The following is a 72,089-nucleotide window of genomic DNA, read 5'->3' as shown; positions in this document are numbered from 1 at the left end:
TTCCAATGTCTTTTGTTAAACATTTCAGTTCTTTAGCAATGATTGACTGATGTCATCTGAGGAATATTGGTTTGGAAGGACTTTTTTGGGGTGTTCCCAAGTAATCTGAAGAAAAATAGAAGAAAAAAAAATCATTAGAAATATATGGAATGTTTTTAGATATTCGTTTCACCGCAAAAGTTATGATGAGGGTATCATAAATCTACACAAATCGCCATACATTTGGATTTCAGGGGCCCTTTAAGAACGTGTAATGTTTATTTTTTATTGGGTACTACAAAAAAAGTTTTAGTTATGAGATTATACAGGTAAGCACAATCTGAGGTTAATGTACCCTAACCCTCATTATATATAATCCTATCCTAACCTGTCCCTAATGTCTTATCACCTATACCTGTACTACATCCTGTTTCCAATTGATGCATCACATTTTTTTATACCAGCAAAATGTTGTAATGCATGAAGACATCTTTACTAAAATTAAATCACACACATATTAATTAGACCTATTAAAGGGATGCAGTATTGGTGGAGATGAGAATTGGGCTTTTAAATTTTTGCGAGATACCAAGAAAACACTTATTATATAGTACAGAGCATACCATTTTAAGAGGAATTCAAAGTTTATTTGATGAAAATCGGGTTTGGAATGACTGAAACATCAAAAAACAAAGTAAAACAAAGCGATCGTGATAAAGTGTGGGTCTCACACTTTAGTAGAATCGCTCTTTTTTGATATCTCAGACATTTCAAAACCAATTTTCATCAAATAAACGTTGAATTCCTCATAGAATTACATGCTCTTTTATATTTCATAAGAGGTTTCTGATTATCTCACCAAAAAATGTTAGAAACCTGAAATTAGATCTCAACCAAAACTATACGATCCCTTTAACATATGAAAATGCCTCTTCATAACACAATTTGAAATTGTGAATAACTGAGCAATAACGTAGGCTTTAACACAGAAAGTTTGAACCCAGCATGATCTTTATATTTCAATGTCCTTTATTTATTTCCACTAGTTTTCAAATCTTATATTTTCTGATTTGAATATTCGTAAATATGTATGAATATTCATGATAAAGAAACCAATGACGAACACGTAGCGGACCTAATAAAAACGTAAGGAACCTTAAAAAAACTTAGGAAACGTTCTGAAAACTTTACGTGTTTGCTGGGACACTATTCAGCTATTACTCATATCAATTACAGTGTTATCTGATGTACAGTTTTTGAACTACTAAGGATAAAAGGTGGGAAATGTTTTTGTAACACCTTGTACATGTGGCGCAGGTCGTATTAATTATTACAGTTCTAGCGGATATACAGGTACGAATGGGAACCAGCTTTTGCGTGCCTACGAAATGTCTTTAGCATTAGCCATGTTTTCCCTGGAAATAGAAAAAAACACGCAAATATGATTATGGTGTTTACGGAATTCGTCAGCAATGCCTGTGATTTATTACATCCATGGCTTCTGTCCGCCCATGCGTTTTGCTGATAAGCGTCAGGGGTGGATGTATTTTTGATTCTTTTTCTTTCTTTTTTTGTATGGGGGAGTTTTTTCAATGACAATTAATTCTTTTTTTCAAATCGCAGACAATATGAGATTAAAACCTAAAATGGCATTAAAACGCTTTATCCTGGCGAGGAAATTAAGCGCATGTTTTAAAAAACAAGACACCAAACAGGTTAGTCATCGCATTCTTCATAAGCGACCAGGATGCGATGTGATGTTAGATTAAAATCCGTTTCTGAAGCAGAACATACACACAAGGGTATACGTCTGCTCCTATAAATATAGAATAAAAGAACCTTCATGTTCAAACCTCTCAACTTTACCAACGTTGGGCTGAACGGCTGCAGAATACTGGGACCCTGTATGGGTCTGGACACATGGTATTTATCTATGCAAATCTTATTTCTACTTGGCAAAGGGATGGGGGGGGGGTGTCAAAACCACTAAACATCCGTTACCCTATAAATCCTCCACTGCCCATCCGTTTAATGTTTATTCCTTCTAAATCAATATCAGGTCCAAAGCGCCACATTGATCAGTCAGACATTGATTATTATAATGAGAGGACTTCGTATGAAATTGTTTGTTTCCACTTTGTTGATACAGTGGCTATCACAATTCAAAAAAGGAACATTTATGTAGTGGGCAACAAACCCTTCACTTCCATCATAATGTCTATACGAACAACTCTCTGTCTACAGACACCAATGGTCATTATGTGATTTTCATCAATTTGCATGTTTCCACTTTAATCCACTAAAAATCGTGATCACTTTTGGAGATTTAGATATTTATAACCTGTAATAATGTCATCAAATTCGTTTAGTTTTGAAATTTTTTTGGCACTATCGAGGAATTCGATTTCTTTTTTATTACACTGTTGAAGTATGTATTGTTCAGTGGTTTGTCTATTTTTTGTCTTTCCAATTCTTTGTTTGTTTGTTTGTTTTGTTCAGTGGTTTATCTATTTTTGTCTTTCTAATTGTTTGTTTTGTTTGTTTTTGTATAGGATCAGTGAGCTGTCACAGAGTATTGTCTGAACAAAGAAGCAATCCAATGAGATTAACAATGTCTCCTACCAATGGAGTGGGCCTATACTTTATAACGTTGATGGTACTAACCGCCCATATAACATTGGCGATCCAAGTTTACAACTTCTGCGCGGAAACAAACAACGATATATCTTTCCACTCCTCACTTGGAAACGATTCATACTACGAATTCGAAATGTATTCTGGACATCTTAAGTGCCTGTTCTATCGAAACGGAGAATTAATCGGGAAACAATGTTTGAAAACTGGACAGTTTGAACGGTTTACGGTAAAAGTAAAGAAAACCGAGGGAGAGTTGACGGTGACCCTAACTGTCAGAGATGTGCAGAAAAAAGACGAAGGACCCTACATACTGCTTGTTACAGAAGACAGAGATGGGGAAAGGCATAATGACGTCATAGACGCTTACATCAACGTAATCGCTCCACCTGGGCCGGTTAAGTGTGAGAATTTGACATCATCATATTCCCCAGATTGGTGCGAGGTACACTGTTCTGCTCCGCTAGGAATGACTTCAGATCCGCTAGGATCTATCGCCTGCTTCCAAAATGGCAAAAAGGCGCCATATCTTAGTCAACCTCAGCATTCAGTCGATCACGTCCAAGCTGTCTTCTGGATGGACGTTGAGTCTTCTATCAACTGTTGTTCTCTTGCACCACAATGTGACAAACCTCCTGATATCTGTCAAGATTTCACGTTTTCCATAAGGTCTTTTAATGGGAATGACATTCAGAAGAGAGAAGATATAACTTTACCGCAGTCTTCAACCAGTCTGCGAACATCGGAATACACAGAAACCATGGCGAACAGTGGACAACATATAGCCATATCAGTACTAGTAATCTTTTGCGCTGTTTCCTCGAATTTGTACATTGGCCAGTTAGATAGCAATCTCATAATTTAAATCAGCTTTAAACAGGTACAATATCTTCAAAGGGTTTACTTTGAAAGTTGTGCGTAATTATGATAACAATATATTGGTACTGTATGTCGTCGGTTATGGGGACAATAGACAAGACTACATGTCATGTCACTTATCCCCATTAGTAAATTATCAATGCTGCACTACATCAACCCTCAGTCTACTCTACACTCTATAAGTTTTATCATTCCAGAAGGGTGACAGACATTTGCTCCTACGACAATTGTTCCGGCCTTATTTTCTCCAAGGACTCTATATAGGGTTAGGGTTAGGGTTGTGGTAGGGTTAAAGCTTTAGTTTGATATGAGGTATAGGATTAGGGTTAGGTTTATGCTTCTGGGTGGAATTTATGTTTGCCTTAGCGTGCAGATATTTCATGGGAGAAACACAATATTTTATTGTCGCAGAAGCAAATGTCATGGAACCTCCAGAAGGGTATAGTGTCTACTCTGATGAGATTCGGAGTCGGAAACGCAAGTCCGATTTTGCCTCTTTATAACCTGCACACTAAGAAAAAATGATTCATTCTTGCACCTTTTAAAGACACTCAGTCGTGGCGAGTGGTTTGTGAGGCACGGAGACGAACGCAACACGCTGCCTCCCCCATTCTGTATCAAACGTAGTGACCCCCGAATGAGAATAGCGCTGGCTCAATGGGTCAGCGAAAATACGGTAGGCTACAAGAGAGCTCCCTGTGCTTATCTCCCAACCCAAAATGGCTGTCCCAGCGAGCCACGAGAGCTTCCGAATGGACGCACACTCTCAGTGCGCATGCACATGAAGAGAGGCCGAAAGAGCCACGCGTCTTCTGGCCTCTCTCCTCCAATCACCGCAGCTCGCGGTGACAATATTTGTGTATGATGCGTACACACACACGCACACACGCACACACGCACACACACACACACACACACACACACGCCGCAGCGTCTTCTGGCCTCTCTCCTCCAATCACCGCAGCTCGCGGTGACATTGTTTGTGTATGATGCGTACACACACACACGCACACACACACACACACTTGTCTCAGTGGTAGCATTGCGCAATTGCATGCACAAACTTCGGTCGTTCGGAGTTTACGTACCATTACGGATGGCGATCGGCTGCCTTTAAGGGTGCAAAGTGATGTCACACTGGTGGCTCCCTATGGGTGTTATCTTGCACCCTCAAGAAATTGGTGCAAAAGTAGCACCATGGTGCAATGGTATAATTTTGCACCCTGTGGGTGCACCTTTGCCCCTCCATAGAGGGTGCAACATTGCACACTTTATTGAGGGTGCGAAGTTCTTCCCTTGGGTGCATATTTCCACCCACACTAAGTGGTGCTAAGTTTCACCCTTTTCTTGAGGGTGCATCTTTCCACCCACTCTAATTGGTGCCGAGTTGCACCTTTCTTGAGGGTGCGATCTTTCTCCCTTTAATTTTCGGCGCAACTTTGCACCCTCTCTTGCCTCTACTTTTGGTGCAACTTTACACCTTTCGTGAGGGTGCAAAGAAGCACCCTAAGTTCTAAGATTGTAGCCTCTTTTGAGGGTGCGATTTTGTGCCATGTATATAGGTATAATGTTGCACCTATGTGGTGCTTATTTGATCCATGACTGCAGCAAAATTGCTTCTTTAAAGGAGCCAGTCAGTGTCACTGTCTACGCCTTTAGAGGCGCAATGTTGCCCAGTATAACCTCAAGTGAACCTTGAGATTACTGGGCAATATTGCGTCTCTAGAGGAACAGGCAGTGACACTGATTGGCTCCTTTAAAGAAGCAATTTTGCAGCAGTTATGGATGAAATAAGCACCACATATTTGCAACATTATACCTATAAGGTAAATATACTTAGCATCACATAACAAGGTACAATTTGGTTACTTAACTACTTTAAACCTTGAATAGTGCGAACTAATGCAAGCCTGTTTGCTCAGTATATCAAACTTATGATGTTGTTGCACTCTGCAAAGTAAATAAGATTGGTATAATTTGGATCATGTGAATCATGAAATGTGTGCGTGGAATTTGTGAGTTTTGAAATGTTAATGTAGAAGTTAACTTATAGTTGTGTTTAAATGACATACTAAAACCAAATATTTACCCAATTACCTTTCCAATCAGGTGAGCACTATCACTATCTATCAAACAAACCCTCTAGGCAAGAGCATACATCTGCATGAAGGAAGAGGTAAAAATATGATATACATTTTGTCTGGATACGTTTTATTCAAAACGTACTTGAATACGTACTTATTCACATAATCTATAAGAATAAGATATGCTTTTTGCCAGTACACAAAGCCTCAAAAAGCAAAAGCATGCTACGTACATTTCTAAAGTATGCACCATATCTAAAAAAATAAAATAAAATGTAAGAGGATTTAACAAGTTGTTTGTATGCATTTAAACGAATAGGCCTACATATTTCCATGCGTACAATATTCATGTAACAGTGACGTCATGATGAATCATCAAAAAGATATGTTTCCAGCATAGACATGAATTTATCTAAAATCTAAAACATGTCTTACAATTAGGAGTTTGTTTTATAATGACGATGCCAATTGTCTTGAAGTCCTTATCACGACATGTCTTGGTGTTCACACTTATTCAAATCATGAGATTCTTGGCACTTAGATTACGACTACAATTTATTATGGTTTAGATACTTAACTGACATACGCATACCATATTCAGGTATACGGGCATTTCGATGAAAACATCTAAATACAAGGTATAATTATAATATGAAAATCGAACTTGATACCAGCCCTTATGGGCTACCAATGGAGACTAGGCAGAATCGCAGTTATCATGGTTATGTATTCAGATTTTGTTTTGGGTGATCAATTCGAGTCCCTCGAGCTGAGATTCCGGAACTGCAATGAGCAAATCATCATAATGACTAACAAAGTGACTGAGAATGATACATGCACCAGTTTCTGTTTCGTTGTTCTATACATAGAAAGTTGTTACGTTTTCCAATCCTCTGTAGGCACACAGTGATTTGCAGATTACCTTTGGCTATAACGCCATGGTCGCGTGCAAAATGATTGCAGCTTATCTAACTTGTAGTTTCCGATTAGGGGACTACCGTGCTTATACATATTAATCGGATGATAGACCCCGTCAAAGAGTGAATTGCGGATATCGTATACCATTGTCAAATCCACTTTTTGTTCTGTACACAGTTTCACTGGACTCTTATGAACCACTTAAGCATTACCAAATCATGGAGTATAAGAATAATCTTATGTTATTTCCTTGAAACGGCTGCATTTGTATGAGCGGGAACAGTTTGGCATCATACATGACTAAATGCATGTATTATACAAGGTTTCAGGACACTTTGAACCTTGTCCCCCCCCCCCCCCCCCCCCAAAAAAAAAAAAAAAAAACACACACACACACACACAAAACAAAACAAAGCAAAACAACAACAACGAGTGAAATGTTGTATACCCTAGGCCCATTAGTGTATGATCTTTGTCCTTTGAATACATTGCCCATATTTTTCAACGAACAGGCATCTGGATGCAACGTAGGTATATATAAAATGATTTTTTTTAAAGGACTTCAGAAATAACTATGGAACAAATAGCATAATATTGACACGTTCCCTTATTCCTAAATGACGTGACAGAAAACTTTCCTCACCGAAATCATTCTGTCGTTATTCAAGTACAAGACATTGATGATTATATACCTAGGTCGATTAAAAGTATACATGGAGTCATTGCAAAAGTATCTAATGAATAGCATGCTTCAGAACTACATCATTGTCATTTATTCTACGACGCTAATAATAGAGTAATTGTTCCGCCATACTGCCTGGCAGGTTGTAGTCCTCCTACGACGTTTGTTCAGCAAATGAGGCACAAAATAAAATTTCGCGAATTTTACACGCTGTTGCCAAAGTATCTAATCTTCTTTACCACTATTCTCAGACATAGGTATGCTGATGCTGTATGAATTAGAAACGGAAGCTTCACAAATATTCACCATCTAACAAGGTAAAAGCGAAGTGATGTCTTGCCCACATCGAATTTGTGATTACACTGATTTTCAAATGTAAGCTCATTGACTTTTTGACTGTTGACGGAGTCGGACTTCACCAATATCAACACTTGACAGCCATCTTTAGATGTTCTGAGGAGTGAATTTGGTGGTCATATAGCTCAAAAGTGTGGAAAGTTATTAAAAGAACACCACAATACTATGTCGACAGTGCTTACAAGGTGAGATACAAAGAAAGAGCACGAAATGACATTGTAGAATTTGACAATGACCTACAATATTTGACCTTGAACGCTGGCACCCACAAGGTGGTAGAAGTAACTTCGTCCAATCGTACATACATATGCAAAGTTCATTTGGATACCTCAAACAGTACTTATAAAGGGGAATGAAACCCAAATGTACCCGTGGATTGGAGCAATATCATAAGAACACATAAGTGAACATGGAAAATCGTATGATCCAGTGGAAGTTATGCATTTTTTAAAGTTTCAGTGTCACTTTCATGTATGGAAACGTATATGAAGAAAATATCAAGGGAATTCCATAAAATCTGATTCTAAATGAAAAGTACAAATTGCCTCCACTTATTTGTCGTTGCCATAATGTTAAGGGTAATATTACCCCCACCCCCTTCTGGAAGAAGTAAATCAAGTGCTCCTTTTGTAATGCTAGAAACGTGAAACTATGCCTATTTTCTTTACATTTCTTTATATAATTTTCCATGGTTGACGTCAAAGATGTAGCTTTCTCATCTCGTAATGGCGGCACTGAAACTCTAAATATATATGTATATATAGCTCTTCAACGGATTTTCCGATATTCCTCAATTTGTGACGATGTGTTCAACTGCTAAAGTAATCTCCCTGCATTAACTTGTCCACTTGTACTTTTCGTTTCATTTCCCTTCGTGGTACAACGTTGCCATAATCGATAACAGATTGATGTACGAACGGAGGGACAAGCTGAACAACATCATTTCTCTGGTGACAATTCCTTGTAAAAGTATACACCATGAAAACTTTAGGCTGGTAAACTATATCAAGACAATTATTGAACAATATTGTTAATGAAATGCCGTAGGTTTTTCTTCGTGATAGTTGCTTGTTCAGATCAAGGCTTGCAATGTACTGCTGAAGTATGCATCGGGTGTTTCTGCCTTGTCTGGGATACTGAAAGCCACAGAGCACAGAAGGCCGGAAACATTGTAGCGAAGGAAGACACGATTGTATACAGGAATTCGGGCAGATTTCACAACCATCCAGCCAAATAGTGATGTCACTAGTGCGCAGCATTCACAGTGAAGATTGTGGGATTTAGTCCTGCCAGGTTCTGAAAGAGATTTTGGCATGAATAAATAATTACTGAATAAAATTTCGAAGGAAATAGGTCGTTTACACTACGCGGTTTTGTTGCTTACATAAACTAACAGGTTGCAACTATGACCATTGACCAGAAAATGGAAAATTAAATTGATTGCATAGATCTACTTCAGGTTTCTAACGTCTTTTGCTGAAATAATGAGAAATGGTTTTGAAATAGCTGCGATATCCAAAACAGAGCAATAATAATATAATATAGGACTCACTTTTTATCACGATCGCTGCGTTTTATTTTGTTTTTGGATGGCTCATCCATTTCAAAACCAATTTTCATCAAATAATCTTTAGAATTCCTCTTAGAATGGCATACTCTCTATTATTTCATAAGTAGGTTCTTGGTATATCACAAAAAGTTAAAAGCCCAAATCCTCACCCCCACCAATACTATACCATCCCTTTAAGCTTTGATATTGGTTTCTAAACAAATCCGGTCGGATAGATTTATTTCAGCTCTTTGTCATATAAGTAAAACATGATAATGTTTCAAAGAAATATTCCTCTTATATTTCTAGTCACAAAGCAGATGGAATTCCCGTCTCCCATAAAAAAATAAAAGTGCAGCACTTACTTTGTCACAGACATACAGCATGTCCTCTCCAGGCAGACGGGGAATTAGGAGACAGCATGCCGACATCACTAAGTTAGAGCTGAAAAAAAGAAGAATAAATGTGGAATAGCCTGAGTAAAGTCATGTTGAAAAGAAAAATGTGGCGAATTTGGACTGAGATGAAAATACACACCTTTTATGTAGGCCTGCATACATTTATGACATAGGGCATATTCAAATATTCCCACATTTTTCCTGACCAACTCAAAGTCTTCATAACATAAAATAACAAAGTAAGACAACATCAAATTACATGTTACAGTTTGCTGTATATTTTACACAGTTAGGAAAGGAGTAAGACTTATAGACCTCAGCCATTCAGCCGTTGCTGAGCTTGCCACAGATGATGGTCCGGGTGCTGGCCATGGCAATGGGTGTAATGATGCCCATTATGGTTGACACCTCTAATCCTGCTACCACACACACACACACAAAGTGAAAATAGAGCCCCCTCTACTTATTCATAACATTGATTTGATTTACTTTGATAATACTGGTTACAGAAAAGGAGATTACCCCCCCCCCCCCCCCCCCCCCCCCCAAAAAAAAAAAGAAGAAATAAATAAATAAAATAAAATGAAATCAAATAAATAATAAATAAATAAATAAATAAATAAAAAATGGAAAAAAAATGAAGATTCTTGCGGGGTAGAGATGCTGCCTGTATGAGTTACAATCCATCATGGAGTTTTCAGAAAAATGTCCCAAAAAAAAAAAAAAAACCTGAGAAGACGTAGAACGGAAAAGGCAAGAATGAATGATCGCAATGGTCCACTTGAGTAACATATCTCTCGATTATAGATGGTATCAAAAATTGCACTATAGTCTTATCAAATTTTCCGCAACCCACTAAACGGTGGCTACGTTATAGTAACTGAATAAACTGCGTTCATGTGTAATAATACGCTTTAATATAATATACTTCACGGATATCACATGCTGAAAATCTAGATGAATCAATAACCTGAAAATACATATACATGTATTACGGATTAATCCATTAATGAAACTTACATATTCTGTCGAGGAATTACTCTGTCCTTCAGAATTGCATATCAGTTTACGTGATCAGAAGAATGCGCGCAAATTATTGTATCTTGCTTGAATACCTGAAAAGGAAAATCAAGTGTCATGAGTTCAAGACCACTGTTCATGCGTGTGTAATAATTTTGCAGAAGAGCTAACTTATGTAAATGTGACTACATAACTCTCTCCATGGCATCTTAATGTATAGTTCAATTTTTATGCACTGCCTTGCTGCATACAGGGTGAACTTAAGTCTACCACTAACACTACCTGACTACAGAGAATCATCCCAGCATATAAAGATAAGCGTGCAATGTTTGCCATTATAAGTTTAGTTAGTACACTAGTCTATTTATCCATAAGTTTATCAACAATTATTCATCAACTTCAGTTCCGTTCCTTTTATTCGTTATTAATCAAATGTGGTATGGCACGACGCGATGTATTATCCTTGGGGATGTGTGTTTGTGTGTGTGTGTTGGGGGGGAAGTTGGCGTAAAGGTTATGTTAAGGATACACTTTCTATAGGAATATCCGATTCCACGTTTTCTTAACTATTTTGTTTTGTTGTTGATCGGTAAATATAAAGAATTACTTGAAATTTGTGATTATGTAGGCCTATGTGTTCACTGTATTGTGAGTATAAATTATGCTTGTATAATTGTGTATGTAGTGAAAATTGTATCATTTATAATGTGTACATGTACATGAATATATGTGAGTTTATGCATGTATGTAGATATTCCTATGTGCACGCCCATGTACCAACAAAACGAATTTCCTAAATGAACAATAAATGAATCTGAAATCTGAAATTGGAATGCCATGACGTCTTTAGCAAGACATTTTATCGCTAAGAGCTGCTCTAATTCCACAGAATGGTTACGAAACAAAACAAAATAGAACAGAAAACAGCACGCATAAAACTAGCAAGTTTTAACCCAACTCTAAAATGAACATTTTAATATTACTGCCTGCAAGCCTACATTATAAGACATGGCTATACAACCAAAACATAACAGATACAAGAAATTTGATGAAGGGTGATATCGAGAGTAAGGCCTTTGTCGAGAACATTGTGGATATTTCAAATCATGCTTTACGATGATGTTTTAACTCACCATTTTCCACGTGGTAGGAATCTGCGGGGTCTTGATATTATGAAGTGGACAAAATAATTTTGAAGTCAGAGTTGCAGTAAGCCGCTACGAAAAGCATCAGAAGAGCTGATCTGCTATGGAAATGGAATTTGCGCTAGATGCTCAGCTCAAACACGCATGAACGAGCTGTACAATGAGCCATCTGGGAGTCAACTTATGTGCACATAAGTTTGCACGACTCAACAATTCATTGAATTCATAAATCATGTTCAAGAAAAGAATGAACATGCCCACACCAGGTGACCAAACTACTGGGTCCGTGAATTGACACTTTAGGAAACATCCATGCCATTATTTTGCATCGAATGTATTCTATGGATTAATAGGCGTTTAAAAAAACATTTTCCACTTTTGATTCTTAACAATTCAGTAACTCTAATCAGATAACACTATCATTGATATGGGAGATAGTTGTATAGTGTACAATTTCGTTGGAGGTGGTTTAAAACACAAATCAGTTTCATGAAATCCATGATCAATTTCACAGTTAGGTTACAGATTTTGCTCTATTTCCAACCCTCTGTACAAAATTTTCACTTTGCACAGGGGTCAATGGGTGTGTATGGGAGTATGTGGTTAACACCCTGACAATGGTGTTGAACAATGGCCAGGGTTTGAATGCTTTATTATTTATTCATGAGAAATTCCACTATCACAGCTAGTCTTTATTCATTCTAAAATGTGGTGTTTGCAAGCACACGGAAACATGTGCTTACATTTTTCATGTGCATGCATTAAAATACCCTAAGGCTTTACCGTGCATGGATCCATGAAAAAAAGGGGAAAAAATCAACCCTTACAAATAAATCGTGTAGTTTGCACCCTTATATATCCGCGAGTTTGCTCTCTAAATGATTTTAGTTTATCATTTCCTTTACGTTCACTTAATAAAATATGCATACATAAAATGTGACAATGGTATGAATAAAATGACAATGTGACAAACAAACAAACAAAGCAAACAAACAGCAAAAGATATCAAGTGAAGGGGTGAGTGAGAAGGCAATTGGCCTTATTTAAAACTAATCCCGGAAAAGTAAATACATTTTTTTTTGTTTTCAGTGATCTTTTTATTAATTCCATTTCCTTTGAGAATATAACAATTCAAAAAAAATTACACACATTCTACATAACATCTGTCATAAATCATGTAGATATTCCTACAGTTATGAGACATAATCCATAATCCATAAAACAAGAATAATCATTCAATTCATTTTAAGGCAGATATCAAACAGAAGAGAGGAAATAGAATGAATTATCCGATCATTCCTTTTTAACTACAAAACAAACAAGCAGAATTCATATATGCAATTATGAGCAATTTAGCCAAACAGTAAAAAAAAACAGGAAATGAAATTTCTATTATATCAAAAGAACGATAACAACAACAACAACATAAACCACCCTCATTCCCACCTTTCCACCATACCCAACCCTCAACTACTCATAACTTTAAACTTTAAACCCCCCCCCCCAAAAAAAAAAAAAACGTCCTTCTCATCTCTAAACCACCTCCCCACCCTCTACACCACATCCACCTCCTTACCCGAGACAGACACACTCCCTCTCATCCACCTCTCATCTCATCCACCTTTCATCCACCCACCCATTTACACACCCACCCTGCACACACATCCGCTTAACACACACACACACACACACACACACACACACACATCCACTTAAACACACTTCCACACCCCCTGCACACACATTTACTCACCACAACACACAGTTATTTCTGCTCGCATTCAGAACATAATAATTATGCTAATTATGCTTAGGATATATGCTGCATACACACAATACATGCATGCACATACACATATCATACACACAATATACATATCCACATACCTGCATATATATTTTATATACACAATACTTATCTCTGAACTCAAAAATATCTAAAGAAAAGAAGTCAGTAATCAAACACACACAAAAGGGGAGAAGTACGGGTGCATAAATAAACTAATCCTTTACAAATTTTTTAAACATTCCCATTTCAGCAAATGCAAACCCGGTTTATTTCTTCTTATGGCAATATCATTCTCTTCCTTTCGACATGTCATTAATGCCTTTTTTAATTCTACCAATGTCGGTGTTATTAACTGTGACCTCGCTTTATATAACATATGTTTAACTATAAGAATAAGAGTGTTGTACAGTTTGATTCTGTGAGAAGTTCCTTCTAAACCAATATGTATATCCCGCCAAGCTAAATTACGTAACTCTTCTAACTGAAAGTACTCAATGAAATCATGCCATAAAGATTTAACTTTTTCACAGTTCCAAAATAAATGCGAGTAAGTTTCAGAGCTTTTTTCACAAAAGGAACATAAATTATCAGCCACAAAACCAAATTTTAGGAGCTGTTCCTTAGTATAAATCGCCCCGTGTAATAACTTATATTGAAATTCTCTTAAGTCTCCAATTAGAGTTGAACTTCTGGGCCTTATAAAAATATCTCTCATACTTTTATCAGCGAAAACAAATTTTTGGTGTCCATCTCTAATTTCTAAACAGTAAGACTGCTTTAAAAGAGACACGAAATGTGAATAAATCTTCCTGGATTGTATCTTTTTTAAATCTGTAATTTGGCCAAAAAACTTTAAAGGTATATTAAAATCACTGACATCTACTTCATACCAATTGCATAAAATTCCATCATATTTCCCACTTTTCAAAATGGACTCACAAAAACTCCATACATATTTTCAATATGCAATATTCTCACTTTGTAAACCTAAACTTTGAAAACAACTAATTGGTCTTATGGATTGTTTATCAAATAATTGTTCTAAGTGATAAACCTTCCGCTCATATAAATCTGCATTAAATATCATTTTCCCTCTCAATAAAAAATCTTTATTATTAAATATAATTGGATTAATTTTCCCTTCTTCAAAACTTCTGCAGTTATATAAGTCTTCCCAGGCAGCTAACATTTCTAAATAAAACGATGGTGCCTTAAGTGAAAGTTTTTTAGTCTCATAATTGCAAAGAAATAAAATTCTACCTCCTACAGCTTTAAAACTGTGATCAAAGTATACTTTCCAACTCATATTTCGTTCTCCATACAAAAGTCTTTTTACCCACATCACTCTCTGAGTTTTCACAAACAATTCAAAATTCATCATTCTCAATCCACCATCCTTGTAATCCTGATACATAATGGCTCGTTTGACGCGATCCTTGCCCTTCCACACAAAATCAAAGCAACTTTTTTGAATTTCATCAAATAACCATTTTGGAACAACAGAGGATGACGCCACATAAATCAATTTAGATAAAGCATAAGTTTTAAGTAAGTGAATTTTCCCCATGATGGTGAAATCTCTTTGCTTCCACCAACCTAAAAGTCTTTTAATTTTACTTAATATTTCTTTATAATTAACTTCCTCCATTCTCTTCCTTTCTAAAGCAAATGTAATCCCTAAAATCTTAATTTCTGTAACTATACTTCCAAACTGAAATTGTGCTACATTCTCTTCATCCTTACCAATAATCAAAACCTTCGTTTTATCCATATTAACCCTTAAACCACTGACTTCCGAAAAAATCTGAAATAAGTTTTGTAGTAACCTAACTGACTCTTTATCTCTTATAAAAATTGTCATATCATCGGCATACAGTATCTGCTTTACTTCAAAATCACCAAGATCAATCCCTCTCAAAGTAGTCTCATTTCTCAAAGCATGTGCCAAAATTTCAATAACTACTAAAAATAAATAAGGTGATAATGGGTCACCCTGACGCACACCCCGTTCTATTCTAAAATAACCGGTTGAAAACCCCTCATTCATTATATACATTGTATATACAGAGAAAAACATTGGCACACACACACACACAAACACACACACACTCACACATACACACACATGCATACACAGACAAAAACACGGACCAGCGCATATTAGCAATACACAAGATGTCATTTTCACAAACACACCCTATCTTGCTAGTCTCTTATAAATTCGTAAAATGATATTGGTAACTTCCAGAAAACCTTTCAAGTAAAATACGTTTGAAAGCTTCCTTAAAACTTTGTACCGTTTTCTTACATTTCACATCAGAGTGGATGGAATTCCAGATTTGAGGGCCTTGAAAAAATATTGACTTTTTTTTTTCTGTCCCGAGATCGAGTCGCAACGAAAATCTTTAGCGTGTAGTAGGGTTTGATTCCATCATCGCACAGTAAGCATGCAGGGAATGCTGTGACATATTCCATTTCGATTGGTCAATACCAGACGAGCAGTCAAGTATTCTTCGTTAGCTTGTTCGCAGACCCTTTCATCAAAGACTCAACTTGATTTAAAAATGCTCCGATGAATGATTATGAAATTATGGGAGAACATCAAGTTTTATTATGTCTTAAAAAAAAAACATGTACATAGTAGCACCACGACGGTATGCAATATTGTATTCAAGTGTCGATCAACACCATATGGGTCTTTCTTTGAGACTTGTTATGGGCTCAATATTGCACCTTAGCAAGAATGAACCACAAACAGGAAGATATGTCTTTGTAATGGTAATTACGTTTCGACATCCCAACCAATAAGAGATAGGTTAGGTGAATGTTAAAGACACGGGGATACACGAATAGAAATTGCTCCAAAAAAAAAATGAAATAAAACGAACATTATTCGAATAGGCATGCCTGGGCAGTAATCTGATGTTCCTATTGATAAAGAATTGTATTTGAAGATTCATATCAGTTTGCTTTGTCAGAATCATGAGGAAAAGTGATGAAATAAACCGGCTATCGAGGGTACAGTTTAAACACTTTCACATGAAACAGCTCTGATTAACACTTTTGCACAATAATATTTCTGTTCAGAATTGACTTTTGTTTTATATGTTTTTATCTTAAAGTATAGGATTTCATTTGAAGCAAAATATAGCCAAAATTATGTAAACGTCCAAAATGAATCTTCAGATTGCTCAGTGAGACGGCGGCATCGAATCCCGATCAGCGAAGGCACAAATGCACCTGTGGAATTGTTTTGTACAGCAATAGAAATCTGACGACTATTTGAATAATTACATCCAGTTGGAACTTCATCTGTTAAACCTCCTAGGTTATGTGTACAATGTGATTGGTCAATACCAGACAAGCAATCAGGTATTCTACTTTTGTTTTTTTTAGTAGACCCCTTTTATCATGGACTCAACTTAATTTGAAAATATACTCTCGATGAATGATTATAGAATATGAAAGAAATTTAAGTTTCCTGATATCAAAAAATATATGTTCATAATATCAGCACAAGGATATGTAATATTGAATTTTAGTGCCGAGCAACACCATAGGATGGCCTTTGTTTTGAGACTAGTTTGGGGCGTAATATTGTACCGTCAATGACCGTGGCAAGATCGAACCCAAAATGAACCATATAAGAAGCAAAGTTCCACCATTTGCTCAAATCGTGTAGTTTGCACCCATTTTCGCGACTTCGAACCCTTCTAGCTCCCTTATTGAACCTTTTTTTCTTAGTGTGTGCACTTCATTGCACAAGTAGTAAGGACAGAACAGCTATTTAACACTAAGCGTGCCTTTTCATTCTTGCCAGTGAAATAGATTATGTTCCAGTAATCACAATTTGATATGATTTAGAAATGAAGCTTATACGATATTTTTACAGAGTAAAGCTGCGATCAGAGCCGAAAACCACAAATCCAATATTACTTTAATTGCTTTCTGAGTTTTCTTTTCACATCTGGCTACAGACCCTTTGCGCACCATTTTATACAGATTGATTAATTCTACATTTTGCACTTTAATCAGCAACGATCGAGTATGGGGTGTAGACATCTATAGTTGAGGTCCCACGTAGCATACTGAGCTATGCTTTGCTTGCTTTGGTTTGTTTGTCTAATCATTGTCTGTCTGCAAAATTACTGAAAAAATGTATCAAGAATTTTTAATTGATTTGATTTTGTCTATTGGTTTTTGTATCATTATTGAAAATGTACACGCATTATGTCTACACTATATGAAATGTTAAAGAACATAAGGGAACTGAAAATTTATTCAATTAAATCGGTTTGGAAATGACTGAGATATCGAAAAGGAAGCAAAAAAAAATGAATTAAAAGAAGTCATGGCCTGTTGTATTTTATTCGGATAGTCTTTTTTTATATTTTACTTTTTTTCCAAGACGAATTTTCATCAAACAAACAGCGAATTTGTCTAAGAATTACATTTTTTTTCATATTTCATTAGAGGTTTCCCCATTATCTCACAAACAGACACACACACACACACACACACACACACACACACACAAGGTGAAAACCTGTAGCTCCATCTAAACAAAAACTGTACAATCCCTTTTATAAACCTCAGCAACCAAGCAATTACAAGAAGGTATCGTCAAATCAAAAAAAAGAAAAAAAAAAGGAAAAAAAAAACTCCTTCTTCATGGTACTTAGTTCTTGTGATGGCATAAATTATAATAAGCACAACATCAAAACGTCTTGTACAAACAATCAACAACAGACCCGGGGGTCTCCCGCTCATCTGAGTATCGCAAGTTCATTACTTCCACGCATTCTTGCAGATACTCTGCCAAAACATATACCCAAAATAGATTATAATGGGTCCCGCATTGTATTGTACTGTATTGTATTGTATTGTATTGTATTGTATTGTATTGTATTGTATTGTATTGTATTGTATTGTATTGTATTGTATTGTATTTATTTTCTGCATAAAATCAACATAAAAGATACACAAATGATAATCATACGTCCTAACCGGGATACAGCTGGATTTCCCTGCTCAACTGTGCCTATAAGACACTGCTGTTTTACCGAGGGGTCCAGAAAACCATTATAAACAGCAAAAGTATACATAAAAATAACTCAATTTCAGAACAATATACAACTATAATCATTGAAAAAAAAAGTAAGTGTACATGCAATTAAATGAAAAAGAAACACTACACCCCCCCCCACACACACACACCGATCGACCAAAGCTATTCAAAAGTAAAACGAAGAGAATTTTATCTCACAAAAAGATAAGCCTGAATCCCTGTCTCAAACAAACTGTATACCATCCCTAATATATCATTGTGTTATCCATATATTTACAAGCCTTGCAGGATTTATACGACTGCAGAAATTTTGAGAGCGAAAAAGAATTAATCCAATATAATCAATTACTAACATTCGTATTTTAAGGTAAGCCGACAATTAAGCAATAAAAAATTGGATGACAAGAAAAAAAAATAAGGGCCGATCACAACATACATCGTATTTCCGAAGTTTAGTTTTGAGAAGTGAAAATAGGGTCTAGGGCAATTACCCCCTGGGCAATTACCCCGGACCCTTCCCCTGGCCCTAATCCTAATCCTAATCCTGAATCTAATCCTATCCCTAACCCAAACTCCTAACACTAAACCTAACCCTAACCCTAATCTTAACTCTAACCTTACCACTAACCAGTATTTAGCCGGGTGGTAATTGCCCTCTGGGGGTAATTGCCCGGATACGGTGAAAATATAGCATGAATCAGGAGCCCCTCTGCCTCCATTTCCAAAAATATAAAATACGATGGTACCAATCCACGAAACTGTCACGAGCTGAATATAAATGATTGCATTATATCTTAACTTTTTTTGTTTGTTTTTGTTGTTTTGTTTAAAAAAGTATGAGAGATATATTTCAGGACTAGAACCTCAATACTTTAGAGAAAACTATATGGTTTTGCAGTTGATAACTCATGTTCCTTTTGTAGTCAAAGCTAAAAAAGCTTTTTCCAACTTATATTGGAATTGTTTTAAAATCAGTCTGTTAGTGAGACATAGATAGAGATATAAATTTACACAGATAAGACATGGACCTACGCTTAAAGGGGAAATCCCGTCCAAAACCAAGTTAGTCTGATAAAATGAGTAAACTCTTACAAATTCAATGGTTAGAATTCGACTGAAATCTTATGGAAAATAAGGAAGTTATGAAATTTTTACATTTTGCTTATTTCTGCAAAACAGTTCTTGTACAGCGGATATGAAAATACAAAAGAGTGAGCTGACCATGTCATAACCTTACAATTTTCCATTGATAGTGTACAAACAATTACCGAAATTCAATGTTTTTGTCTTTGAAGTATATATAAAACATGATGTTATTCCTGGTTGAATAACTTCAGAATAGTGATCAGTTAGATATATCAGAAATTGAGCCTCGGGCATATTTGCGTTTTAATGAAAAACTGGAAATTTCGGAATTTTATGTACAAACTATATATGGCAAGTTGTGAGGGTATGACTTTGCCAATTGCATATTCATATTGACCGTTCAGTAACTGTTTCCTGAAAACTTAGCGAAACTTCAAAATGTCATAACTTCCTTATTTTTCACCCGATTTCAATCAAAATTTTACCGTTGAACTCGGAATATTTTACTCTTTCTTAACAGACTTACTTATATTTGAACTGGCTTTCATCTTTAACAAACTCGCCTTTAGTTAAGTTCCATCGTACTTCTGTATAGCTCTATTCAGATCTAAACTCGGAAACATCCACCGCCCATAACATGTTTTGTTAGTAATATATCATTGTATCTCCAAGCAGGATATAATGAATCATATTTTTTTTTTTATATCTCATGTATTTTTACTGAGAAATACGAAATTAGATTGAAATCTAAGGTTGAAATTAAAATAATTTTATATTTTCAAATGGGAGAACTTAGAAATGCATATTGACATGCTATAAGCGTGTACACAGAAGAAAAGTTGCATAGAATAAAGTAGTGCAATATCAAAGGCAATGTAACCATTATCAGTATTATTGTCATTGACAGAAGAAAGTAAATATTAGTCACTTACACCACAATACAATGTAAGAAAAAAGAAGGTTAAATTTTGCACCTTTATATAACAATGTCACACTGGGAGCACAGTTAAATGCCACTATGCACCTTTCAGACCAGTGTCACAATGGGAGAACCTCTAAAGATGAACCTTTGCACCCTGAGTTACACCCATATACTGTAAGCAAGTAAGTGTGATCCAGTGTGAAAAAATGCACCTTCAAAAGTAGAAATTTAAACCTATTTTTTTTTTCAATGTGTATCGTGAGGCAGAAAAAAGTGCGGATCGCATTTACTCAAATAGGAAAACACGAATATCACGTCAACTTAGTTTTACCCCCCCCCCCCCCCCACCCTTGTAACCTCTGGCCCTTGGCATCTCCTTCCTGAATGCGGGCAGTATATTCATGGACCTACGTAGGTCCATGGTATATTGTACGTTGTGTGTCTATATTTAAACCAATAGTCCATGGGCCAGGCCAGATATTGGTACCATCTGAGGTGGCAAAACCTTTTTGGTGTCATTTTGTTTGTCGGGCATAGATATGCTTATCAAGCTATGATAGCATTTCCAAATGAGTAGCTTAGTCATAGTAAATGAATTTTTAACCAATTTGGTCTCGTTGTTATATCCCTATACTTCTGAATCGAAACTAACCGCCATACAAAGAAGAGCACTGTCTTCTGTATGTTCCATAGAGCTGTAAAATGCAGCTCTATGGTATGTTCACAGGTGTTCTGTTGTAAACGCGGTGCGCTTAGTCTTTATTCAAGGCAGCGAAGGGAATATCCAAAGGTTATGATGTCCACAGCGCTTAGTCTTTATTCTAGACGGCGAAGGGAATATCCAAAGCGTATGATACAGTGTATCCTTTTATCTAAAAACAACAACAACAACAAAAGCAATTCCTCGTGAATTTTACCGTATCTTTCAATTACTTATCATTTTCCGGCGAAAACGCTCCGGTGAAAACGCTGATACCACGCCAATGTCGCTTTATTTCCCTCCAACAATATAAGATAATGCAAAAACAATGTACCGGTACACTACGATACATTATAATGAATGATATTGTAAATGAACAGAGTGATTTTTGGTTAAAACTGATGTATTTGTTGATAGGGTAGTATAAAAACAGTATAGATAATCCCTTTTATGAGGAACTTTAGATATGATAACGGTACATTGGTCTAGATAAAGAACTAAGCGCACCGCTTGACAGCTGTGGACATCATAACCCTTTGGATGTTCCCTTCGCTGCCTTGAATAAAGACTAAGCGCACCGCGTTTACAACAGAACACCTGTGGACATACAGAAGGCAGTGCTCTTCTTTGTATAGCTGTTTAGTTTCGATTCAGAAGTATACGGATATAAATACCAGACCAAATTGGTTTAAAATTCATTTATTATGACTAAGCTACTCATTTGGAAATGCTATCATAGCTTGATAAGCATATCTATGCCCGACAAACAAAATGACACCAAAAAGGTTGTGCCACCTCAGATGGTACCAACAACCCATTTTTCGGGTCTTGGCCCATGGACTACAAGAGAGGTTTGAGAGATGGAGTTCTAACTGGCTGTAATTATTTTAACAGCTTTCAGCTTTCTCTTGATGCACAAAAGAATTCCACAGGTGCATATGTGCCTTTGATGATGGGGTTCGATGCCGCCGTCTTTCTGAGCAATCTGAAGATTCATTTTGAACGCTAACCATAAGGTCAGCTATATTTTACTCGTTTATCTATTAAATGAAATGAAAATTCACCTAATAATAAAGCATATGAAACAGAGATAAATCCGTCCAGAAATAAGTGCAAAAGTGTAAATCTGAGCTGTATGTCGTGAAAATATATGTAAGCTGTACCCTCAATGAAAAGCCGATTTCATCATCTTTCCGATCACTTCCGACAAATGAAACCGATAAGGTATAATCTTCAAGTATAGTTCGTTATTCATTTCTGTTAGATTAGCGTAAAGTCATGTAAAGACAAGTAATTTTGATTCTTATTTCATCAATTTTCGCGCAATTTTTATTCACACGTCACCGATTCTGTACTTACATACACCGCTCATGTTTTATAAGAAGAGACGGCGTAAAGTAATTACCATCATAAAGACATAATCTTCCTTTGAGAATGACTAGTCATGATGCAATGACACATGAATCCATTGTCTTCCTATCTGTGGGGGCAGCTCCAGTTTAGCACATGCTTCAAATATTTCTGAGCGACGGCATTAAACATGGAATCAAAGGGAATAGGACTGCTACTCCATCGCTTGAACCTCCTTGATTAAACCAAGGAGGTACTTTAGGCGAGCCCAGCAACTCTTTGCTAAAAAATGTGTCCTGTTACGAATGCGTGTGTGATATGGGTATGGTACGGGCATTTCGTGAATTGTGGAAGGGTGACAAAGATACAAGGTTACGAGGTTGGATCCGATGTCTGGACTTGGGAAGTAGGCCGGATGGGAGAAATGACAGATGTCTGAGGGATAATGAGCTGATTTGGAGGGAAGGGAGACATGTGGGTGTGGCTGTTTTTTGATCGTTTGGACAGCTTTAGAGACAAAGGGATAGAAAAGATGGCTAGGGAAGACTGTCTTGCTTGGGGCAGGGAGGTGCACGAGACCACCCTGCTATAGGGGTGATGGGCTTCTTAGTTTCATGAGCAACATACATCATTCTATTTTGTTTGTGAGTTTACCTTGTACATATCAATTCCATTTTTTTTCAATGAAAAACGCATTCTTAATCATCATGTCTGTTATTTAAGGATCCACTTCCAAAGTGCAACAATATTGCACACTTTATAAGGCACATTTTTCCCAGTGATAATTTTCTGTGACATCCTACATTTCACGTAAATTGCTATCTGTTATTATCAATTTAATGGAATTGAATGAATATCATCTCACATACCAGGATCCTTCCATCGGGAGGGAAATGGGCTACCAGGATATCTCTTAACCGCTTCTCATATCATATTGTCTGTCATAAAAATCTACTTCTTTCCGTCAGAGAGGTGGACCACCGCCCTGTTTCCAGCATCCATTTCATTGACTCCTCTGGAATGAGGTGATCCCCAGCATGACTTGCGTATAGGGTGTGCCGATTGGTTGAGACGAACAGGCCGGATGTTTAACTTTTTGCATGATGCTCAGAAACCACTCGATGAAGAGTTAGAGAGCATACATAACAGGAATTCAAAGTTTATTAGATGAAAATCGGTTTGGAAATGGCTGAAGATGAGATATCAAACCAACGTTAAACGAAGCAGTTCGTTTATGGTGAGTCCCACCTTTCGTTAGGATCCCTTTGTTTCGGACAATTTTTTATCAAAACCAATCGCCATCAAATTAACATTGAATTCCTGTTATCATTATTATGGTCTTTCGTATTTCATAAGAGGTTTCTCATCATCTCACTAAAAAAGTTGGAAAGCTAAAGCCCCAATCTCTAAAGAAACTATGCCATCCCTTTAAACGGATGGAGGGATGGTATAGTTTTGTTGAGACGGATGATTCAGATTTTTACTTTTCGTGGGATGAGAAACCTTTTGTGAAATATTACTATTCATCAAACAGGAATTAAACGTTTATGTGATGAGAATTGGTTTTGAAATGGCTACTGACGGTATCCAAGAACAAAATAAATCAATTTGCCTTATCAGAATGATGGTGGGTCCCATCTATTACACTGTATTAGGACCTGTTTGTTGTTGTTGTTGTTTTTGCTTTGCTTTTCTTCAGCGAACTAGAGAAAAGGAACACAATTCTGACCGACCCCCAATTCTCTTCCATCTTGAAACGTGCTAAGCCTTAAGAGCAAGATGTCATCATCAAAAAGTCGAACTTGAAGCTTTACACAACTTAATCAACATAAATATATACAGTGTATATATATATATATGAAGAGTTTGTTTGCAAAAACCATAAGTCCATATTTGCCAAATGGAGATGTTTGCGATTAAAGGTCAAGACAAATAAGGAGAATGATAAGAAAATTTTTGCTTCTTTTGACCATAACTTCAAAAATGTACCTTTATATATGTAGTGACCAATATATCATTTAAAAGGTATTATTTTGTACTTTATGACAGAAACCGTACTTCAAAATCTTCAAAAATGGACTTATCGGTTTTTGCGAACAAACTGTTCATATGTATATATATATATATATATATATATATATATATATATATATATATATATATATGTGTGTGTGTGTGTGTGTGTGTATATATATATATATATATATATATATATATATATATATATAGATATATACATATGGTGGAAGGGGTACATGACGAGCACAATACTGGAAAATAAATTTGTTTATTGGTACCAACCTCGCAACCGCTAGCGTGACAAACTGCCCTCCCACTACCTATACTAGTATTCCAAATGTTATTTACTGCAACACCCTGTACATGCACTAGAGTAATATAATTATAGGGCATACATACGTCGCCGCATTTGTTATGCACATCGGCCGTAGTTTGAAGGCACAAACCCTTGTTGGTCGTAATAGGAGTCTCCATGTGCCAAGACTAATACGCGTACCACTGCACTGCAGCCTCTCCCAACAAGGTTGGGAGAAGCTACAACACAGGGCCTATGGGACAGTGCCGAAATGGTGCATATACAGTAGTCTTGGCGCAGACTCCTCTACGACCAACAAGGGTTTGTGCCTGCAAACTACGTCGGCCGAGCGTTAAGCAAGTGACCTTTATTGCGACGAGTCTAGCTCGCGAGCCTATGTTGGTTGTCTGGCTCGTTCTCGTCTGGGTGCATGATAGCTGGAAATTCCGTCAGTCGTCAGGCTCGTGGGTTGTGAGACTGGTTGGTTCACCTCCTTGGTGTCATGCGTCTCGGAGGATGACTCCATACAGTGTATATATTTTATTCGTCTTCCGTGGTTCCTTCCCCATCATACAACTCGTTCCATGAAATCACCGCCATTGACGGTGATTCTTTTAGGAGTGATTCTTTCAGGATAGAAGGCAGAGTCATCCAGTCAAACTGTGACGTCAAATACACTAAGCTCTTTCATAAACACTGTAGCTACATTTCTCAAATCATATTGACAAATTAAGCGAGACAAAATGGTCCATATCTTCTTTTTTTTCTCATGAAGATTTATAAATGTAACGTATGATCCTGTATGTGATTCTTCCTGAGTGCATGGTTTGTTGTTGTTTCTTTTTTCACAGTTCGCTTGTAGGACTACATTCATACCTTGAGCAAAAGTTGACTGCCGAATGCTTACACAACTGGAATATGTTCCTGACGGGTTTTGTTTTGTACATGTACAATGTAGTTGTTTCACCGAGCTGTCACCGAGTGTTTCCGGACACACAAAGCAGAAGAGACGATGTCTCCTATCAGAAAAGTGGGCCTGCATCTTTTGACATTGATGATTTTAAGCGGCCATCTAACGACTGCAATCCAGGTTTACAACTTCTGCATGAAAACAGACAACAAAATCATTTTCCGCTTCGCATTCCGAAATGATTCAGAGTATTATTATGAAATGTACTCGGGGTATCTTGAATGTTTATTTTATAAAAATGGAGAAGCGATCAGGGAGCATTGTCTTAAAGCTGGACAGGCGAATCGTTTTACAGTGAGAGCAAACAACACGGAGAATGAGTTGATTGTGACTCTGGCAGTGAGAGATGTGCAGAAAGAAGATGAAGGACCGTACATACTTTTTGTAAATGAAGATAGAGATGGTGAAAGACATAATGACGTCATAGATGCTTACATCAACGTCATCGCTCCACCTGGACCGGCCGAGTGTGAAAATGTGACATCATCATATTCCCCAGACTGGATCGAGGTACACTGCTCTGCTCCGCTGGGAATGAATTCGGACCCACAAGGAACTATCGCCTGTTTCCAAAAAGGCAAAAAGGCGCCATTTCTTAGCCAGCCTGAACACTCGGTCGATCACATCCAAGCTGTCTTCTGGATGGACGTTGAGTCTTCTATCGGGTGTTGTTCTTTTGCACCACAGTGTGAAAAGTCTTCAGAGCTTTGTCAAGATTTCTCATATCCCGTCAGAGAGACACAACTGAAGGCCTCTGATGAGAATGACCCTGAGAATAGAGAAGGAATAAGTTGGCAGCAGCCTACGACCAGTCGGCAAACATTAAAATACACAGAAGGGCTATTTAACAATGGACAACATTTAGATACACCTCTCCTGGCACAGGTTTTCAGCTCTTTTTTCCTTTTCATTTTCATAACTTTTGATATTTTTTATAATATATAAAATAGAGTGAAAAGAACGGCAATTTGAGCAAAAGCAGAAAAAAATCATTGCGAAAATGCTGTTCAAATATTTAAATATATATATATATATATATATATATGAAGTAATATTTGTGTTTAATGGTGGATGCGACAGATTGGTAACTGACTCCTTTATTTATTTCGTATTTTTTGGTATATAAGATATTTATTCATCAACTTATTGGTGTAAGCACCCCTTTGTAAGTATATAACCTAAATGCATATATTAATTGATATCAAAAGTGCTATTACCAACTGCCTTATGATTCCACATTCTGCAGGTTTGTGGAAACTCAGCGTACAGCAATAAAGCACCGAGGAACTTTAAGTCGATGATACCTGTGTGAATATTATTGCTTGCCCTACCTTCAAAACATTTAAGCACGCTGTATGTAAAAAAGATATATATACACAATTATATAATTATCTATATATATAAATTATATATACACATGATTTTTTACATATATATGTTTAAGATACATGTATTATCTAACATATATATGTATAAAAATATGTATTTATATTTATATAATTCAATGTATATAATATATATATATATATATATATATATATACATTATAGATCTTTTATTTTATACTTCGAAATTACTCATCTGTCAACGACTGACATATTTCAAGTTGTGATGAAGCCACTGTCATGAGAGCTTATTGAGGCTTTGCAGAAGCAGAAAAGCATGATAATTGTATTGTTGTGAAGCTGGTAAGCCATCATGTAGCCTTTGGTCCAGTAGACCGTTTTTGGATGGCTGGCTGCTTCATATTTCGCATAAGAATTATTTAAAAATAAAATCTCAGTTATTTGAAAATAATATGTGTAATTACTTAAGTTCATGATTTCACTTTCACCGAGTGTACTCACACTGCACATTAATAGTATCAATTGTCTACAAATGAGAGCTATTTAAAGACGATTCCCGGAATCACACATGAACTGTGGCTCATGGTATCAGTTATTTTCGAACACACAAATGTCAAATCTATATGCTCATTGAAAGAAGAAAAAACGAAAGTGTTTACTTCAAAACAGACACAAATGCAGTAAGCTAAAACACTCATCCTGTACGTGGTTTTCAGAGGATGTAGTAAGTATGTCGTGTCATGCAGTTTCTTTTGGGGTTTTTTAAAATCGTTATTCATAACCATTTTCGATTGTTGGCAAGCGTGACTAATGGAATGATATATTTCTTATGCTCTCTTTTTCTCTCTCTCTCTCTCTCTCTTTCCATCTCCTTTGCTCTCCTTAGTTTTTAATGTCAATATTATGCTGTTGAACCGAGTGACATAGACTGGAGGTGCAGTCCATTAAATCTTTTCGTTGTTATATGTTGGCATTTGTGATTACAAATATGTATCATATACAGTGACTTGCATGTGTAGGTACAATAAATTGTAAATGGTCACTTAAGTGTTTATATTATTGTATCCACCAACAAGGATTGGTCATGTTGTTCAGTCCAGTGGCCATTGAATAAACGATTTTCCAATCCAAGCTGTCATTGTTTAATCTCTGTATTCAGTGGACTAATGTAATGACCTCTTTAACTCTGCTCTATAGCAATCACAAAGCACAAACATAATATACTACATTCATGTATTCATACATGTATACAACTAAACATATTATATTATATGTATAATATCATGGACGTAATATATAGGTCCATGATGATGGGTAGATGCCAAAATATTGCGCCGATTTGGTACCAGAATTCATTCATGTATGGAATGACATGCATGTACAGTGTACAATGATGGGGGGGGGGGGGTACTGTACAACATAGATGACGCTGCAAAGTAGATAGCTTTTATTGAAATTCATATATACATATTATAGTGGCTAATAAATTTCCATAGAATAAAAAAACAGAAACTTGCAGGTATCATAAAACTATACATTCGTCTCAAAAGAGAAAGTTGTTATGTATTTCTAGAAGTCAGGATTTAATAAAGTGATAAATTATACAGCAAGTAAACAATATCACGTGGTCTCAAGTGGGTCTTTCCAACCTTGCTCGCTCTACTGGAAACAAAAGAAAAAAAAAATGGATTGTGCAATATTCTCCAGGTTGACGAAGAAAAAAAAAACCCACAGAGATATGATAAACAATGAACTATCACGTGGCAGGACAATTCCCTCGTGATGTGAGGATTTTTTATTTTTGTTTTTTGAAAGCAAATTTATATCAAACAATGCGGAATCATGAAACAATGTAACGTTAGCACAATTCGGCCTGAATTGTTTTCAATGTGCTTTGACTCACCATGAAATACAAGTGTATAACAGATTGTAACTTGAGTAGCCTGAACTGTAAATACATTGTATACAGAATGTTCTAACGACAGTATAAGTGTTGTTTTTTTCCTCGGTAGTATTTCAAATCCGCTGAATGGAACACAACCTATATAAATTATGCTCTCTCACTTGTCAGCCATTCATATAAACACTTAACTGTGCAAATACATGTACGTGATTGTGACAAATGGTTTCACAGTGGACTGCTATATAATTTCACAATATAAAAATAGTAAATCAATTCCATTTAAATTCATTTTTAGTTCAAGATGTGCACGACAATCAGAGTTGCAAACTTAGTGATGGCAAAACTACGATTGCTGCCACAAAATTACCTGAGTCTTCGATTGGTTACAGTTAAAGGACAAGTTCACCTTCATAAACATATGGATTGAGAAAATGCAACAATATTAGCAGAACACATCAGTGAAAGTTTGAGAAAAATTGGACAATCGATGCAAAAGTTATGAATTTTTTAAATTTTTGTGTTGGAACCGCTGGATGAGGAGACTACTACAGCTTGTGAGTCATATGCGTACAACAGTATAAAGAAAATGTAAAAGAAAATTCAACATATTTTCACTTTTTTCGCATAATAAAAGAGCACTTGACTTGCCTCTTTCTAAAGGCAGGGGGAATAATATTACCCATAACATTTGTCGGTAACGAGTCAGGGGAATGTGTACTTTTTTCAAAAGATGGAATTTTGTGAAATTCTCTTTACATTTTCCTTATATTGTTGTACGCATGTGACATCTAAGTTATTCATACACTGCAGTAGTCTTCTCATCCAGCGGATACTGTACAAAAACTTCAAAAAATCATAACTTTTGAACGGATTGTCTGATTTTCCTCAAACTTTCAATGATGTGTTCTACTAATATTGCTACATTCTCTCAATCATTATGTTTATGAAGGTGAACTTGTCCTTTAAGATAAGATATTTTTACGTTTAATATTCCTCTTGAATTCAACTTGAATTGCGTTCATTTTTGGATTAATGAAAATAAGTTCATTTGCTGCCACAAAATTACCTGAACCCTCGACTGGTTACAGTTAGGATAAGATATTTTATGTTTAATATTCCTCTTGAATTCAACTTGAATTGCCTTCATTCAATGATACATGATTATTTTGTGTCAAGAATTCTGGGGATTTTGATTTTCTTTTTTTGTTACACTAATTCTGCTCCAACCTTGAAAATTAATGTGTCCAGGGAGACAATGTAATAATCTAAGTTCATTAATCTAAAATCATTAATCATATTGAGTTCATTAATCTAAATAATGAATTCATTTTCGTTAATCCAAAAATGAAATAAGGTGCACTATTCCATGAGTTTGTTTATCAAAATGAAATAAGGTTCTTTGATCCGAAAATGACAGAAAAAAAAAAGGATTGTCATTTTGAAAGTTTGCTAATTGAATAATGAAATAAGATTTACAATTCCGAAGGTTTGTTAGTACACTTTTTTTTTTCTTACTTCTTCTTTCATTTTCAGATTATCAACCTCTCGGAATAGCAAGCATCACCTGGGTACGGGGTAAGGGGATAGAAACAAAGAATGACAACTATGAATACCCTGTTGATAAACATAGGCAGCTGCTAACACTTGCGTCACAGATGATTAAAGCAGAAAAAAAACCTAGAAATGTTTACAGATTGCAAAATGGCAACAAATTCGTAACTCCACATTCAATTCAATTCAATTCGTTTATTCATCTCATTTTCGGATAAAACAATACAACAGTATTGGATTTTACAATACACAAAAGGATAATCAATCATTTATTCATACATTAATTAGTAAACTGATATGATACAATGACTAATGCAAACAGTGCATCCATGAATTCAAATGAAATGACTCTTCAGCAAATACAGATGACATGATGAGTAGATTTATGAGTAATGGCCTGACTTTAAATTAAATCAGATCTTTACAACAAAACGGTTAAAAACAAAATCATTTGTGAGTTGTGTGAGCATTAACTGAATTTACGGTTCATTCTAATTAAATATGTACCTCTCTATGAGGTTATCCATTTTCAAGAAGAAACCAAAACCTACCCCGCAGGCAAATTACACAAAGAACTGTCAGTGTTCAACGTTTATTTTTCCACTAAACACAGCTGAATTAGCCGCCATTATATGCTTATGAATTGGTCCCTCATTCGCAACAAACAAAACTACTAATGATGTGGTACACCTGCTACACACATTATTGCGTTCATACCAAGAATCATTTAGAACTACAAAATTTAATCTTTAAAGTAAATTCAAGCCTTCTACTGGTTGTCTTAATAGCATTTTGAGATTAAAGATAAATTGAATGGAGCAATAATTTTCAATTAGTTCTGCTCAATATACCGTACGTGGGTAGAGAGTTTCAGAATAACAGGAATAAAGGCACATATTGTATACAATATATATTCAATAAGAGGAAGTGTGTTTTGTATGTTATCTTGGAAAAGCACATTCAACTTCAGAACATGTTTAGTTTACAGCCACAAACATTTGCATGTCTTCCATTTCATACCAATATATATATCCTCAGGGTTTCTTACAAACGATACAGATCATGTATATGACACACTGGCAGTTCCAGTTGTCATGAGCAATGGCAATTCTGCTAATGTTTTAAAAGCATGTAAACAAATCTGTTTGACTGCATGTATTTGTGAAAATGACAGCCAGTAAAATTTCCTGTTTGCATCAAATATTTCATTCTTTGTTGATCTTTAAGTGATTGTGATGACAAACCTCTTCAGAAATGCTGCAAATTACACATGTTGATTTCCACAAAATTCAACACATACATTGATTCATTAGAACTTGAAAAAAGCATCTGTGCTTGTATATTCCCTAACTTGGCCTTGTTCTTTTAGGAGCTGGTATTTTGCAATTTGTGTAATTTAATTCCATTTAATTACTCTCATTTTTGGAAACACTACCTAAATAATACTAAAAGAAGAGTGTATGTCTAAATTTTTAACATAATTGTAGAGATTTAGTAAGGAAAATACTTATAAAATAAGTGTGAAAATGGCTATATTGATCTCTAAGTGGCTGGCCATACATTATGTTGACATACATTCTTGAACATAATGACAAATGCAATTAAATCAATTTGATCAATATTTGGCATCATCAAGAAAACAGCTGTGTATTCTAAAGTGGTATTATATTGAAGAAGAGTGAACACAAACTGTGCCATACTATAGATAAAAATGAACATTCACTATGCTTATCTACCACCTTCAAAATAAATCAATTTGTGATACATTAGTCTGCATAATCAAAATCAGCTGCACATAAGCCCAGTCAGTAAGAATAAATGGAAAGGTTTTAAACTGAGTGAGATAATCTGCATTACATAGACACACATACTCATTGATGTCAAGCATACTCTGGAAATTTTTGTAGCTGTGATTCAAAAAAAACTCATGCATAGGGGACTGTTCCACATGACTATTCATGCTAGAATTTATTCTGTGGGCAGTTGAAGAGTTGTGTAAAGGCTGTAGTAATCATTCATTGCGGGTGGGTTTCCCATGATTAGTTGTAAAACGATTAGCACCGGTGTAAAAAAACACACAAAAAAAGTCAAATGAACTCACCTCAACTCAGCTCCTGCTGACAATCTGAAATCAGATCAACTCAACTCAGCTCAACTCAACTTTAATTTGAGTAAACTAACTACACACAACTCATTGCCCAAACAAATACTAAACAGCTGGAACTACACTGTAAATGTATGTGCAGGAATGTCAAGTTGGATAGTAACTTTGCAAATGCTTTAAGTACAATTAAGGCACAAATTACCTACACAGCATAGTTAATCCATTGAGGATGGGCTGATTCTGCTACATCACACACTTCCCATACTAGACACTTGCCTGAAAATACTTGGTACTTGTCTTCAACAGGCTACATGATCTCAGATGACCTCAAATGAACTTGTTCAGCTCAAAAAGAGTGAGTGAACTTAGTGTAATTCATTGAAACAAAGTAACTTGAGGGATCCAAAAATCTTATACACTATGTCCATGAATGACAACTGAAGAATCCAATGAACTTGCCAAACATTGTTTGCACTATTATTCCTTCAAACTACTAGTAGATGAGTTGCTCCTTCGTCCTAGCACCAAACCACACATACCATCACCCACCCACCCATAATCATCCCCCTCCCCCACCCGCGATCCCCCAACAGAATAAAATATAAATTGATTATTAAAGTTGATTTTAATAAGAAAGCGGAAAAATGTTATTATTTTTCATTTTTTCTCTTTGGTATTTTCAAATTGATCTCTCTACTCAAAAGACAAATTCTTGATCACTGGCAATGATAAGCATAAATGGAATGATAGAGATGAAAGTAATATAGAATGTACATGATTTACTATTAGTACAATAAAAACTCAATTTTAGGCTCTATTTGGACCTCTGGCAAGATAATCAGAAATTACAAAGTCCTCCTCAATGAAAGACAAGGAATACTGTCACATGTATAAGAACAAAAATGTGAAGTTACTTAACTCTCTTATTCAATTACCTGTCTTGTAGTTTTTATTGTCCCTATTTAATAACACAATCTCTCTTTTTTTTTCTTCCTAAGTTAGTATTCAGATCAGATGTTATTGGCATCATTACCAAATGCTTGAGGTGAATTTCTTAATGAATTATTGGAGGTTTTCTTAAATTTATATAGATACTTGTATATGATTATTCAATTCTTCTTTAAAATAGAAAAGTCAGATTTCTGCACTTTCAATGATCTACAAAGAGATTCACCAACTGTTGTCCATAAGTTTTGCCATTCATACACTCATACCCTTGGTTGCTACTTGCTACGCAAATTCATCAGCATCAAAATAATTCCTGGAAAATTTGACCTCAGTGTAGCAGAGACTCCAACCCAAAGCACCTTCTGATCTGGAGATTCTCCCGCCTGAAACCCTAGCAAACGGGAGACTCCAAGTTGATGTGTGCGAAGTGCAAAGTTCCTAGGGTTCTAGATGCTCTCTGGTGCTATCTAAGGCTTATTTTTTTCAACATACAATAGCAATAAGTAAGAAATCCTTTCCAACGGGAGACACAGAGCAAGGGCGGGAGAAATTAACTCTCAAGCGGGAGAACGGGAGATTTTGCAAAAATGGCGTTTCTCCCGTCGAAAACGGGAGAGTTGGAGTCTCTGGTGTAGTGAGACAAATCCAGCAAAGTGTGGTGATATATCAAACCCACAGACACATGATTGGCAAACAAGAAAGATCAGTGGAATTATCATCAATGGTACATTATCACAACTCGGGAACTGATTGGCATTAAGCTTTGGGACATCTAGGTGCTGACTGGCAGGTGAAACGGGGTCATCCTACAAGATCGACACCCTCAAGTCATACATCCTACGAGTTTGACCTTGAAAACAGGTCCATGGGTCATACAGCTCACAAGTTATACAGCCAATGAGTTCAACACTAGGCAAATAAAGCCCATAAGTTCAACACTATGCAAAAACAGCCCACGAGTTCGACAGATACAACACGGGGCTTAATGTGTCAGTCCCGTGGGCCTAGTTTGGTCTGTGCTAAACTCAGGGGCTGTATGACTTGTGAGCTGTATAACTTGTGGGCTGTATAAGTCATGGGATTTATGACTTGTGAGCTGCATAACTCATGGGCTGTATGACTCGTGGGTGCCAGTCTCATGACGTGCGCCCAGAGAAACATACCAGCTGACATATTAACTGGCAAATTTAAAAACACTGTAAAATCTTACTCTTGTAAAATTTTCTGCTCCCTTCCCAACCCTCCCCTTCCACACGATGTACTTTTAACCCTACCACTAGCCTAATATGGAAGACTTTAAGACAAGAACTACACAGAAATTCCTCAAGCAGCCATTCACATCTCAGAAACAGCGCCAATACGGTGTACTTCATGTTTTCCCCAAAGACGGAGAGAAAGACGATTTTGGTAAAATACCAGGTTGTTGTTGTGTGTCAGCTGCACTGGCAGATTGATGTCAAGTCATTTTCCTTGCCTATTTTCACCAAAACATACAAAACAAATGAACCAACAAGATGAAATACCTTCAATTAACACGAACTGGAAAAAAAAAACTTCAGGGTTTTTTTTTTCAGTCATAAAACTTGTGGCATTTTTGGTACGAGTAACTCCTGCTCGAAAGCAAAATATACATGTAGATCAGCAAATATTTAGAGCAAACAGTAGACCTACCCACATTAGCTCCATTAGCAAACAGAAACTGTTACATGCACACATCCTATATTTGTCCATGAGACATATGATATAGAAGGGAAATATCAACGGAAATTTATCACTGTGAAAAGAACCACTTTCTGATGGTTTGATAATATACACAGAAGCCATTTCCTGATTCTTATTCATTAATTTCAGTTTCTATATAATTATGATGCATACAGATTTAAAGGACAGACCATGCCCAACATACTCTGCCTAACATATTTTTTTTCTCTAGTTGAAACACTGACATACTATTAGATAGTGTAGCTAATAGTAATAAAACCTTCCACCTCAAATACATCATAGCACATTGAGACATGTGAAAACATGAATATTGCACACAGCTGATTTTTTTTTTTACCATGTCTTCTCTTTCTTTGTGTATCATATGATCAAAACATGAGCTCAATATCCTTGACATGAATATGCATTTTGTGCAAAGTGGGTGTGGCCTGTTGAGCCCACATCGGAGAAGAGGTTGTATCAAGACTGGGGACAATGGCGCTCTAAAAAACGAAACAAGGAATAAAATGTGGGTACGGTGGTGGGGATTTGTTTGTTGTCAGAGATGGGCAGCATGTTGTTGTGCCACCAATATTTTCCTCCCTTCCATTATATCCTGAAGAACCTGCTGCAGATACAGGACTTCCCCAAGTGTGCTCCACTTTGACAGAGATGTAGTCCTACCAGATTACAGGAAAATGTTCCGAGCATCATGCCTATCATTGTCAGTAGCTCACCTTGAGTTTGTCACTAGGATGAGGTTCTGTACCGCCATTATTGTGGACGCCTCGTTCTGTCCGGTGATCAGAAACCGGTCGACGACTACGTGGATGGCTCCTGGATCACTCGCTATGTAAAGACAAAGTTCAAAGTTCAAATTTATTTTCATTTCCATCAAATAAACAGAGAAATTATATACAATGCATCAGCAGATCATACTTGTAATAATTGAAAAAAGAGTAAATTAACAAATATACATGTGAAAATGGGTAACAAACAAAGAAAATATACTTGTATCTTTTAAATATATACATATATACAGTATAAAGAATATATATATAATACATCTTAAGACAAACATTGGATAGGCTGAGAAACAGTAAGAAGAGCATATTTCCAAGTAATTTGGCTTCAAAAAGAAATTAAAAAGAAGAGGACATTTAAAGTTCAGAATATCAACACAGATGCTGACACATGGAAAGTGTGTTAAAAAGTATGACAAGATTAAGTGCCATGTTGTCTGGCTCACATAGGAGGATAAATCAATCAACAATTCGTATATATGTATTTCTTTGTAATTAGGAAGGGTTCACATTAATTTCATTCCTTATTTCTGGATGAGCACTGCATCTGCAAAGTGTGGTGAGGATCTGCAATATTCTCTGCCATGATGGAGTGATAGAATTCTCGGTATCGCCAATGCGCAGAAAACTTCTGCGCGCGCTGAAGAGCTCTGTCACAGATGCACTGTGGGATTCCTCGGTGCCCTTGTTCGCTTCCGGTTGTCTCACGCGAGCGCAGTTCCCATACAATTCAATGGAGTTCTTTGTCTGCTTTTCCATTGTTAGCTCTTTTTTTCTTGGCTATAATTCAGCTTAAAAGAGTTGAAAGTGTCTAAGCTTTACTGATTTGCGGTCACTAGAGTCATGGTTCACTACTGCAAGGCTTCAATGTGCTGGTCACATGATGGAAAGCGAAGAAATCTTCAACAAAAAATACCTCTAAATAAAGACAGAGGGTGATGTAAGTGCATGTGCAGCCAAAACTGGGGCAAGTTTGTCCCCTGAGCTATCCCATAATTCATCTAAAACGCTGCTCTGTGCAGGGCACCTACATATTGGCGATACCGAGAATTGTCCAAACTTTATACCTCGGGTTACTACAGAAATAAACTTGTGTATATTCTTGTTTTCTTACAGCACCTGCACATACCTGTATATCTGCCTGCATTATCTTTGATGAAATCCTCAAGGATGATGGGAAGGGTGGCAAAGGTCGATGACCTTGCCAGTTCAAACACGGATGGCTGTTGAACAGATATTTGAAATTAGCGGGTGATATAACTTCAGTATCTCTTACACTTTCCATCTCTAACTCCAACAAAGGATTTTTTTCTAGGTGTTTTTTTTTTTCAAAATATGTTAATTTATGTCTTACAACAAAAATATATTTCTTTGTCAAAGACTTTTTTTCATGCATTTATGCTAAACATTATTTCACATGAATTTATCATAGGAAAACAATAAAGCATGTGAGATGTTGTTATAAAAACTTGGCAGCCAAACATTTCACTTCTAATGCACTTTAGATTAAAGATCCTGTTTACATTTGGGAGAAGTGGTTTAAAAGGTGTTCACAGTGTCACATTTGATGCATATGTGTAAGTCTGTTGTATCACAAAATATCCAACCACATAAACATTTAGCAAAAAGTCTATTCTGTTCAAAAGTTATGAAATTTGACAGTTTTGCTGGATGAGAAGACTACACTAGTTTAATATAACACATTATTATTTTTCTAACATGAAGAAAAACACATTTTTACCTCTTTCAAAATTCTGGGGGAATATTATTAATGTTATTATGTCAGTAACAAGTTGAGGGAATGTGCACTTTAAAAAAAAAAAGTTGTATGAAGTTTCCTTTTCCTTTCATTAGTTGCCTAACTTTCTATTATTTTCACTGACATGTTCTTCTAATACCCTGCTGCTCTTATTCAATCCATATATCTTAGGTATCATTCCCCTTAAGAGCTAGTATTTCGGAAATACTGTCTTTATAACAAGACATAGATGAGACTGCAGAATGCAGTATGGAAAGAAGACATGGGACCCAAAATATGCATCATCAACTCACAGCTGTAAGGCAGTAATTTGCAAAGAGCCATTTTGTCTGGTTTCCTCCTGTTGATTTGCTGGAGCACAAAGCTGCCACGCCAGATCCAATGGCACAAATTGGTTCTGTTGACACAAATATGAGAGAATGCCTCAAAATGTACCGAACAGCATGTCTTTATAATAACACATCTTCAACCCATTGAGGATGAGTCCCAAGTATACTCGGGCAAGTGTCTACATGGGTGTTGTACCAAAATCAGCCTGTCCTCAACAGGTTAAAGGGATGGTATAGTATTGGTTGATATTGGGATTCAGGTTTCCAACTTTTTTGTGAGATAATAAGACACCTCGTTAACATGAAATATGAAAAAGCATGTAATTCTATATTCAGAGGGATTCAACATCTATTTGATAAAAACTTATTGGTTTTGAACCTTTTCTCAGAATAGCTTTCTTTCAATGAGTTTTTTTATATTTTGGCCACTTCAAAACCCATTTTCAACTCTCTTCAGAAAAGTATGCCCTGTAGAATTACGTATTTAAGTGGTTTCTAAGTATCTCACAAAAGAAAAAAAATCTCAAGCTAAGGAAACTAAAGCCAAAAGAGCAATGTGGATTGAGTGAAAGCAGTAACGCTAGAAGTACACATCAGTGAAAGTTTGAGGAAAATTGGACAAACGATACAAATATTAGAGTTGGAACCACTGGATCAGGAAACTACTAGAGTTCATGACATGTTTGGACAATATCGTCGGTTGAGAATGGTAAGGGCGTTAAGTGGCCACTAAACCCACAGTGTTCAAGACAACTTAACGCCCTTCTCATTCTCAACAGACGATATGGAGAAAATATAAAGAAAATTCAAGATGCCTTCACTTTTCTAGCATAATGAAAGAGCACTTGACTAACTGCTTTTAGAAAGCAGGGGGAATTATCACATATGATGGAATGTCTAATTTTCATAAAAAATATATATATATTTTTTTTTTTTTTTTTTTTTTTGGGGGGGGGGGGGGGGGGGGGTTCTCGTTATATTTTCTTTATATTGTTGTCCACAAATGACATAATACTCTGTAGTAATCACCTGATCCAGTGGCTGGTTCCAGCAACAAAACTTTAAAAATTCATAACTTTTGCATCCATTGTCCAATTTTCCTCAAACTTTCACTGATGTGCTGCTTTCATTCAATCCACGTTGCTCTTTGGGTTTTGGTTTCCTTTAATCCTCATCTCAACCAATCCTACAACCAATAATGGCAAAGATATCTAAAACAAAGGAATTATGATACACACCAAGTAAACAAAATCAGACAAGTTGAGTGACAATTTAATCATGACATTCTCTAAAATGCAGCAGATGTTTGTTAAAGTACCTTCAGCAGAGATTAATAAGACTACCCAGTACATTATAGTCTTATCAATTATGTATGATCACAACACTAAAGTTTTGGGGTTTTTTCTATTTTGAAAGAATGAGAAGTTGGCCATCGTCAGTATAAGCAGACTCACTTTTCTTCTCGACAAAGTGCTGTAGCAGGTCGCCGAGTGTCCTGTTGCTGCTAAGGTCATAGAGGGCGCCATTGCAATCAGGAATTAACAGGGCAGTGTATCTAGAGGCTGATACCAAATGAACAATGAGGAAGAAAACAAAGCAATAAATACCAAAAAATGATACAAGTAGTAGTTTACGTTTAGCCCATGTCTGCCTTTCTGATATTCTATCTAGTACTCAACCAATGCCTTGCATATTACAAATAAATGAGAGCGTGAGACTATTTCATGAGTAAAGCCATTTCATACAGCAGAAGCATGCAACAAATTTCCCTTTCTTCTTCTTCTTCTTCTTCTTCATCTTCTTCTTCTTCTTCATCTTCATCTTCTTCTTCGATCTTCTTCTTCTCTGGGACACATCTGTCTTATTCAATAATGAAGATTCTTGCAGATTGTCTACACAAGTAGTTTTATAGAGAAATGGACAGTATGTGCATGGCCATGATGTAGGGTGCTTCTACACTGTATATGCAGCATGAAGGTAAAAACACTTTCCTGAGTAATTGTTAAGTTGTCAACCTTTGCAAAATACTGCTAACTCTCATGAGCACATTCACAAGTTGAGAGCACACACCTCTTAGATATAAAAAGAAATGAAATATGAATACATATGAACATATAGAAAAGGAGAACATCTGTTACCATCTATGACATCCAATCTCATAGGAGTCGAGTACGGTTTGGACCTGAAGTCATTCAACCACCTCCGGCTACTGTCGTCATGCCCAACAAAGTCTCCAAGCCTTCCCTGCCAAGTGTTAAAGTGATCATATGGTTTTGGTTGAGACATAACATCAGGTTTATAACATTTTTTTTCTTTAATGAGATATTGACAAACCTCTTATGAAATATGAAAGAGCATGTAATTTCAAGAAGGATTCAATATCTATTTGATAAAAATTGGTCTTGAAATGGATGAGATATCAAAAAAAAAGAAGCAATTTTGATAAAATTGACAGGCCACGACTTTTATAAGCTTTCTTTGTTTTACCTTGTTTTTTTATATCTCAGTCATTTCGAAACCAATTTTCATTAAATAAACTTTTGAATCCTTTTAAAATTGTACACTCTTTAACATTTCACAGAGTGGTTCCTGAATATCTCGCAAAACATTACAAGCTGAATCTCATCTTAACCAGTACTGTACAGTCCCTTTAGAAATATAAGCCTTTTGTATAGATTGCAAGGTTCGACACAACTGCCAATTTTCAAAAATCATTGAGCTTCCCTTCTTTTAATAACTAGGTCACATGCTCTTTTATTATGGCATTAATAAAGAAAATGTATACCCAGTACATATTCTTGTAAAATTCTTTCCACTTTTATGACACTATAAACTGTACTAGAGTTCCAACATTTTCAGGAGGCATGACATATAGTAGAATTAACCAAAAATTCATAAATTCATAATATAACATTTGAATGGGTTACCTGAATTTTTACTCAAACTTTGTGTCAGTTTCATCTTCATATTTTCTCTGATTTCATCTTTTGGCATTCACTGAATCCACAGCAAACATTTGGAAAGAAAAGCAGCCTGCACTTTCAATTCTAGCAGAATCTTCATCAGATGCAAAAAAATGATAAACATTAAGGGTTTATAAAAAAGCAGACACATACATTTGTACCCCTCCCAAAAGTGCATACTTATTATCTGTAGTCTATTGATCTGTGTCTGCTTCCATTTTCACATTCTATGTTTGTCATTTTATGCTATAATTAGATCTCATTATTTCTATGTTTTCATCACTTTATGTCCCTATTCCCTCCCAGACAAATGGTGTCCACCTTGTGTTTGATATCTGTAGTCAGTGTCTGCTTACCCTTTATGTAAACTTGTCATTTTGCATCAGATAAAGATTCTGCTGGGATCAAAAACTCAGGCCAAATTTTACTCCATTTACTCCACCAGCTGGCAACTATTGGACAAGCATGCAGCTTTCAGCAGTTTTCCTTTACATTACTGGTAAGATTTGGGAAATTTCCCTATTTAAATGGGCGACTTGAATAGCTCAGATTACCTCTCTTGATGTGAGCGTAACATTAAACGCTGAGTGTGCGATTGTGAATGCATGGATGAAAGACTGTGCCTGGATACCACCTGAAAAACAGAATCAAACAAATTCGTATTGATGAAAAGACACTCATATATCAATGAATATATTATTAGAATACTAATAAACTATTGATACTGAATTATGGTACATGTATAGTAATCCTAGTTCTTTGTCAATCAGTACGTCAAACAAATAAAGGGATGGGAGTGGGGTCATGTACGTAAAAGGAAACATCCAATGTTTTGATCCTTAGCAGTCACATGTCAAAGCAAATCAATCACATTTCTGTAATTTTACTGATTTAAATGTTTGAAAATATCACTTACATATCATTTTCATAACGGTATGTATTCAATTCCTCCCTGAACGATCTTTAATGTAATGTATGTATAAGATACACAGGCAACTCCAATTAAATAAACAAAGTCCTCAGGACTGGCAGTTTATCCTAATTTCATTTGGATAACCAAAAAAGTATGAACCTATAGGTTGATGAAGATAAAATTTTTAGATATATCCTAATAGATTCGAGTCCTGAATTTTTAATCTGTTCTAACTAGATTTTGTTTTGTAATATAAACTCCTAACTGTACCTGGTATTTGTTAAAGGACAAGTTCACCTTCATAGACATGTGGGTTGAGTAAATGCAGCAATATTAATAGAACACATCAATGAGAGATTGAGGAAAATCGGACAATCCGTTCAAAAGTTATGCATTTTTGAAGTTTCTGCTCAGTCACAGCTGGATGAGAAGACTACTATAGCTTGTGATGTCATATGAGTACAACTATATATTAGAAAGTACGGTATAAAAAAAATCAAGATATTCTCACTTTTCTTACACAATAAAAAAATGCTCAACTTCTCTCTTTCAGGAGTCGGGAGGAATAATATTACCCCTATTAACATAAGTCAGTACAGTCGAAGAAATGTGTACTTTATTCAAGAAGTCAAGTTTTGTGAAATTCTCTTTTTATTTTCCTTTAATATACAGGTATCGTACACATGTGACATCATACACTGTAGTAGTCTTCTCCTCCAGCAGTGATTGCACAGATATTTTAAAAATTCATAACTTTTGAACGGATTGTTGGATTTTCCCCAAACGTTCACTGATGTGTTCTACTAATATTGTTGCCTTCACTCAATCCACATGTATTATGAAGGTGAACTTGTCCTTTAAATACAGGAGTGCCCAGAACATTCATCATATCTGATTAATTTTCCATAAACCATTTATGTGCTGCACTTGCAAACCTTTTAGTTTCCTTTACTTTAATCACAATTTCAATGACATCATCTATCAGTTTATCATGGTCATTAAGATCACTTTGTTGAAAGAATAAATACAATGTGGAAAATAAGTCATGTCATTCCCAACATTGGCCTGGGTGACATTTCTCATTTGGTGATCCCTATCTCCCATGATCAGTTTCTCTGATCATAATTCTTAAGTACAAAACTCAAGACACACTGTTACAACATATGTATTTCAATACAGGTTTCAATGAGTGTATCATTAATTGGCATAGATATTGATCGACAGAAAAAATTGCTTATAGCTAGTTCTATATTTTTCTTGTTGTCTAAACTAGGAAAATTCTTATTAAAAATCAAACAGCATCATGGCAAGATAGAGTACAAATATGAAGTTTCTTTGTAAAGATAGCTCGTTATATCACATATATCCAAAATATCATCAAAAGATACAGGTAGGCTACAGGTACGGTACGGGTAAATTAGTCATGTTATTTATGGTTTCAAATATGAATTTAACATCGCAAAAATAAATGCAACATACAACATCATTCAGCAGGGGCAGAGGCTAGGCTGGGGAGGGGGGGGGGGCATTTCATGAAGCGTTTTGTCATCACCACAACTGATTAAATTTACCATTGGCCATGCATGTGAATATAGAAAATGTCTTGTTCCATTGATTATAAACGCAAATGTGCACAAGTTTAACACCACTAATTTACACCATACATCACACACACACACACACCAATAATGTCAATGAATGACCACGGTACCGCCGCGGTTAGATCGGATTTGAACTGTAGTGTAAGCTATCTAGCTATAGCGTTGTTAGCTTTTACCTACCCTTCCCTCTCTAGAAAAGTTCCCTAAGTACAAAACAATGAGCGTAATACAGTTACCTTCTAAGCTTGAGCTAACAAGCAAAAGACACTGGGGTTTAGCCATGTCTGACGAATGAATTATACTACTTGCCCTAAAGGTGATCCACAAGTGTCACAATAAATTCAATGTATGGGACTGAGTGTTCAACATGAGCAGAAGGCAATCGTTAATTGATGAACATGGGCGTATCAATTAGGCTCGATCAAAATAGAAAAACTATAAATAAAATGAAATACATATATTCATATATCAGTACCATATTCATGTATTTTCTTAAATATTAAAGCATTTTAATATTTATTTTATTTTATCTTATTTTCTTAAAATCTTAAATTTGTCTCTAAAATAGAACAAAGTAAAACAACTTTTGAACAAGGCCTAGGGTACAGATCACGCTTGGGAAAATAAAGACAACCTCGTAAACGATACTGCAGAAATTAACATGTGGAATTCATATTTTCACTCGGTTTAGCGGGATTTCTTTTCAAATCTGAAGAGTCTATAACGTATTAAAGTGATTTTGTGTCGTACTGACCACAATTTCACGAGGATGACGCAGTATTTGCCTCCAAATCTCTTGGCCCTTTTTGCCCCTCGTGAACCGATTCCATACCGTCCACCGCTTGATAAACTACCAGAAGAAAAGCGAACAGATGGGTACAGCGGGATTTCACATCTTGTTAATCTCTTTGAGGTAAGCTGAATTTGCGAGGTCTAACGTTACATTAACTACTTGTAAGATTTGAGAATAGTGTTTGACGTTCCGGTTAACACTCTCCCAAAATTTCAATGCGGGCATTATCGTGAAAAATTACTCCACTTTACATGTAATGTTACTTATTCACTTTGCACAGTAAGCTTCAAATTCTATCTTATTGCGTGTGTCACACCGGGAAGCGAACACCACCTCCATTCACTTTACACGCAAGCGCGTGCGCGCGCGCACTGAATAAGTGCTGAATAATATGAAAGTGCGGTAATTTTTCACGATAATTCCTCAATACAGTACAGAATGTGCTTCCATACTATAGATTCCAGAGACTAGTCTAGTCTAGACTGACTAGTCTAGAGTCTTCTACGGCGCTAGTGTACTTTCGCACCTGTTTGTCAAACGACCTCCAAACATGCACAAACTTATCCTGGTTATTCAGTAACCTAAAATACTTCCATCTGAGTCTCCAAAGTCGAATATACGTTAAGTTTTTACACTTTTAGCGTTTACAAGTGTCGGAAAATCATTGGAAAATCTTGATCGCTATTCGCTGGAATTGCTGCTCTGCTCTGTACACAAGCACAATTACGAATTGGTCTGAATGTAGCGACACAGCGGCTTTTTCTATGGTGTCGTTGAAAAGCTAAAATTTGTTGTTTTTTTCCCTTGCCCTTGGCAAAGTCTTCCGTTAGCGGTTGTAGCTTCATGGCAGCGGTTGAATGAGCGCGTGCGCGAGTGTATGCTGTATTATATCTTTCTTTTTCTTTTCTCTCTTTTCTTCTTTTATTTTCAGGTAGAATGTATTCCCCCCTCCTTCCTACTGTAGCAATCATTTCTTTGTGATTTTTCTCTTCTCTATCTTTCTCAATTTCCTTTTTAACTCAACCGTATAGATCTACTTTGTGCCTGTTTTTTGTTTCCTTCATGGGTTGTTTTTCCCTCCAACTACGAGGGCCTTTCAGCTTTCCTCTCTATCCTCTCCAATCTTTTTCTTACAGGTCCTTCTAATAATTGTTTTTTTCCCTTTATTTCCTTTTCAATCTGTATAATTCTTTCTTGTCTTCATATTCATCTTTGCTCTCATCCAGGTTTGATTTATCTTTGTTTTCAATTTGTATTTCTTTGTAGTACATGTAATTGCTTTCCTCTTTTCTTTTAATGAACTCTCCATTTTGTAAACCTTTCGTTTTATTTTTTGTGGGTTTAACTTTTTGATACACTAACCTGCTAGTGTATTTTTTCTTTTATTTCCTTTCCCCCTTTTCCTAGCCTTTCCCTTATATTCTTCACCCTTGTCTTATCACATTTTCACAATCTTCTTTCATTCACACCAATTAACATACACACACACACACACATCTTTTTTGTCTTTGTCAATCTTTCATTTTTCTTTCTTTTTCATATAAACATTAATATACAAATTAGTTCATTGCAAAATAACACTAATACTAGTATACTGAATTATGGAAACATAAATTCTACATTGTCAATATCAAATAAAAAATTCTTGATTTGCCTTGATTCAACATTATGGTAAATTAAGGTAAAATCAAGAATTTTGTATATAAAACAAAACACACACACAATATGAACAACCCCAATCCTGAATCGCTATGCCGCGACTCGGTAGAAGCCAAGAGAAAGGTGGAAAAGTATTATCTTTTTAAAGACACCATAGAAAAACTTGCCGTGGTCACTGTGAGATAGCTACATTCAGATTAATCGCGGTGCTCGCTGCAGAAGCTGCGTTGCCGTGTGTTTTGTACATCGTGCTGCGCTGTCTGCTCCTGTGCAACGCAGTTATCGCCGAGCGAGTAGCTGCGATCGAGATTATTCCGAGAAGGATATAAGTGACAAAATAGTGAAAATTCCATTTCTACTGGACTTGAATCTCACTCAGATGCAAGTATTTAGGTTACTAAATAACTAGGGTGAGTTTGTGCATGTTTGGAGGTCATTTGACAAACAGATGCGAATGTACACTAGCGCCTCTACTACTACTAGACTAGTCCATCTATTTAAAATCAAGTATGATTCGATTGGAGTGCAGAGCAGAGAGAAGCCTGCATGAACATGATGAAAGATGTGCAGATAGACAGACGCAAGATGCAGACGTCAGACTTAGGGTAACATCCCCAGTATTCGGTCACTTTAAGCTTTTTTGCAATATTTTTCAAACTAAAATAATACATACATCATATCTACAGCAATGTATGTGAAAAAGATTAATAATATATCAAATTTCTTTAATCTCAATATTTATTTTGTTATTAAAATATCACACAGAATTTCACAAAATCGCAAAATATATCACCTTGAAAATTCCCCAGTATACGGTCACCGGCTCCAGTATTCGATCACGCAATATGCGACTTCAAAGTCAATGCGTGTTCAAGGGAGCTGAAAAACGCGTGCACGTGCTACCTTGTTGGCGCAAAATTGCATCTGGGACGTTGCGGCGCGCGGCGCCAGTTGTAGTTCACTAACAGTTACAGTAGTTGGTGACCGAATACTGGGGACTTGGCACTTGCATTCAACCCTTGTGCATTGAGACACTGTATCGGCATATACGGAAATTTTGTTTTTCTTGTGCGTTTTTGAGGATACCATCACAATCCAAGCTTGCGATAAGCAAAACACCCGCGACGGAACGGCCTATTTCTCAATTTTTAGCGCTTTTTCGGCGACCCGTACTCTTAGAACTGGGCTTATCCGTGCGCGCTTTTGGAAAGTAGCGCCGATTCTGCACTTTTTACGGTAAAATTTGGGATTTTGGATGGATTTTTGGAGGGGGCTAAGGAAGTTTTCTGTTGTGAATGAGTGTGTAAGTGTGTGAATCAATGTGATTTGCATGTGTTGTGACAGTTGAACTTACTGGCTGGTGACTAGTAATAAGTGACCGAATACCGGGGGCTGACCGAATACTGGTGCCCTTACCCTACTAGGACAAATTGTATCTCCAGCCGAGCCGCTGTGCCTATAGATGTAGTGTGTACATGTATGTACATTACATGTATACTTGGGTGACCCGCATCTCGTCATAGGTAATGTTTGCGCATATTTGAATCACATTTCGCCATCGAAATTCTTTGAAATCCAACTCACATACAGGAAAAATGCTGAAAATTCCAATGGAGTCACAAGTTCACTGATCGATATCGAAAATTTGCAGCTATCGTCGTTAAACGCGAACGATGCGAAAAAGTTGCATGCTAAGGAAGGGGCCCGCAACTCGTCACCCGCGCTCCCATAGACAAAGCACGTAAAAGACGTGTGCGGGTGACCATGATGCTCCCATAGACATACACGTAAAAGATGCGTGCGGGGACAGTGGTGATACTGACACGTACTTGTATAACACGTGTTCCGATTAAAATTTCAGATTTTCGCGAAAACTCTTCGGTTTTCACCTCAATTTGCTTGGTTGTGGTATCCCTGCCAAGTTTCAAGTGTACTGAATACAGTCCCGGGCATAAATTTTTGTTTAGTGCGCTTGAAACAATTTTTAAAGCGGGGTGACGGTATTTGGGCCCTTGACGAGGTGCGGGCACCTCACTATACACATTATCGTACGGATCGTGGACGGGAGATTATTAGAGCACCGCCAGATTTTCCACAGGGCACAGAGATTTCTTGTGGCTTAACCATATGGCCATTTAATATGGGGTTTTCTCTGAGCTCTTGCCTGCCAGTCCCACTCGGAAGCACACAAGGGGTTGAACAGTATTCTCTAGAGTAAAAGCCCCAATTTTATTCAACTCAAATAATACTCAACAAAATTATATAGATACAATGTAATAATGTATGTTAAATATATCAACCTATTTTTTCCCAATATTGATATTGTTAAACAGATTATAAAATTTCACTGAATCCCCAAATATTAAATCACCTACCTTGTCAATTCCCCAAAATTCGGACAGCCGTGGACACGCGCGAAATGTCACTGCGCATACAAGGCCGCTGAAAAATCTGCACGCACGCGCCATACCGTGTTGGCGCAAGGTTGCATCGGGGACGTTGCAGCGCCTGTTCGTGTCCGAATTTTTGAGACTCTGCACGTATGCATTCAGCCCCTGTACATTTATTCACTGCATCAGCACGTGCGGAGATTTTGTTTTTTGAGGATACCATCACACTCTGACTGATCTGAGCTTGCGATAAGCAAAAAATCTCGCAAAAGAACGGCGTAATTTTTCAATTTTTACCGCTTTTTCGGAGACCCCTATTTTTACGCGGGACCTACTTCGCGCACACTTATGAAAAGTTGCGGCGATTCTGTGTTTTTGACGCAAAATTTGGGATTTTAGATGGATTTTTGGAGGTGACTTGGGCACTTTGCTGTGGTGAACGAGTGTACCAGTATGTGAAATGAAGTGATATGTACATGCGTACATATGCGTACATGCGTACATATGCGTACTGTATGTTTTGACAGTAGAATTTGCTGGCTTGTGATAAGTGATACAATGTAAATGTCCGGATTTTGGTGGCCGGCCGAAAATTGGGGGTTTTACTCTAGTGATGTACACGTTATCGTACAGATTGTGGGCCAGAGATTGGAGCACCGGATAAATTTTCCACAGAGATTGGAGCACCAAATTAATTTTCCACAGAGATTGCATCTGGCTTAACCATGGGGTTTTCTCTGCCATTCGCACTCCAGAGCACACAAAGGGTTAAACAGGGTCTAGGACAATTACCCCCTGGGCAATTACCCCGGACCCTTCCCCGGGCCCTAGGGGGTGTAATTGCCCTGATACGGTTAATTAAACAGTATTCTCCACCTGTTGTCTCCTTGCAGGATCCAGCGGAAACTCCTCCACCAGCCAGGGGGGAGACGCGGGAAGAGAAGCGGCTGCGCAAGATGAAGGAGAAGGAGGAGGAGTGTAAACAGAAACTGGAGAGTGAAATTGCTGAGTGTAAGTACAGTTGTGTTCACTTTGCACTTTCTCCTGCAAAGATTAATTGTGTGTTGCTTACAATGTATATCAGTTTGTGGTGTGTGTTTCTTTCTGCTACAGAACAGACATTACAAACCTGTTTTTAATGCAGATTAGGCTTTGAAAGTGAAGTATCATTAAAAAAAAATAGTGAAAAATAAATTAGATATTACCTGTATATCGGTTGATTTATTTTCATCTTTGGGAATTGATACTCTCATCCCATTCTCTCTTTGTTGCCAAGATTGTTATTGGGTAGGATGAGAAATTGTGGATTGATATTATTTCATTACTTTCTTGAGATATATTAACATTGCAAACAAATGTACATGTAATTGTAATTTTACATTATTTGACAAAGGGTCATACTATGGCATAAAGATAAATAGATAAAAGAGTTAGGGGGTCCTGGACTTTTTCACATGTCATGGCAGACAATGTTGTGATGTGTAGTAAACACCAGGTATAGTAACATGATTTGAGAGGAGCTTTAATATCTTGTCTTTCCATATTGATTGAAAGACATTCATTCCTCTCATTACAACATTTTACTAGTATCGAGTGAATCAGTGTTTTGGCCTTGCCTGTAAACTAACTTCATACTTTCCAGAAGTTATTATGTGAGTGAATTCTAGTCCAAAGTTGAAAGAGTAGTTTGATGCAAGAACTACTATACAGATCGAAGCCAGATTTGTACGATTATTACATATGGCCTTTTTTACGATCAGTGGTGTAACTTTTGTACTCGGAGGGTCAAAATTTCAAACAAAATATTTTTTCTTTATTCTGTTTGATTCCTGTTTGAAAGTATTCAAATTTTTGAAAAAATAACATTTCAGACCTTAAAGCTGAAGGGTTATTGGTGTAATTTAAGGAAAACCCTGGCACCTGAAGTAAATTTAAGCAAAATTTTGCTTTCATGAATTGCACCATATTGACAAAATTCTTTAGTCAAACTTCACCATGCAAAGTTTATATGGTTAACAACAATATATAGTTTGTGACTCAAAACTATTTGGGAGTTGAATATAAAGTGAATTTAAAAAAAATACATGAGATTTAGAAATTTTTGCTAAAAATACCAATTGACATGTAATTTTTAAGATTTTAACTATTTATTGGAGGGCAGGCCAGGTCAAACTCTTACTATAACAAGTCTTTAAGAAGGGCTACCTTCCTATGTAGGTTAAATGAAATTCCAATCATTTCTTTAAAACTTGGATTTTTCACACATGGATGTTTCGGAGGTGACAGTTAACATATTAGAATGTTTCGGAGGTGACACTTATATTAACAATCACTCTTTTTGAGAATAAGTGACAATCACACAAAAACTTCTTCTTTTTATCAATGTTTCTAATAATTATAACTCGAGAACAAGAAATTAACACCTGTTTGAAGCAGATAAACCACACAGAACAAGTGTTTTTTACACTTCATTAATTAGCATGGGTACTGGTAGTTTGCCTTCCATTTGGACAAAGGATGTTTAACAAGCTAAATATTGTAATCTGAAGAAACATGGCATTCCATTTTCTACCTTAAATTGAGATGAGGGTGTGAGATCATTTAAGTAATGTTTCTTTGATCTCAGAACATTTTATTCCACAACACCAGGGAAGAATCACTTCGTTTCGGAGGTGACATTCAATGTTAACATTGTGTTGAAATTTTCATTTACAGTAAGAATATGACGGACATAAGCTAGATATTGTAACCTGAAGGAACATGGTATTCCATTTTCCACCTTAAATTGAAATGAGGGTGTAAGATAATTCTAGAATGTTTCTTTGCTCTCAGAACATTTTATTCCACAACACCAGGGAAGAATAACTTTGTTTCGGAGGTGACATTCAATGTTAACATTGTGTTCAAGTATTCATATAGTATGCCCCCCAACAAATTTACAATTAGACTTTTGCATTGATAGCACCCAATATGATTAAATCAGCTAAATTGTACTTTGGGGTCTTAAATTATAACATTTTAGCTCTATTTTGCAGGAAGCCCCAGTCAATTTGGTTAAGTGATCTCAAAGAAATGTGGAATGTTGTAAAGGATGTCAGGAGTCTGATTCTTCCAAGTTCAGCACTTGGATGCTCTTAGAACTGCATATCAATGTGTAAACACAATATATAGAACTTGGAGGGAAGGGATTCCTCACATGCTCTACAAAAATCCTCAATTCTCTTTGACCTCTGAAGCAAATTTAATGGGGTTTTCTGTAAGGTGTGGGCAATGAGTTATAATTTCAATCCCTCAAATTGTATTTTAGATTGATTCACTATCTTTAAAGTTATCGTTGCGGAGGGTACCTCTGTAGTTTTTTGGTGGGGACATACGGTATGAATACCAAAAGCAAAAATTCTTATTTGACTTGTGTACGTTTTTGTTTGCACATAGTTTTATAAATAGATGAATTCAAGGATGTTCATGAATTCTTCATCATCCTTGATAGCCACCATACAAATGTTATAATGCTGGTGAAAGGTGTTTGGTTCATCTGGGATAAATTTTCTATACACCAGATTCATTGAAACTGTTGACATTACTAAAATATATTTTACGTATCTTTCTGAATTGCATGAAAATTACCTGCAAATCATATTAGTCACTTTTGAGAGTAAAAAGTATAAGATAAGAAAAACCATTTTATTATTTTTTAGGTGACACAACACAGAGACAACCCAACTTCTCAGGTGTTAACTATTTAGTGAACATTCATATCTTTCCTCATGGCTTTAATTTTCAAATATAAGCTCTTTCTTTCAGTTCTTACTTGTTATCTTGTTTAGTTATTCTCTTTCATGATAATGGATAGCAGCTCATATTTTGTTTGAGATTGTAATTCATACTAATCTTTAACAGGTTTTTACAATTTGGTTAACACAACAGTTTGTGTTTCCCAGCTGAAGAGAGCAGCATAATGCTTTTCTGTGAACTTGAGGGGAAAATTTGTTTTTGTTCAGTAATTTTCCCCATCAATTTCACAGAAGGTCCCGGACACAAACTGGTCTCAAATAAACCTATAAGGGACCAAAACTGGAAAAGGACAAGTTCACCTTAATAGACACGAGGGTTGAGTAAATACAGCAATAATAGTAAAACACATCAGTGAGAGTTTGAGGAAAGTAAAGCCCCCGTTCCACTATGCCGTTCTCGCTACGATTTGACAATTTTCTCAGGTCGGGAAGGATCGGGTAAAACCTGAGCCGATCTGGACACAGTACGATGTTAGAACGCTCTAAGTACGCTGCAGTTACGACTACCAAGTGCTTGCTACGCTCTTACTACGATGATCGGGAATTAGACATTGCGATCTCTGCCGCTGCCGGTACGCTTTAGAACGATGTAGCTACGCTGTTAGTGCGATGTTGCCGATGTTATCCGATCAATGCACGCTGTATCTACGCTCTGAACGATCTATACGATCTTATCACGCTGTTACCCCGTTCAGAGAGCTGAAAAGTGCCCGATGTGCCCCGATGTACCCCGATTCGACTGTGGGTCAGCAGTCAGTCAACTTATTAGCATGCAGAACCGAAGAAATATACTGTGGACCTCGAAGATTCATTCTTCTTTTTTTACTTTTGATTTTCAAAGTTGTTGTTGCTTCGTTATTCTCACTACTCTTTTTTCATCAGCGAGCCCGTGCTTCTGTGCCTCCAGTGCCCTGGTTATGACCCACCATTTCCCTCTCCTCTCCCCTCCTCCCCCCCCCCCCTTGTCCACCTCGGACTTACTACCTTCTTCACTACTATATCTTTCTATCCTCTCATCAATTTTTTCCTTACAAGAGAGCCGCCATGTGTTTGTTAAAGGACAAGTTCACCTTCATAAACATAAGGATTGAGAGAATGTAGCAATATTAGTAGAACACATCATTGAAAGTTTGAGGAAAATCAGACAATCCGTTCAAAAGTTATGAATTTTTGAAGTTTTTTTTGCAGTACCCGCTGGATGAGAAGACTACTGCAGTGTATGAATAACTTAGATGTCACATGCGTACAACAATACAAGGAAAATATAAAGAGAATTTCACAAAATTCCATCTTTTGAAAAAAGTACACATTCCCCTGACTCGTTACCGATAAATGTTATGGGCAATATTATTCCCCCTGCCTTTAGAAAGAGGCAAGTCAATTGCTCTTTTATTATGCGAAAAAAGTGAAAATATGTTGAATTTTCTTTTATATTTTCTTTATACTGTTGTACGCATATGACTCACAAGCTGTAGTAGTCTCCTCATCCAGCGGTTCCAACACAAAAATTTAAAAAATTCATAACTTTTGCATCGATTGTCCAATTTTCCTCAAACTTTCACTGATGTGTTCTACTAATGTTGTTGCATTTTCTCAATCCTTATGTTTAAGAAGGTGAACTTGTCCTTTAATGTGCGTCCGTATGTGTGCATGTATGTGTGTATTACTCTGTCTGTCTTTTTTTTTTTTTGCTACCGCTTAGGGAAATTTGTTGTTGTTGTTTTTTGCAATTATATATTTTTCTCTATGAGGGGACTGCATTCTAATACTACAAGCTCTGCTTTTTAGCAGTCCCCTCCATTTCCAGCAATATTTTGCATGCATTTACCACAGTGACGTAATTGTTATTTGTATCTCTGTTGATAATTTGCCTGCATCTCTTTTACAACGTTATTCTGTTCATCGCATTGTAGTACTGATTTCATGACGTCTGTGTATAAGAGCGTTTCTTTGTATTTTTTATTATTTGTTTGTTGGAAGTGAAATAAATCAACTTGAACTTGAACTTGAAGAGCCTCCTCAACTCACGGTTCTTTTGCAGCAATGCATTGTATAAACAAAGACGTGCTGATTTTTCAAAGGATTTTTCTTGATGTCCTTGCTTTTATAGTCCGTCTTCCTCCAGTTGTAGATGATTTCATATTCTTCAAAATTCTGTTATGTCCTCTTCCTCCTCTTTCAGCATCACGTGCAGTCTCTCTTTCTTCGCCTTTTGGGTAGCTGCTTCGCTGCTTTCTTCTCTTCTTTTTCTTCATCTCTTCTTCTTCTTCGAAAATTACAGCTAAAATTACTTCCCGTTCTTGTGCCGATGTTACTACGCTCAGAAAGACCTTGTTACGCTCATCCCGCTGCGTTTACGCCGTCATTACGCTCTCCCCGCTGCGTTTACGCTGTCACTACGCTCTCCTCGCTTGCCGTACGATTAAAAATATGTCAATTTTGATCGGGGAGATCGGGAAGAAATTTTGAACCGGTTCAAAATTTCTTCCCGATCTGAAAAACTGCCCGCTCCAACCCCGACCTCCACACGCTGCTGCTACGATGCTTCTGATCCCCGTACGCTTTTGCCGCTCTCTCCCGATCTGCTAGATCGGGACAGATCGGGGTCCAAATCGTGATAGTGGAACGGGGGCTTAAGGCAATCCGTTCCAGAGTTATGGATTTTTGAAGTTTCTGCTCAGTCAAAGCTGAATGAGAAGACTTCTATAGCTTGTGATGTCACATGTGTGCAAGGATATAGAGAAAGTACTATTAAAGATATCAAGAAACTTCCACATATTTTCACTTTTCTTGCATAACAAAAGAACACTTGACTTTTCTTTTTTGGAAGGCAGGGTGAATAATATTGCCCTAAAATACATCAGTAGTAACTTGAAGAAATGTGCACTTTTTTCAAAAAGTAAAGTTTTGTGAAATTCATTATATTTTCCTTATATCGCTGTACGCATGTGATATCATACACTGTCGTAGTCGTCTCATCCAGCAGTGATTGCGCGGATACTTAAAAAACCCATAACTTTTGTATGGATTGTCCAATTTCCCCCAAACTTTCAATGATGTGTTCTACTAATGTTGTTGCATTCATTCAATCCACATGTATATGAAGGTGGACTTGTCCTTTAAGAAACCATTTTCTTTTCCTTGAAATTCCAGTACTTAAAGCCAAATTCTAAGATAGAACATAATAACAAAACAAGGTAAACACCTCATCAAAATCATATTGAGATAGAATTACTAATCTTGCTTTTGGATCTTTCCCTTTCCAGTCCTGGGGACTTGTTCCTCTGTTCACTTTAGTTGTCACAGAACTTCAATAATCTTAAAAATACAATGTCATAAACAGTTGGTTCAACTTGGAAAATGTAATTATTATTGTCATATTAAAAAAAATAACATAATTTTGTTTATGATTAACATAATTTTGTTTATGATTACCACATTGTACATGGAAAAACAACAACTAAGAATTCAAGAACAAGTTGTGCACCAGCTATAGGCATGTGGCCTTTTTGTGGAGTTTGATTATTTGATGATTTTTTTTTTTACATTCTTTTTTTTTAAGATTGTGGACTAGGGCATGCATGAACTGCCACATGTACATGTATCACTTTGGTATCAAGGGAATTCTGGTGAGCTATGTATACAAAAATCACTTCTGTTGTGATGATTTTGTAGTCTATATTAAATGTATTAGAAAATGTTAATAGATAGTGACAAGGAACTGAAGTCTTGCCTTTCACTATCACATAACAATATGGTGTTAACAAACAATGTCACCTCCGAAACACAAGGAAAAGCAACCTACATGGAAAGCTGTGATTGGTAAATCTTTACAACTAAATTGCTTTTGGAAATCAAGCTTCTAAAGATGAAAGCATCTATATGTTTACTTAACTAAAGCATGAGAATTGATCTTGATTACAATATTTTATATACAACAGATGGGTGTATTTTGTGCATTCTCATTGTTAAAAAAAGTGAAAAAATGTAAATTTGCCCGAAAACATACAATCTAGTAATTAAAAAAAAGAGTGAGAGTGTGTTAGTTGATTTCTCTACATTGAGACTTATGTTACTAAAATGAAACCATTGGTGTACATGATATGGTTTCTCTTCAACAGAAATGAACAAAAAATCTTGTTAACAGTGTTTTGTCACCTCCGAAACAGTAATTCCTAGTTTTTATTAGATCTTTTATTAATCTCTACAAACTTCTCACTTCCTGTTGCCATATTACTATTTTCATCCAAAAGAGATTCCTGTCACTTGGACAGAATCAAACAAAATTGCTTTGTCTTCGAGAAATTATCAAATATAATATGCTTGTTGTTTCGGAGGTGACAATTGTTTCGGAGGTGACAAGTGTTAACGGAAAATTGTAAATTGCTCCGAAATGAAAACAACAGACTATATTTCTACTACCTTCCTTCAGAGATAATGTGAGGGGATATGTTACATTTTTGCAAATGTAATGTATAACTGATGTCAAGAATAAAAAAATCAAATACATAAATCTGTTGTCGCGGAGGTGACAGAAATGTTAACGGAAAAGTTACATAAATTTATAAACGCTCACCAAAAAATGATAAGCTATTTGAATTAAATTATCTTTGGATCAAAGTTAAGTCAGATTGATTACTATTCTGTTTTGATGGAAATTAGCAAAGTTGAATTTTATAATTGTGAACAAGAGCTAACTCAAAAGAGGGGTTAATTGTTAACGGAAAATGTCACCTCCGAAACATAAAGTTTGGACAATTTCAGTCTTTAAAGAAGACAAAGCAGAACCTGGTAAACATAATAGTTCTTAATGTTGGATACCTGTCTATCACAACAACAACAAAAATAATGGAAAGGAATACACAATTTAATATGCTAGCTCTGACAAAAATACTATGTCAGAATGAGTACACCAAAAGTGTTGGATTTCAAGTATGTAAGTGCCTACCACATCTGAAAGAAAAAGAGAGGAAAGTTCATTAAGGTACCCAAGGTAGACACTGTGGGTGGTAAGTTTGTGAGAAAAAATAATGCATATCTGTCAGTGTATAAGAAAGTTATACACCAATTAGTGCCAACACTGTGTTTTACACCACTGATTGTAAAAATGGCCATATTGTTAATACCTGTAGGCAATAATTTTCCCGGTATCCCATCACACTCTTCTATACATCTGTGATATGACTGTTATACAAAATTTCTTGTGTGTAGCAAGTTTTTTACATCTTCACTATATTTTCCCCATCTTTTCTTTTGTCAACAGGGGATGCACACAGCAATTCCGGAGCAACATCCAATGCATTCAAGACTCTGTTTGTGGCCCGAATTGTAAGTGGTGGAGAAAGTTAGAAAAACTGTTGTGCTTCCATGGATGCTTGCATAATTGAGTCCTTATTTCTGTATCATGTGAAATGCTACCATTGACTCATGCTCAGAAGAATCTTTTGGTGTAATGATGTTCTTACTGCAGTCCTCACATACAGTACATTGTAGGTAGTCTACAAGCTAGCAGATTGTAAAAAAAAAAGGGAAAAAAGGGGAAAATTATACCTACGCTTTGGATGTTGTGTTCTGATCACATGAGAACGAGTGCTGCATGAGAGATTCTGTACATCATTGAAAAAGGTGATTATATTACATCATGTGATCTTACGTTATTCAAAAAAAAAAAGCAACAACACTTTCAATTACATTTATACAGCTGTGCATGAATTTGCAGTGGATCTGCCTCATTTACACGTACAAGTAAAAGTGTTCTCCGCTCACCGAAAGTTGTCTGTTATTCAATTGTCATATTTTGTTTTTAATTGAAGTTGATGTTTTAGACAAAAAATAGCAACTTCATTTGGCACTGAAAACATATTATGCATGTTTAGAGAAATTCATACAGCTGTGACTGTGGACATGATTCTTATTGTTTCAAAGCAACAAAGTACGATGTATCAGCTGAACATCTCTTCAAAGTCTGGTTGAAGAGCTTTTTGAATACCAGAAAAGTTTTTATTTTTAGTCCCTTTCTCTTTACCTTTTACTGCAAAGAAACTCACTGGTCTTGAACTTGTTCATGTTCATTTGCTTGTAATCTTAAGAGGAAAAAATTCATAAATGCAGTCCACATGTTATACCAGTACAAAAAACAAATGTTTTGTGTGAGAGTAAAATCATGTGTTCTGCATTACTTTCTTAATTGATGGTGAAACAAAGCACTCACAATAAGTCACATGTTTGTTTTTATGGATTATTCCCTTTCTTAGAATTTTGACACATCAGAATCCAAGCTGCGGAGAGAATTTGAAACTTACGGACCAATCAAGATGGTAAGCCTTCAAGCTCAGAATTTGTTTGTTTGTTTGTTTGTTTGATTTGATTTGATCTTGGGGTATGAAATTAAAATGTTCTGTAGTTTTGATGTCAGGCATTTAAGAATTAAATAGCATCACATTAAGATCTCATGTCAGATGTCTATCTGTTGTCAATCTTGATGATGGGAGATCATTTGAAAATCACACAAAATATCATGGTACCATAATCTTATTATTTGAGTACTCCTGGAGGATTTTGTTACTCTTTTTTTTTTTTTTTTTTTTTTTTGCTTTTTGAAATAATTGAAAAGTTAAGTGTCCTGTTGTATGTCAGACAAGTCTCACTGATTAGCAGGAGGCTTTTTGTAAGCGCAGTTATCTCCCATGTCTCACTGTTGAATTACCGGTACAGCAGGTACTGAGTGTACTCGAAAGTTCAGCATATGATATTTTGTTATTAAATATATCAAGTCTGCAGGAATGTGATCATATCAAATACATTAGCTCCTTCAGTGTAGTTTCCTCTTCCGTTCATCTTTATGTACTTCCAGATCAGTATCGCACATGATATCAACACCGGCAAACCAAAGGGCTATGCCTTCATAGAGTACGCGCACGAGAGAGACATGCACAGTAAGTATACACACTGTATCGGTATGGCCAACACAATAGCCATCTCCTCATGTTCCTGTATGTATGTGATTACTGCACTACAGTTGGAGAGCAGTGTATTCATACTCTACTGTAAAAGTGGATATTTTCGCGTGACTAATTTTTCGCGCTTGGCCGGGTCGGAAGAGTTTCGCATGTTTTTAATTCCGCGGAATCAAGACATCACGCCCAGGCACATATGGCAAGCAAAAATATTCGCATGCTTTTATTTTCGCGCTAGTTTCTGGTTGCGCGAAATGCGCGAAAATTTGAACACCGCGAAAATTTCCACTTTTACAGTATATAATTCTTTGTTCTGTAGGGCCTTATTACATGGTTTGATATGTTCTGCAATCCGTATTGTCAGAGATTGGTTCTGGATTGCTTTGTCGTGATGGGAGCAAACAATAAGGCGGTATGGTTATAATGTTGTAACAGCAGAGATGCTTTAAATAAGGTATCAAATCAAAGGTATTGTCTGTGAAGCCCTTGCCAAGAAGCGTGGCCTGTGCCTTTTTGCATGGCAGTTCAGAAGCATTAAGAATTTTTTGAGTACTTTAGGATTGAGACTAAATATGTGTGAACACATTCCTTGCCATTGCTATATTTATAAAGTGTAAATCTGGACCCCACTTTATAAAACAAGTTCCAACAATTGCGACAATTATTGCTGTATGCAGTGGTAGGGCCAGACATTACTCAATTGCTAATTGGCAGTTACTTAGCTGTATCAAGGTGTTTGTAGTAATAAGGTTCCCATGTCATGACTTGTATGAAACAGGGACCAGGAATTTCAGTGTTTAAAAAGAAGAGTTTGGAAAATTCTGGACAGAATGCAATCAATAGACTTAGATTTGACAAAACGTTGCGCATTGAGTCAAATAAAGCCCAAAGTCAAAAGACACCATGTGAAATTTTAGATCATTTTGAAGGACCACAGGTATGTACAGAGTGTATTAAAATGATAATAACTATTTTGTAGTCCTCTTGCGTGTACACTTAAGTACTGGTAAGTCTGTGTATCATGGTATGACATTATCTGTAAAGTACATGAGCCTGTGTTGTGTGTTTGTTTGTTTATTTTTATCCATTCATTTCTGGTAACAATGGGTCCGAGGTGAGTTTCTGAGTGATGAAGTTGTCGGAATTCAAAGTTGATTCTCAAAAATAAAATTGAAAACACGTGTCTGGTGAGTATGATATTTTGTGTGTGCAGTTTTCCTGTAGTTGTTGTTGAACTTCACTTCAAATGCTATCATTCTTTATTTCTAGATTAAGAATTGTAGAAACTTTCTGCAAAGTACATGTACATGGTTGGATATCTTATAATGCAAACTTGAAGCATGTAGCCACATTTTTATTTTAGGGACACTTGTGTACGTAACAATATAGTCATGAATGTATTTTCATGTTTAAATTATATCATCTCTGAATTTCACCTGAAAGTTACTGATTACATTGTACTTTCATGTTTATAATTTTGAAAGAGAACAGTTCAAAGGAAAAGTAGTTTAGAAAGGTACATGTATGGGTTTCTTGAATTTTTATTAGAATCTGTCATCCATAATAAGTTTTTAATGCTGTCCAGATAATTTCATGCAAGTTAGTATTTGGAGAATATTAAGTTTAATGAATAAGTTGTGGTATGTGATATTTAGTGGCATTTTAACTGAAATCCATGACCGTAGAATTTTTGTCTCGTTCAGACTAGCTCTCTCACCTTTCTCCTTTTTGTCACTCCCAACACAGCCACGCAATTTGAACGTGTGCGCTGCTTGCTCATTGGCTAACGCTCAGCCATGCTTCATTATGATTGGCTATGCAAAGAAACATGTGACAACCTTTAGGTTTGTATGTTGGTAAGATGGTTGAAGTTTAAAGGAGAAAAAAAAATGGAAGAGGAGAATGAGATGTGTGGAATGCTGTGAATAGTTCTCCAAGCATTGTCCAAAAAACACAACTCTATACACCAATATATGACATTTTCTATGACTAGAGGGGAAGTAACAAGGAAGGGAAAACATTCCGATCTTGATGAATGCACCGACATCTTTTCTTCCAAGTACATTAAAGGACATAGACGCATTTCAGCACTGACAGTACAACTTGCAAGTTAAATTACAAAGCAAAGTCATACAGGGTTCTGAATCCTACAACACTACAAGAAAGGATTAGTTATGGCATAAGGGTTAAAGGGTGTAGTTCTTTCTTCTTTTTTCTTTCTTTCTTTGATTCTTATTGGCATTTGAAGTACTTTGTGAGGTTATGGGTACATTTGTTTGACTACAACCGTATGCTGTTTTTGTTTTCTGTGCAAACTAAATTATCATTCACAGCCTTGGCATACAAAAGTTGTGAAAAAATTATGTTTTTTCCTCTGACTTCTTTAAGGGAAATTGCTCATCAAAAAGGTGCAACACAATTTAATTTCTTTACTTTCTATGAAAACAAAAACATTTCTTTAAGAAGACTGGCTTTTCTTCTCTTTTTTTGAGAGGGGGGGGGGGGGTAAGGGTTGTAAGTTCAAATTATTCAGGTGTATAGTTTGAGCTGTATAGATTTGATTGAATGTAGAAAATAGAGAATGAATAGAGATAAAAAGCAAAGGTGAACATTGCGGGTGTGAATGATTATGACAAGTTTGATTACTGGTACTGTTGTGTGTACAGTGTGTGAGTGTGTACGTATGAGGCTGCAGAAAAGTTGGTAACTGTGCAGCGTTTTTCAAGCGTGTTTGCATGGAGTGTACAAGTAACGAACATGGATGCTTTTGTTGTCATTGAGGAGGGAAAATGGAGATGTATGATAGTGCCTGGCGCAAGCATGGAATGCGAGACAGAACGAACAGCGCCTCCCGTAAACATTTTTCTATTCCTCGCTCTACAACTGTACAGTTGATAACTTCTCATACCTTTGTATTAAGTTACAAAACTCCCCCGTTTTAGTCAGTCAGTAGAATAGTATGTCCATTGTGGACCCTCAAACAGATGTTGGCATATATAATGTCTGTTAATTTCCTTCCCTTGAGGTGCCAAATATCCCTTTTCTTTCTAGTTTTAGTCAAAGCAAATTTATTCACAGATAGTATAGACAGTGGTGTGTTGCACTGTTAATTTTGAAGGTTTCCATGGGCATATGTGATGATGGCATCTTACGGTGGATGCAGTGTATTGTGAAAGCCAGCCTTCCACCGGTGTGAGCTAGGAGAGAGCGATGGCTGGAGCCAAGGGGGAAAGGGAGGGGTGTGGTGGGGGAGAGGTAGAGAGTGCGATGGGGTGCAGCATAAATGAGAGTCTGAGAAAAAGCAAGAAAATAAGTGATACAGACAGTCACACACAGATAAATGTTGAGAGCCTCTGTTCAGAATGAAAAAAAAAGAGAAAGGAAAAGTTAACATATGAAAATGTAAGAAAAAAAGATCAATGGCAAGGTTGCAGTCATTCGGCTTTTCTATTCTACCGTGGGTTGCAGTTTTGTTTGGTTTATTGGCCTTCTATCCAAATTCTAGTGAAGCAAACACATCTACGCATCTCATCACATGATATTCCACAGCAATAAATGTGGGGTAAGAAGTTGATTATGACTGATGTCAAGCGAGTACTTTTGGTTTGCTATGCCAAAGATTACCGCCCCGCTTCTCCGCTTCTCCGCAAATTATACACGGAATACTGCTGAACGTGAAGATAGAAGATGAGGAATATCGACGAGCGTGCAGAGGAGAAGTTGTTGCCGAAGACGTAAATGATAACTGCACCTCTCTATCAATGAAGTTTAACACGAGTATAGCACATTTTTTCGAGCGTGAAGGGTGCTATGCCACTGGAGCGCAGCAGAGTTGCCATTTATTTGCCTATCATTGTTTAAAAAAGAAATCAAAAGCTGTTTGCTGTTAACATCCAGATGTAAAGCAACAATAAGAGTTACGCTGAAGAAAACTGCTTCACTGGATTCTATAAGGAGAGTAGAATTATCCACAGGTTTAGCAAGAAAATAATGACTTGTGTCATTCATGAGAAAGAACTTTTGCTTTAAAATTTAATTTTTTCTTTCCCTTCCCCCCTTTTAAGTTCCTGAAGTAGCAGATATATGAACCTGCAAAAGTTTTGGAGTAAAATATTCTATAGATGCCTTTGCATTAGTTGGTGAAACTAAAAGAAAATAATCCTTGGTTTATTTATTATAAAGGTAAATTTTGTAACTGGCAAGATGCGTCGTATGTAAAGTTATAATTTAAAGTTTTAGAGTAATTCTTATTGGTACAAATGTATGGTGTATATTGTCAATGAACTACAATAATATCTGATTATTTTGAAGATTACAGTGTAAGACTTAGTAGGAAGAAATGGTAATACTTCCTTTGAAGCAGTGTACACTGTATAAGTGTAATTTAAGTGATCTGTTGTAGCTCAAGCGTTTTTACAGATGTCTGGGCAAAGCAAAAGTTTGTCACATGAATACTTCTATGATACTGTTGCAATATTCTATCTTCAGTGATATTGTAATCAGGCCACAATCCTCACATAATTTGCAAAAAATTTGATTCATCAAATAATGGCTATGTGATAACATTTCTTTTCAGCAACTTGTACTATTTTGAATGAATGTTGCAAATCTTTTTCATAGTGAATTGCAACTTTGAATCCTTCCATTTCAGTATTTTCTGATATCATTTTATGTTTAGCTATTCCTGTCTCTCAAAATGAGAAATGAAGTAAAAACAATGTTATCAAAAACTGACATCAATACTTTAGGATATGACACATAAGCAGTGAATGGTAAATGAACTATTAGTACCAACCCTGTAAGTGGTTGCTTAGCAAAGTGCATTGGTAAGTCTGATACATGAAAAAAAGAAATGGGAACAAAAGGCAAAAATGCACTATGGCTTGTACACCAGAGGCGGCGTTAACATCTTCACTGCATTATCACGCCATCTGGGCCGGCAAATAGTAAATCAGATAAGTATAAAAACCAGATTGGTAAGTGGATTCATCCATGCCACAAGGCTCATGCAAGAAAGAGAAAATAAGATACAGATGCCCAAGATGTTTTCGGTAGTTATTTGGATCCTGCCACAAATGTCTGACCATAATATCTACGTTGAAAAAAAAGGGAAAAAAAGTTTGAAACTAATGAAATTTGGGCACACTCTGGATTGTGTGCTAGACAGCTTTCTTCTTTCAAATTGAAGCAGATTTAGAATTTAGTGTGCATTTGGTTTGAGAGACAATTATGGATATCTTTACAATTAGAATTCCCTCCATTTGCATTGGCTTTGCAAAGTTGAGGAAATCTATTCCGTCCTGCTAATTCTACAACTCCGTACTGTTATTGCTACATTATTGAATGTACTATTTTTGGATGCACAGGTACTCATCAAATTTCTGCAGGTTTTTTGAAAGTGAAAATGAAGTCATATCTACTTATTCATAGAGAAATAGAGATATGCTATGAATTTTGAACTTTCTGTCACATCAGACCACTTTGATGTACCACTGGTGTGAATTAACATTTTCATGAAGAAGTCATCTACTACAGCAGCTGCAGCCAAAAAAAGAAAAAAGGAAAGGAAAGAAAAAATAGCAAATACTTTTCTTTGAAGGAAAGCTGTCTTCTCACAAAATTGAGAAATTATGTCTTACTTGGCAATGCACACAGTATTATTTGTGTAACATATTTACCAACATGAGATAAAAGAGCAGATTCTGGAGGTAAGTATGATTGATATATAATATTGTATGGATATCATTCTTGTTGAGCACTCGCCATCACCAATTGTTTCTGCCCCCACCCCTCCCCCTCCTCAAAACAGCGGCCTACAAGTACGCCGACGGCAAGAAGATCGACGGCCGGAGAGTGCTAGTGGACGTGGAGCGAGCTCGAACGGTCAAGGGATGGGTTCCTCGACGATTAGGTGAGTAAGAAATTAAAAACAACTGAAAACAAGTACAAAAATATCGCAACTGGTCAATTCCATTGTGACTTATGGGACAAAGTGACAATTTTTGGCAATTTCAAACCAGTATTTTGAGATAATAGTTGCATCAAATGTATTTGTCTCAGTTCATGGTTAGATCCATCATATCACATTTTGTGAAAACACCATACTTAGTTTGAAAAGTATCATTGCATTACGTACAGCAACGAAAAATTGCTGTCGTGACTTATGGGACATTTGAGGACCACCGTTTTTCACATGGGAAAGTAAGTTCTGAAATATTCTTACACACAGTCTCTGGAAAGATATTTTCTTTCCTGAATGTAGCAAAGGGTTGGTGCTTACACTGAACCAAGTGGTATTAATATCTACTCATTGGTACAGTAGCAGGATAGGGAAAACCAGTGTGACTGATGGGACACAAAAAATGTGACTTATGGGACGCTATCAACTACCACATTTTGAGATTGAGAGAATAATATTTGCTGATGCCTGAACAAGTTCTAGAACATCATAAAACCAATCTATGACCAAAGAACATTCAGAAAATAAGCCATCTGAGAATATTACACAAGCTGTATTATGGTCATAACAGTGTATCAGAAATGATACATAAATTCTGCAAAAATTGGCAGTTTTCATGAAAAATGAAGGTTTTTTGGACATAACTCCACTCCACGTTCACCGATGTTCACAAATGAGGTATCAGAATATCCGTTGTGAATGGCTGCTTTGAGTAAACAATACCAGATCATCTAATTAAGCTTCATTAACCATCTATACTCAATAGTTTGATTTTCATAAAATGCAACCTTTCCGTGGAATTGACCAACTACTGTGCAGTCGTGAGTCTGTCTGTTGAATATGCCGAATTGTATCTGTTGTGAGATCGGTTTACATTATTACTACAGTCAAACTCGGATACCTCGAATTCGTCGGGACTGAAGAAAATGGTTCGACGTACGCGAATTTCGAGGTACACGTACGTCGAATTTTCTTCGACTTGTCCGATGTTTATCGATGTTCAACGTTTATCGATGTTCAACGTTGTGTCTGTTATAGTGCCTACTGATTGTTTGCATGCTTGTCAATTTGAATTGAATCAACTTTTATATGAATGAATTGAGTGAAAATAGGAAATGAAATCAAAATTTCAGAAATAAAGATTTTGGTGGCCCGATCGCGCCACCAAAAAAAAAAAAGTCGGATGTTTGCCTTCACTTTTCAAAATGAACAGCGGTAACAATCGGTTACGTAAGATGCTAAAATAAATGTCAGAGTTTTGCGTTTAATTGTGGAAATGAATGACGGTAATATTCGATTCGGTATGATACTAAAATAAATGTTGGATGTTTGCTCATACTTTTGGAAATGAATAACGATAAGACTCAGCTCCGTATGGTGCTAGAACTAATGTTAGATATTTGATTTTGCGTTCGGAAATGAATAAGGATAACATTCGGCTCCGGAAGACGCTGAAATAAATGTCGAATTTTTGCTATGACGTTCGGAAATGAAAAACAATAACATTCAACTCCGTACGATGGTTAAATAAATGTCGGATGTTTCCTTATACTGTTGAAAGTAAATAGCAATAGCATTCGGCTCCGGAAGATGCTAAAATAGATGTCAGATGATCGTTTTTATGTTCGGAAGAAAATAGCAGTAATATTCTGCTCCATCATGTCCATATGATGCTAAAATAACTGTCTGATGTTTGCTTTTAAATTTCGAAATGAATAACAGTAACATTCAGCTGCGTTTAATGGTAAAGTCAATGTTTGATGTTTGCTTTGACGTTCGGAAAAGAGTAACAATAATATTCAACTCCTGACAATGATGAAATAAATGCTGGATGTTTGCTTCTATGTTCGAAAGTAAATTGCAATAACATTTAGCTCCGAAAGATGCTAAAATAAATGTCGAATGTTTGCTTTGATGTTCTGAAGTGAATAACAATAACATTCAACTCCGTACGCTGATAAAATAAATGCCGGATGTGTGCTTTTACGTCCGAAAGTAAATGTCAATAGCATTCAGCTCCGGAAGATGCTAAAATACATGTCGAATGATTGCTTTTACGTTTGGCATGTTTGGAAGTGAACAGCAGTAACATTCTGCCCCATACGATGATAAAAAATATATATATATTGGATATTTGCTACGGTACATTTCAAAATAAATATCAGTAACATTCAGCTATACGTTTCATAGTCCAAAATGTCTGATGTCTGCCTTTACGTTCAAAAATGAAAAACAGTAACATTCGGCTTCGTGCGATGACAAAATAATTGTCAGATGATTCATTTCACTTTCGGAAGTGGACAGCAGTAACATTCGGCTCCGTTCGATAATGAAATAAATGTCGGATGTTTGAAATGAATAACGGTAATATTCTGCTCCGTACGATGCAAAAATAAATAACAGATTGTTGCTTTAAATTTTGGAAATGATTAATGGTATTAATCCGCTCAGTTAGATGCTAAAACAAATAGCGGATGTTTGCTTTCACGTTTGGAAATGGATTACGATAGTATTCAGCTCCGTAAGATTCTAAAATGAATGTCGGTTGTTTGCTTTTACATTTAGAAATGAATAACGGTAACTTTCGGTTTTTTACAATGCTAAAACAAATGTCGGATGCTAACAAATGTCAGCAAATGCTCCCATTTTCTCATTTCAAACGTAAGTTTTGACCTCCTCAATATATGGGCATCAACTTTTATAATAATATCTACGCCTATTAACTTGTCAAATCTTTAAACACTGAGTAAGATGATTGAATTTTCTATTCATTTGTTTTAGACATGGACATCTGTATCACTTCAATAATGCTTAATATTAATTTGTCTATGTTTAGTAGGACCGATTTAGTTTTTCTAATGTTTTTCCTGATTTTTTTTTTGTCACCAGATTTTACTTTCGACCACCAGAAAATAAAAATCAATGATATTGGTGGCCCGATAAAACTTAGTGCGGAGCCCTGTGTATTCTATTCTTCATTGTGATCGGCCTATACTTCCAGATTTTCATAATCGCATTGCTGGAAAAAAAAAGTTTCAGTGCTTGCGTTCTCGGGGAAGTAAACTTCGTGAAAGGCAAAAAAAAAATAGTTTGAAAAAAGGCACTACGAGGTAGATTGATGTTTTGACAGTGGAGCGTGATTAATGGCAAAGATATAACTGTCAACGTAAGCAGGTGCGCCCCGACGGTTGAGAAATCTACGCGCACGGTATGACTGTCTCGATCAAAAATTAAAACACAGTGGTTAAAGAAAAGCAAATGATGGGGCAGCGCGTAGTGCTCTATCGTAAAGCACTCCATTGGCACGGGTGCTATGTGCATACCATGTACGTGTGGTGTTGGGGATTTTCCTTGTCAGCTGTGTATCGGGTATTTCTTCTTGGGCGCGCGATTGTTCTGGTCTCAGAATATTTACAATCGAGTGTGAAAACATGTGACACGTCTTCGCTGTCCACGCGCGCTTAATCGGAGATGCTGAGTGATGTTTACAATTTCGATTCGAGCAACATGCCGGGAAAAACAATAAGTTAATTAAGATCAGGACATTAGATTTCCCTTCGAGGTAACCGAACTTCGAGTTATCTTTTTCGAGCTACGCGAATTTTAATACACGGAAACTCCATAGGAACAATCGGGACTTTCATTTTGCCCCCGAGGTAAGTGATATTCGGCTTATCCGATGTCGAGGTATCCGAGTTTGACTGTACCTTTTAATGAATGTGCAGTACATTGTACTTACACTGCACCTACATAGCTGAAACTGCATGCAGAGTGTACATAATGGAGTAAAGACACTTGGCAGGTCTTTTCAATTTTTTTTTACATAGCAGTCACGCAAGGTTTCTTCTTGCAGCTAACTAATAAGGTGATTAATTTTGCCAACTCTGCTTTAGCACGCAGTGTGGTCCTGAAATAAACTGGATTGCGATGATATCGTCTGTCTTACGTCATTAGTATTAACTTAATTAAGGGAACATAAGGAAGAAAAAAAATGTGCTTTGTTGACTGCTCTTTTTTTTTTTTTTGCAATTATGTGATTGACGACCTGTGAATGCTTTGGCGAGGTCTGTACAAGACAGTTGCACAAGCCCTAAAATTGATATGCTAGACAAATATTTTCTTGATAAGCTGGTTTGAATTTGGTGGATATTCAGACTCCTGATATGCTTGGTAAGCTTCTTGTAAAAACGGGACAAACTATTAATTCCCATTTATGTTATGAAACAGACTGTGCATTCTATGGCCCGAATTCACGAAGGTGGTACAAATGAAACCATGGTTTAAACCATGGACAAAAACCATGGAGTGCCAAGTATCGCACGTAATATTTCGTTACGAAATTGGTCATTTCGTCGACAAAATGACCGTTTCGTTAACGAAATTATCATTTCGTGGACGAAATATTCATTTAGTTACAAAATGTTGTCATTTCGTTACAAAACAATCATTTCATCGACGAAATTACTGATTTCGTAACGAAATATTCCATGCGACACTTGGCGCTCCATGGTTTTTGTCCATGGTTTAAACCACGGTTTCATTTGTACCACCTTCGTGAATACGAGCTTATATGTTTTGAGATAGTGTTGTACATAAAAGGTTATGACAGCAATTGCCTATGAGCCATTTTCACTTGGTGGTCAAGCACAACAACTTTGCCTCTTAGCAGAGAAATTTCACTTTGCTAACATTCTTTACAGAAATGTGTCTAAAGCAGAAATTATTGACCATGATGCCTGTTTGCGGATATTTGTTTGGGATGCTTACAAGGTGTATGTGTTTATGTAGATATTTGGTTGTTTTGTTTCCTCTATATCTTTGTAGAATTCACCTTGTATGCATCGATCCGTTTCTACTGTGTTTTCTTTTTGCACCACAGGTGGTGGACTCGGAGGCACACGCCGCGGTGGGCCGGAGGTCAACTCGCGTCACTCTGGTAGAGAAGATCCAAGTGGAAACAGGTGAGTCGGTCTTCATCTGAATGTAGCTCTGTTGATGCTTTCACCCAGTTGCAGTTGGGATGGTCTCTCTGGGGAAATGGTGGCCAATTTTCTCCTCAAGGATGTGGGGGGGGGGGATGGGGGCTGAGGAAGGGGCTGTTTGGGAAATTGAGATTACTAACATGCCATAATGAGCTGATGTGCTGTAAAAGAAAAACCAAATGGGCGGGATGGGCTCTTCGTGACTTGCGTCACTTACAGTCATTACCTTTGACAAGCTCTCTCACTGGACTGTCAGCGGAATCTTTGAGCTTACTCTGAGAAAAGGGGTTTCATGCTGGTGTGACGACACAAGATGTGGGGTCTGTTTAATAAAGATTGAGCGTAAGTTGCAATCAATCGCAAATTGCATTTCATAAACAAAAACAACATAAAGGCTAATGGTGAATAGGAATTTTATCACTTTTTATGTGTGCTTGTAACTTTCTGTCACATTTCTATTCTCAGGGATAGGGAAAGAGATCGGGATGATGAGGAGAGAGGAGGAGGAGGAGGCCGAGAACGGGAACGCAACGACCGGGACCGCGAGAGAGACCGAGATCGGGAGAGGCGGCGTGAGCGGGACCGAGAGCGGGGTGATAGAGATAGAGACAGGGACAGAGAAAGGGAACGCAGGCGGCGCAGCAAGAGCCGAGAGCGGGAAAAGGACCGCGGAGAAAAGGACCGGGACAGAGACAGGGACAGAGATCGCGACCGAGAACGCAAACGGGATCGTGACAGGGATCGTGACAGGGACAGGGACCGCAGCGAGCGCCGGCGTGATCGAGACAGGGATAGGGACCGCGATAGGGACAGGGACAGGGACCGCAGCAGGCGGGACCGGGACCGGGATCGCGAGGCCGAGCGGGAAGAAGGCAACATGGACGAGGGAGGGGACGAGATGGCTCGGAGGGCGGGGCGGGATCAGGAGGACCGCATGGGTGAGTATGGGGAGGACGGGCGCGGCGGGCGGGAGGGGTACGCTGGGGAAGAGCAGGAATACGGTGAGCAGCAGCACTTCGGTCAAGGGGACGAGTATGGGGGCGAGGGCGGCTACGACGAGGAAGAGATTCAGAAGCTGAAAGAGCTGCAGCAGGGAGGGGCCAATTTTGGCCAGGGTATGGGGGAGGAGGAGGAGGAAACGTACGGAGGAGACCAAGAGAACCAAAACGGGTACAACCAGGAGGAGGAGGAGGTGGCTTTCTAACGTACTGGTCCATCATTCATATGAACACTGATATAACCAGACTCTAGTACCCACACTCCCGAGTGAGCCACCTGTATCTTGTAAAGTGAAGTCCAACATACAGGCACTTTGATGCTTATTGGAGTACAGAATAATACCACTGACATGTATGGTCATTCAAATTATCCTGAAATTGATCATCAACTTTGAGCATTGCATATTAAATCTGTCTAGCTAGTGCACAGAAATTAAGCATGGACAATATTGAGGAGCAACAGTTTTATCCCATGTCACCAAGATAGTTTGCATGAATTACAAGTACATGCATGGTGTACTACATGGAGACACATATTAAGGTCTACTTTGCAGTTTACATATCCAGCATGAAAACCTTTGTCTGGTCATTACAGCAAGATGGTGACTATTTTTCATTCGCAGTGACCATGTAAATCAGAGAATGTTTGGTATTGATGATGCTAAATTCCATATCAGTTATTCTCCTTCTTACCTACATCAGTTACTCTCATACTTATATTCATGGATGTGTGAAGCATGAAAAGACACATTGCAGGGAACCCCATTATAACAAGCTTACTGACAATAAGTTC

At 36.7% G+C, this 72,089-nt stretch overlaps 2 protein-coding genes across 2 annotated transcripts; one reads left to right on the top strand and one right to left on the bottom strand.

Annotated features, from left to right (window-relative positions):
- Nucleotides 1-36,130: 36,130 nt before the first annotated feature.
- LOC139745427 (glutamine amidotransferase-like class 1 domain-containing protein 1) lies at nt 36,131-44,093 on the bottom strand. Its single transcript, XM_071655815.1, has 7 exons — nt 44,002-44,093; nt 41,806-41,885; nt 40,427-40,532; nt 39,743-39,850; nt 38,253-38,356; nt 37,330-37,423; nt 36,131-36,246 (listed from the first exon to the last, which is right to left on the bottom strand). The coding sequence occupies exons 1-7, from the start codon at nt 44,045-44,047 to the stop codon at nt 36,131-36,133; spliced, it is 654 nt and encodes a 217-aa protein (XP_071511916.1). The 5' UTR covers nt 44,048-44,093.
- A 305-nt stretch (nt 44,094-44,398) lies between these two features.
- Nucleotides 44,399-71,502, top strand: LOC139745415 (uncharacterized). The gene is made up of 8 exons (XM_071655805.1): nt 44,399-44,678; nt 49,501-49,618; nt 57,665-57,729; nt 58,656-58,718; nt 59,255-59,336; nt 65,167-65,268; nt 70,196-70,277; nt 70,764-71,502. The coding sequence occupies exons 1-8, from the start codon at nt 44,535-44,537 to the stop codon at nt 71,500-71,502; spliced, it is 1,395 nt and encodes a 464-aa protein (XP_071511906.1). The 5' UTR covers nt 44,399-44,534.
- The last annotated feature ends 587 nt before the right edge of the window (nt 71,503-72,089 follow it).

This window comes from Diadema antillarum, unplaced genomic scaffold, assembly GCF_040938485.1.
Source record: "Diadema antillarum isolate AM-2024a unplaced genomic scaffold, OU_Dant_1.0 seq00001265_RagTag, whole genome shotgun sequence".
NCBI classification, from domain to species: domain Eukaryota; kingdom Metazoa; phylum Echinodermata; class Echinoidea; order Diadematoida; family Diadematidae; genus Diadema; species Diadema antillarum.
The sequence above is the reverse complement of the archived record's forward strand: the minus strand, read 5'-3'. Positions and strand labels throughout refer to the sequence as shown.

Bases quoted from the DNA above. Each gene is read 5' to 3' on its own strand.
- LOC139745415 (XM_071655805.1), top strand. From the start codon at position 44,535: ATGACGCAGTATTTGCCTCCAAATCTCTTGGCCCTTTTTGCCCCTCGT. The intron at 49,619-57,664 runs GTAAGTACAGTT...TTTTGTCAACAG, and splicing joins GGAGAGTGAAATTGCTGAGT to GGGATGCACACAGCAATTCC. The intron at 70,278-70,763 runs GTGAGTCGGTCT...TTCTATTCTCAG, and splicing joins GAAGATCCAAGTGGAAACAG to GGATAGGGAAAGAGATCGGG.
- LOC139745427 (XM_071655815.1), bottom strand. From the start codon at position 44,047: ATGGCTAAACCCCAGTGTCTTTTGCTTGTTAGCTCAAGCTTAGAAG. The intron at 41,886-44,001 runs GTAACTGTATTA...TCTGTTTTTCAG, and splicing joins TGTTAGCTCAAGCTTAGAAG to GTGGTATCCAGGCACAGTCT. The intron at 39,851-40,426 runs GTAACAGATGTT...ATTTGGTATCAG, and splicing joins GAGATTGGATGTCATAGATG to CCTCTAGATACACTGCCCTG.